Source organism: Molothrus ater, chromosome 10 (assembly GCF_012460135.2).
Source record: "Molothrus ater isolate BHLD 08-10-18 breed brown headed cowbird chromosome 10, BPBGC_Mater_1.1, whole genome shotgun sequence".
NCBI classification, from domain to species: Eukaryota; Metazoa; Chordata; class Aves; order Passeriformes; family Icteridae; genus Molothrus; species Molothrus ater.
The window spans coordinates 24,142,566-24,212,863 of record NC_050487.2 but is presented as its reverse complement, the minus strand read 5'-3'; the positions used below and the strand labels follow the sequence as shown (position 1 = coordinate 24,212,863).

The window sequence follows — 70,298 nt, the reverse complement described above, 5'->3', positions numbered from 1 at the left end:
ATAGCAAATATTTCTTTCTGGGATTTAGACCTAAGTAGAATTAAAATATCAAATATTTATTTCTAGGATTTAAACCTAAATAGATGTAAAATAGCAGAATATTTCTTATATAAATAAATTATTATATAAATTAATAAATTAAATATATTTATAATATATATATTATAAATATAATATTACATATTATATATAATATATAATAATGTATATAATATATAATATTATATATTATATAATTATATATAATATAATTATATATAATACATAATATTATATATTATTATATATTATAAATATAATATATTATATAGTATAATATATTATATAAATAATATAAATTAATAAATTATTATATAAATTAAAATATTCATTATATAAATAAATTATTATATAAATAAATAACAGAAATATTTATTTCAGGGATTTAGACCTAAATAGAATTAAAATATCAAATATTTATTTCTGGGATTTAAACCTAAATAGATATAAAATATCAAATATTTTTTTCATAAATATAAAATAAGCAATGGGGTTGGCACTGAATTATTCTGTGTGTTGTGAGGTGCAAAAGGTTCCTCACTGCATTACCAAATTCCTGTGCCAGGTGCACACTTTTCTCTTAAAATGTTTTCTTTTAGTTTATTTCTGAACTTTATTACTGTTACTCAAACTGCCTGTGATGTGCTGGATGGAACCTCAGTAAAAATCTGCATTATTGAGTGCAGATTTCCTGAACTGTTTGTTTGGAGCTGAGGATTATGGTGCTCATCAGTGGGGCAGGGATTAAAAACTTTGCTTTTCAAGCATTTTCCCAGTGAGGTGCAGCTCTGGGTGCTCATTCAGGCCCTTTAATTTAAATTAACAGAGTTAATTTTAGGGATCATTCCTGGAAGAAGACGTTCCAGGTGTGGATATTTATTTACAATTGCATTGCACAGAGCATTTCTTGAGCTCATTTTGGGAGGAAGGGAGGGGAATGCGTGGGTTTCTTGTGGCTGCAGCTCAGAGGTGGCCCTGCTGTGACCTGTCCCCGTGTCCCTGTGTCCCCAGTGCCTGCTGGGCCTGGCCTATTCCCTGCTGGCCTGTGCCCTGTGGCCCATGGTGGCCTTTGTTGTCCCCGAGCACCAGCTGGGAACTGCCTATGGCTTGTGAGTATTCCATGGCTCCCTGGGGATGCAGGGCTGGGGTTCCCCACCCTGGAGAGGAGGAGAAGCTGTGGGGCCACCTGGGGAGGGGCTGGGGACAAGGCATGGAGGGACACAGGGATGGGTGGGAGATTGGGAATTGGAGATTCCAGGGAAAGGAGCCTGCAGGAGAGCTGGGGAGGGACTGGGGACAAGGGATGGAGGGACACAGGGACAGGGCAGGGATGGGTGAGAGATTGGGAATTGGAGATTCCAGTGAAGAGAGCCTGCAGGAGAGCTGGGGAGGGACCTTGGAGGACACAGGGATGGGGCAGGGCTGGATGGGAGATTGGGAACTGGGGATTCCAGGGAAAGGAGCCTGCAGGAGAGCTGGAGAGGGCCTGGGGACAAGGGATGGAGGGGCTGGGGACAGGGATGGAGGGACAGGACACAGGGATGGGGCAGGGATGCATGGGAGATTGGAGATTGCAGTGAAGGGAGCCTGCAGGAGAGCTGGGGAGGGACCTTGGACAAGGAGCTGGAGTGCCAGGACAAGGGGGAATGGTTTAAACTCAAGGAGGAGAGACTGAGATGGGACATTGGGAAGGAATTCCTCCCTGGGAGGCTGAGGAGGGGCTGGGATGGAATTCCCTGGATCCCTGGCAGTGCCCCAGGCCAAGCTGACCTGGGGCAGTGGGAGTGGTCCCACTTTAGGGTCCTTCATCCCAAGGCATCCCCTGATCCCTGGCACTCTGGAACCACTGGATCTGAGCAGATCCAGCCCAGTCCTGGTTCCAGCTCCTCCAGGCTGGGAGCAGGAGTTCCTGCCTGCTCTGGGGTGGGGTTTGGGACAGAGCCTGAGGCTGGGGGAGGCACAGGAGCTTCTGCAAAACCCAGCCCTGGCTTCCCCATGTCCCAGCAAATGGGCTCTGTGCAGCTCCCATGGGCTCAGTGCCACTGAGGAGCTTTTCCTGAGGAAATGAAAATCCATGTTCCTGAGAAAAGAAATCCCTGCTGTTCCTGCTCTGTCCCAGCATGCAGTCCATCCAGAACCTGGGCCTGGCAGTGATTGCCATAGCAGCTGGCATGATCCTGGACACCAGGGGATACCTGTTCCTGGAGGTCTTCTTCAGTGCCTGTGTGTGCTGTGAGTGTGGAACACGCTGGGAGTGGCTCAGGGACCTTCATGGGGCTCTTTGGCTTCATCTTTGCTGAAAAACAGAAACCATTCCTCTTCTAGAGGGGTCAGCTGGGGCAGTGTTGGGGTGAGCTCACAGCCACTGAAGTGCTTGGGGTTTCCTTGAAGCATGGAGAGTTTCAGTGTTTAAAAACTCGAGTGCAAGTAGACAAATGATGCTTTTAAACTGTAAATTATAAGTGTAAAATTAAAATCCTTTCTGAATTACCACGTGCTGTGAGCACAGGGAGATCAACAAAAGCAGAAAACTCCTCTGAGTTAGAGCTACCACGAAGATCTTGGCTGTGGGTTAAAGCTGTTCATTTATTGTCACTAAAGCTGCCCCTTTGCTTTTGCAGTGTCACTGCTAGCTGTGGTCATGCTGTACTTTGTCAATCACCTCACAGGTGAGTCTCTGCAGCTTCTCCTTACCTCAGTTTCTACTTCTGTGAAATCATTCTTCTGCTTTCTCAGTGCTCTGAGAGCTCCTGGGGGCAGTGCTGGTCCCAAAGCCACCAAACCCCAGCTCTAAAGGTCTCAGGGCTCATTGCTGCTCTTACAGGTGGTGATCTCAACTGGTCTGCAAAGAAAAGGGCAAAACTGCAAAAAGCAGCTGCTTCTGAGTGAGTACAGAGCCAGCAAATGTCAGTGGCCTTGGGAAGGGTTTGTCCTGAGGGGATTAAGCAGATCATTTCTCCAGTCTGATTTCTGGTGGATTTATTTCCTTCAGTCTGTTTCAGGGTTTCATATCCTGCCTCCTGTGAGTCAATATTTGAGGCAGCATTATCCAGGTGTCCTTTCCTGGCACTGTTCCTCTTTGCCTTCCTTTATTTCAGTGGCCTCACAACTGAAATGTGATAGAAAATGTGATGGTTGGAGCCTAAATCCCAGCACTGATGGCATTTGGGATGTCCCAAATCCAGTGTGTGTCACCCATGTGTAACAATTCAGGGATTCCAGGGATTCTGTGCGATCTGGGCTGTCCCATCTCAGTGTTTGTCACCCTTGTGGAAGAATTTTAGGGATTCTGTGGGGTTTGGGATGTCCCATCTCAATATTTGTCATCCCTGTGGAACAATTCCAGGGATTCTGTGGGATCTGGGCTGTCCCATCTCAGTGTTTGTCACCCTTGTGGAACAATTCAGGGATTCTGTGGGATCTGGGCTGTCCCATCTCAGTATTTGTCACCCCTGTGGAACAATTCCAGGGATTCTGTGGGATCTGGGCTGTCCCATCTCAGTATTTGTCACCCCTGTGGAACAATTCCAGGGATTCTGTGGGGTCTGGGCTGTCCCATCTCAGTGTTTGTCACCCCTGTGTAACAATTCAGGGATTCTGTGGGGTCTGGGCTGCCCCAGGGCAGGCTTTGCAGTAATTGTTGTCCCCCTGTTTCTTTCAGAAAGGAAAGTTGAGTAGCAAAGCCCCTGCCAGGTGGCTGAGGTTGCTCTGGAGCTCTCTGGAAGATCCTCTCAGCCCTGGGGTTCCAGCACTGCCTCAGCCTCTGCTGTGTTTTAGCAATGCCAAAATTCCTTTTCCTGCTGGGCTCAGGGCCTGCCTGGGCTCTGCTGCCCACGCCTGGAGTGAAGCTGAGCTCAGCCCCCTGTGCTCACAGGTGGAGCTTCCTGAGCAAAAGCATTTTTGTGTTCTCACCCAGAGCTCCCAACAGCTCACTGCTGCTGCTTCTGTCACTGTCTAAATGCAAAATCCACTTTTTAAATGTATTTACAGCTTTGGGCTTGTGTCCTTTCCACACAATGCAAAAAGAGCCACAGATGCTCAAAGGGACCTTTTTTTTTGTAGATTTCTGAACTCTGAGACTGCTGAGCAGTCTTTTATTGCCTTCTGGATTATCTTTGTATTGTAATGTTTATTTTAAGGATGAAAGTTTGTTTAATAGATAGAAAAGTTGTTACAGAACTCCCTGAGCACGTTGTAAATCTGGGAAAAACCAAAAGGTTTCTCTTTCTACTGAAATCTTGGAATGAAATAAAAGGAACCTGCAGAAATCAGCCTCTCTCTTTCTTTCCACTGAATTATTGATCCCTGCACATCTCAGGCTCATTCTCCTGATACCCCAGAGCATTTCCTAGCTACTAAAATAACAATATTAAACTATTAAATAACATTCCAGTGATTCCCTGCTTGGCAGGGTTTCCCTCAGGGCAAACACCTTTTTGCCACTTTTCTTTTGCAGAGCAGAAGAGCAGGAGAGGCTCAGAAGGCAGAACGAAGATGATTTGGCAAAATTGCTGCCAAAAGCTGATGCCTTTAGTTTAAGGAATAAATACCTGTCCAAGCTTGGAGCTCAGGTATCACTAACAGGGGGTCACAGACATTTCAAAACCAGAATCATCAGGGGTTTACTTAAAGAATTTGGCTGGTTTTAACAGCCAGCAACTCCGCCTCTGAGTGAAATTCCTGGGATTTGGTCTCAGAAGGAAATCTCCCAATAATTATAAATGGAATGAAGGAAAGGGATCAAAAGCTGGCCCGCCTCAGAAGCTGAGGAATGTCTTAATTTTATTTTTTTGCAGCTCCCAGCTCATTACTCCTCCTGTTTCTCAACCCTGGCCCACAGAAGTGTGCTGAAATAGCAGCCTGGCCCTGTGGAAAAGCAGGAATGCTCTGAATTTCCTGGGACACAGAGCCCAGCACCAGCAGATGCTCCGTGCTTTGCTGCCAGCCTAGATCCCAGATTTAAAACATTGCCTCAGACTCCTCCTCCCTGGGCAGTGCCGAGATCCTGACGGGGAATTGTGGCTCTGGTGGAACCTCTGAGCAGCTGCTCCGGCCTCCTGCCCCAAACGCTCCGTGAGTAGCTGAGCCAGGGCCAGGATTTGAGCTCTGGCTGTGAAAGGGGAAAAGTCAATCATGAAATGGCTGGGATGAGCCTGGATGGAGGTGGGGATCCCCAGCCTCTCCTCCTGGACACCTTCATTGCTCTGTTCTGTTCTTCTGAGAGGAGAAGGTGAGGAGCAGCTCAGTGTTTCAGAGGAATCTCCAATTCCAGAAGGACAAAAGGTGTTCACCTTGGAATTCATCCCAGGGCAGGAACAGCAATAACCTCTCCAAGCCTGAATAATGTGAAAACTGATTTATTTTAAAGAATTAATGACTAAAAACTATAGAAAGAGTTAAAGCAAGAGCTGAGTTTTGCTTCCAGAGGGAAAGGCCTTGAATTCCATGCTGGAACTCATCATTTTCCCATCATTTCAGTGGGAATTTCATTTCTCTCATTTCTCCTTGCTGAGCAGGGAGTTCCCAGAGCTCCTGCAGAGTGCACTTTGCTTTAGTTTAATTACTCCTCGAGGTAATTGGATAAATTATCCCTGAAGTGAGCAGATCTTGCTGTACAGGGCAGGAGCATGAGGTTTGTGGAGCCCCAGGAATGGGGAATGTCCCTGGGATGGCTCCAGGGAATTCTGTGTGCCACAAAAAGCTCAGGAGCCTTTGCTGTGTGTTTGGCTGCAGAGAGTGGAGTCTGTTAGGATAAAAATGCTGCATTTGATTTAGGATAGTCTTAATTTAATATTTTTAATTTAAGCAGAGCTCACAGTCCTAAAGTTGGTTTTAAAAGAGACTTTTCAGTGGAGATTTCTTTGATGTCCCTGGAAAACTCTCATTTTCCTGAAGGCCCTTTTGGGTGAAAGTTGTGGATGCTGAAGGACGCTGTGGGGAAGCAGAGCAGCAGCTTGGGAGCTCCCTGCCCCTGAGCTGTGCTGGTTTTCACTGGTCCTTGCTGCCTCCTCAGGGCCAGCACTGAGGCTTGGCTGGGTGGTTTCCCTGCAGACTTGTGAATTTTGGGTGGTTTTAAATAAAACCTTTCACTGGACACTGGCGCCTGTGGTTTCTGCTTGTCGAGGGTTCTGTTGTTGCTGTTGGGGTTGTTGGGATATTTTGCTCCCTGAGAAGGGTGGAGAGTCTGGGGGAAGTTTATCTTTGAGGATCCAAAGGCAAAGCTGCCTCCACTGCTGGGAGGGAGAGATTTAAATTGAATTTTGCTCTTCTGCTTCTCTTGAGCTCTGACACCGAGTTCTGGTGGGAGGAGCAGCTCCTTTGCTGTTCCCTCCAGGCTGGCATTTCCAACCCTGCAGTTCCTGTTTTACTTTCACTGCTGAATTCTCTTCAGGATCCTGGGGGACAAATTCCCCCCTGAGCTGCAGTGGAAAGGGCTTTGACCCTCACGGGGCAGTGATGGACACATTTACTGAAAATATCTCAAAATGGGGGATTTATTGTGCCAGTTGCTCCGAATCTGCTCTGTGCCAGTGCCCGAGGAGCCTTTGGAAGGAGGGGCAGGGCTGGAGCCGGGCGGGTGGGACGGGAGATTTATCCCCAGGAATTCTCATTTTTCCAGGCATCCCTCACTAGAGGTCAGCACCGCCCCGCGCTGCCTCGGGATGTCGGGAAATGGGGAAATTGGAATCAAAACCTCAAAACCGAGCTGCGGTGCTGGGCTTTGCTTGGTGCCTGATTGGCACGGCTGGGTCCTGGCACAGCTCGGTCCTGGCACGGGTGCCCATCCCTGGCAGTGCCCAGGGACACGGCTTGGGGGTCCCTGCCCATGGCTGGGTGGATTTAAGATCCTTCAACCCAAACCAGTCTGGGATTCCATGGGATAGAGTCCAGTCTTTGGGAAAAGCACCTCGACCCCTCCCTTCTCTTGGATGAATTTATCTCCGAGCTGGGTGAAGTCTTGGTGTTCTCTGCTGGGTTTTACCAGGGGAAGTTCAGGTTGGACCCCAGCAGGAATTTCCCCATGGAAAGGGAGCTCAGGGAGGGTTGGACACCCATCCCTGGAGGTGTCCCAGGAGCTCCTGGACGTGTCCCCAGAGCTCTGGGGACAAGCTGGGATCAGGCACAGGTTGCACTCCATGCTCTGGGGGGGCTTTTCCAGCTCAGGGCTCTTGGGATTCTGTGGTTTCTCCACATGGTCCTGGGTGGGCTTGGGGAGCTTCTGGTGGGTGAGTTTTGTCTGATCCAGCTGGGCCTGACCTTTGGAAGGAAACTTCCTCATTTCTTTGGGATTTGGGCTGAACCTCTCTGTTCTCCAAGCCAAAGCTGGGGCCTCCAGGGAGCAGAAGGGAAAAAATTCCTGCTCTGTTCCCTCAGCCCAAGCTGCTCTTCCTGGGATCTGGATTTTGCAGCTGTGGCTCTGTGAACACGGGGCTGCTCCTCAAATGATCCCAATCAATGTTAGCCCTTAATTAATGGAGTTGTTAACGAGTTTACAAAGCTCTGTGTGTGTGGGCACAGCTGGGAATGGCAGGGATTGAGCTCTGGTGGAGCTGGCACCCCCACATCCCTGCTGGCAGCTGGAATGGGATGGAATATATGATAATCATGGATATTTGATATCATATGTCAAACAAAGGTCAGGGAAGGAGCAGCCTCCTGGCAGCTGGGGGGAAATGCTCATCTGGGGCTGGGGCAAACCCAGAGGGACATCTCAGGTGTCCCCTCAATCCTATGGAAATTTCCTTCAACTCCAGACTCTAGGACTTCATTAAAAACCCAACTTTATTCCCAGAATGTCTGCAGGTAAGCATTACATGGATTTCTAATATTATTTTATGTTTTGTAGGTGGATTTTGAGGGTTATTTTACAGTGTAGCAGTAGGGACAAATCAGCTTGGATTTGTTGGGCCAGAGGAGGTTTTTGGGTGTCCCTCGTTGCCCACCCTGCATTCCAGACCCCCATGAAGATGAAATCCAAAGCAAACCTTGACTTCTCAATCCGTGAGAAGATGCAATGCTTAGAAGAGCTCCCTAAAGCAAATTTCCCAGGGTTTTAGATTAAAGAACTCAGGGAAGGTGTCAGGAATGAGGGATACACACAGGGAAAGCTGGAGGGGAGAGGTGGCCCTCCAGGCTCCATGGAAATCCAGCAGCTCCTCGTTTGCATGGATGGATTTCCCTGCCTGTGGATTCTGACATGGATTCAGTGATAGATGATGGATTGGCTGTAATGCCAGTGTTATTTCAGAGCTGAACCCAGGGAAAATCTCTCTTTGGTACTGCTGGCATTTGGAATTCTGGGCTTTGTTTTGCTGCAGGGGAAGAAAATCCAGCCCTTTCCTTTTGTAATGGCTCCAAATGGGGAATGAGAGCAGAGGTGGCTGCTGGGGCAGTCCCTGGAATTGTTCTGGGATGTTTGGGGCAGGGGGAGGCTGCAGAGGGAGCTCCTCCTGCCCTGGAATTGTCCTGGAATTGTTTGGGATATTCGGGGCACAGGGAGCTCCTCCTGCCCTGGAATTGTTTGGGATATTGGGGGCACAGGGAGCTCCTCCTGCCCTGGAATTGTTTGGGATATTCGGGGCACAGGGAGCTCCTCCTGCCCTGGAATTGTTTGGGATATTCAGGGCACAGGGAGCTCCTCCTGTCCTGGAATTGTTTGGGATATTCGGGGCACAGGGAGCTCCTCCTGCCCTGGAATTGTTTGGGATATTCAGGGCACAGGGAGCTCCTCCTGCCCTGGAATTGTTTGGGATATTGGGGGCACAGGGAGCTCCTCCTGCCCTGGAATTGTTTGGGATATTGGGGGCACAGGGAGCTCCTCCTGCCCTGGAATTGTTTGGGCTATTCGGGGCACAGGGAGCTCCTCCTGTCCTGGAATTGTTTGGGATATTGGGGGCACAGGGAGCTCCTCCTGCCCTGGAATTGTCCTGGAATTGTTTGGGATATTTGGGGCACAGGGAGCTCCTCCTGCCCTGGAATTGTCCTGGAATTGTTTGGGATATTGGGGGCACAGGGAACTCCTCCTGCCCTGGAATTGTTTGGGATATTTGGGGCACAGGGAGCTCCTCCTGCCCTGGAATTGTTTGGGATATTCAGGGCACAGGGAGCTCCTCCTGTCCTGGAATTGTTTGGGATATTTGGGGCACAGGGAGCTCCTCCTGCCCTGGAATTGTTCTGGGTTGGCTCGGAGCAGCCCCAGTGCCAGAGGCAGGGCTGGCAGGGATGCTGGGCAGGAATCCTGGCTGGGAGGGGGGGAGAGGCTGGGATGGGATTCCCCAGGGCTGCCCCTGCATCCCTGGCAGTGCCCAAGGCCAGGTTGGACGCTGGGCTTGGAGCACCTGGGGCAGTGGGAGGTGTCCCTGCCATGGCACTGGATGGGCTTTGAGGTCCCTCCAAACCATTCCAGGACTCTGGCACTTCCATAATGCCCCACCCATCCATTTTTGTGCCATTTCTACTCCCATTGGTCACTTTAAGGGTGTCAGATGAAGGGCACAATCCACAGACTCACATTTTCCCCTTTGCACGGAATAATTTTTTTCCCTTCTCCTTTGCTGCACTTCCTGCTCTCCCTTTCCCAGGCTGCTGCTCTCAAGGGTTTGTTGATGAGCTTAACCCAATTAGTGCCCTCAGGAGCAGAGCCTGATTGCCCTGCACATCCTTTTGGAATCCATCACTGCAACATTGCCTAACAGAGTTAGCAATTGGCCTCCCAGTGAACCAAAGGGATTCAGGAGCACATGCCCCTGCCCCAGCACTGCCAGGAAGGTTTCACATTCCCAAAGTGGGGCTTTTCTAGGGGATCAATCTGTGCTTTTGAGGTAGAAAACCCAGCTTGGATTCGATGCAGCAGCTCCAGAGCTGCTGCTGTGATCCCTGCCTGAGGTTTTTTATGGACACACCAGAGATTGCCCAGAGCAGCTCCCTTGGAGGAGCTGCAGGAATCAGGAGCTCAGGGGCATTCCCAGGAATCAGGAGCTCAGGGGCATTCCCAGGGCTGCAGGAATGAACCAGGAGCTCAGGGGCATTCCCAGGGCTGCAGGAATGAATCAGGAATCAGGGGCAGCAGTTCAGGTGCCTCCCTCTGTTTTCCTGGCTGGGACCAAAGCTGGATTTTCACCCTCAGTGGGAAATGCTCTTCCCCAGGAGAGCCTTGCAGAAGGGATCTGATGCTCCAGAGGGTGCAGATTCCAGCTCTGAGCCAGGCTGGTGTCCAGGGGAAAATCACAATTCCAGCTCCTCCTTCAGCAGCTCCTCAGACTGGGGATGGATCAGTGGAGCCTGGCACCATTGGGTGTTCATGGGCTCCCTCTGGTTCATTTTCCTGGCAGCCTCCCTGCTCCAAGCATCATTCCAGCCACCCCATTTCCCTGCTGGGGGCTGAACCTGGGGCCAGCTGCAGCTCTATGGGATCCCCCACCTTCTGAAGGGTCACTCTTGGGATGTCACACCCCAAAACCTCCTGCTGCCCTGCTCCCCAGCCCTTGGGAGCTGCTTTTGCCATCACAAAGCTCTTCCCCAGCTCCTCTATTTCTGAAATAAGGAATGGATCCCAGGCCGTTGTGCTGTGGGATGTTAAAGCCAGAATTTATTTGTGAGAGTCGCTTTGGGGGGGCCTAATTGGAGCAGCTTTTCTGCTCAGGCTGCAGAACGGGGCAATAAAAATCAGAGATTGATGGTTATGAGCAGATTAAATGGGCATCAAAGTTATAAATTACAGCCCTGCCCGAGCTGGGATTGGCCACCAGAGATGCTGCTAAGTGCCAGTGGTGTTTAATGAGCTCGTTTATTTGCAGGCCTCCAACTGCATCAACTTGGGGAGTTTATTGAAAGTGTGTTTAAAATAACCACAGTGCCAGGAGGGCTGGGTCTGCCCGGGTCAAACAGCCCAGGGGGGGAAAGCAGGAGCTGAAAGCAGAAATTTGGATTTCCAGGGAAGTCTGGGGGCTTGGGGAGCGTGAGGGATTTATCCTGTGGTTCTACACTGCTGGATTTTGTTTCTTTCTGGTTTTTGGTCATTTCAGTGCAAACGCGAGGCCTCGGGGTGTCCAGTGCCAGAAATCTTGGATATGGGTTGTGGTGAAACATTCTAGGGAGAAAAAGCAGGAGCTGAAAGCAGAGATTTGGATTTCCAAGGGCAGTCTGAGAGCCTGAGGGGCAGGAGGGCTCTGCCCCTGGGTTCTACACTGCTGGAATTTTGGTTTCTCCCGGTTTTTGGTTATTTCACTGTAAACACGAGGCCCTAATCTGCCAGGTGTCAGAAATACTGGGTGTGGGTTGTGGTCAGGTATTCCGGAGGGAAAAGCAGAGATTTGGATGTCCAGGGCAGTCTGAGGGCTTGGGGAGTGTGAGGGATCCATCCTGTGCTTCTGCCCTGCTGGGTTCTGGCTTCTCCTGGTTTTTGGGTGTTTCACCTGCAGCAAGTGCAGATGTTGTGGGACGTGCCTGGGGTGCTGGGCTGTGCTGGCTGACCTGGTTACCCATGGAAATGAAACGTCTCCATTGCCAGGGGTCGTGGAGGGACCTCAGCAGCACAACCAGAGCTTGGAGGAGCTCATGGAGCCCTGTGGGACTGCTTGAATAACATTCAAAGGTTGTTTTTTCCCTGTTGGGAAACTGCCCCTGGCGACTCCAGAGTTTCCCCCTCTGCTCATGAAAGGAGAGGGAATGGAGAGTTCTGTAAATGGCAGGAAAAGGGAATATCCTGGTGATATGGAGAGTTCTGTAAATGGCAGGAAAAGGGAATATCCTGGTGTTATTTGCTCACAGCTGGCAGGGCATGGCCTGGAATTCAAAAGCACAAAATTCACATAACAGAGATCTGATGGAGCAGCACTGAGGTGATTCTGTTGGGTTGTTCCTAAGCTCCAGAGCTGAAAACTCACAGAGAAAGGCTGGAATTTGGGCTGCTCTTAGAGGAGACTGAATTCCATGTTTATAATTGGGGTAGGAGCTGAGCTCTGAACTCAGCTCAGTGCAGGCTTGTGGCAGCAGAAGCTCCCCTTGTGTCCCTGTCCCCAGGCCATCCTTTGGTCCAGGATCATTTGTTTCACTCCAGAGAGCCCCTTTTCCCTCCTCCATTTAAAAATTGCTCTTTTTTTCCTGGTGGCTGCATTTCCCCTGGGAGTTCTGATGAAACCCTCCAGTGCAGGGAGGATTTGGGGTGCTGGGGTCAGAGCAGCATTATTGAAAGTGGTATTTAAAGATGATATTATTGGAAGTGATATCATTTAAGGTGGTGATACTTTTTGAAGTGATATTTAAGATGAAATTATTTAAGGTGGTTTTTTTTTGGAGTGACATTTTTTTGGAGTGATTTTATTTAAGGGGGATATTATTGAAAGTGATATCATTTGAGGTGGTATTATTTAAGGTGATATTTTTTGAAGTGGTGTTATTTAAAGTGGTGTTATTTAAAGGGCTGTTATTTAAAGTGCTGTTATTTAAGGTGGTGTTATTTAGTAATATCATTTAAGGTGGTGTTATTTAAGGTGCTGCTATTTACAGTGGCTGTTGATGGACTCCCAGCCCCTCATGCAGTTAAATGGAATAATGGCAGCTGCAGCTTTTAACAAAAACGTGGGGTTTTCCTAAAGAAATGAGGTGAAGCCTTTGACACAGGGCAGAGCTGGAGGATTTTTTTCCCCCTGGAAAACCTGAGGAATGGCTGAGGAGGAGCCATTCCCACCTGGGAAATGAGGCAGGAGAGGTTCAGGGAGCAGGAATTCTGTCCTTAGAATCCCAGCTATGGCTGCCAAACCCTGGGAGTGTCCAAGGCTGGATGAGGAAGGTGTCCCTGCACAGGGGAGGGGATCCCAAACCATTCCACGATTCCTCTCTGCTGGAAATTAAAAAGGAATTAGTGTGGCCTGAAGGCCGGGCTGGGTTGTTCCCTCTGGAGAAGGAAATGCTGCTCCTGCAGCTTCCTGGGAGCTCTGGGGGAGCAGCCCCCAGCTCACATCCGAGGGAAATCAAGCACCAGGATGATCCCAATAAATTACAATAATTGTGCCTGGCAGCATGGGGTAATTTAAAATGGATTAATCTAACAAGGCTTAAAGAGGAATAAATAATAAACATCTCCAAGCAGTGGGAACCCTGCTCTCCTTCATCCTGCCTGGATATTAATTACTGCTCATAAACTGCTGCAAAAATCAATCTGGGAGGAGGAGGAAGGGGGAGTTCAGCCCAAGGGATGGGGCAGAGCCAGGGGAACATTCCCAGCACCCGTGAGCAGTGGGATGGGGTTTGGGGAAGGCATTCCTGGAGTGGGGTTCTGTGGGATTTGGGGAAGGCATTCCTGGAGTGGGGTTTTATGGGATTTGGGGAAGGCATTCCTGGAGTTCTATGGGGTTCGGGGAAGGGATTCCTGGAGTTCCATGGGTTCTATGGGATTTAGGGAAGGCATTCCTGGAGTGGGGTTCTGTGGGATTTTAGGGAAGGGATTCCTGGAGTGGGGTTCTGTGGGATTTGGGGAAGGGATTCCCGGAGTTCTATGGGTTCTGTGGGATTTAGGGAAGGCATTCCTGGAGTGGGGTTCTGTGGGGTTTGGGGAAGGCATTCCTGGAGTGGGGTTCTGTGGGATTTTAGGGAAGGGGTTCCTGGAGTGGGGTTCTATGGGATTTTAGGGAAGGGATTCCTGGAGTGGGGTTCTGTGGGGTTTTAGGGAAGGCATTCCTGGAGTGGGGTTCTGTGGGATTTAGGGAAGGGATTCCCGGAGTTCTATGGGTTCTGTGGGATTTAGGGAAGGCATTCCTGGCTGGGATGGGATTCCCAGAGCTGCCCCTGGTCCCAGCAGTGCCCAAGGCCAGGCTGGAAGTGTCCCTGCAGGAGCTCCAAGGTCCCTCCCAGTCCAAACCAGTCTGGGATGGGATCCTGGGCTGGGTTGCACCCTGCAGGTCTCTGCTCTCCTGAATGATCTCAGTAATTAATTAGTTAATTAGCCTGGTTGGGTGTAGTAATAGACAGAGACATGTGGGGCTTTCTTTGTAGAACAGGTGAATTTTTATTTACAGAGTTGATTTTTATATGGAGTACCTTTTATTAGAAGGTCCTCTGTGTGACTTTAATTAATTAGTGAATTAGTGAAACTCAGCTAATTGCCTGGCAATGACCAATGTGTGTTTCTCACATTTTTCTCTTTTTACAGAGTTTACCTTTTTTGTCTCTTGGGGAGTGAGGTTTTACACAGGTGGAATTTTCTTTGGAGTGTGAGCTGGTTTTTCACAAGAGCAGATTGTTATTTAAACTGATTCTTGTCCATATAATTTTTTTTAATGGGAACTGAACAGGTTAACTTAGAATGGCAAGGCTGGAACAGTGTTTTACAAAGTTTTGAATTGTATTTTTAATTGTATTTTTACTTTCATGTAGCAGTTTATGTCACAGGCTTTGATCAGCTCCTCCTGCTCCTTTCAAACCCCAGTTTGGAAAATATCACTGATGAAAACGTGGAGATTTTCACCAAACGCTTTTTCAGACAGAAGTATCGCAGTGACATTAATGTACAATTGTCCCAGCAGGGTTTGATCCTGTCACGTTTTAAAGAAGGAGGAAAAGCAGAAGGGAAATGTTCACCCAGGGAGCAGCTGAGCTCTAAGGTTCAAGTGCTGGTTTTGTTTGCAGATACATCATTAATGTCCACAAGTCCTATTAATATTCATAATGTTACAAACACTAACAAAATTAATAATTGATATAACTATAAAATGTATAACTTCAATTAATAAATGTAATGACATTTAAAATGCTGATATTAATACAATTATTATTATTTATTATTTGTTTCCAGGCTCGTGTGCAGCCCACCAAGAGTTTCTCTGTTTGGAGTTCCATCCCCGTGGCAGTGAGAAAGAAACCAAACCAAAGTTTTGTGGTTGAAATAAAATTTCCTTTGTTGGAACACACAGGCTCTGTGTGCTGTGGTGCTTCTGTGACTCCTGGGGAAAAAATCTTTTAGGATTTCAGGCTCCTGGATCGTGTGCAGGCTGATTTGGGGGCTGGTTTTGGACTGTTTTGTCAATTTTCTGTTAAATTCCAGCTCCTAGCCTGGGTGCTGCCAGGGAAAGGTTTAAAGTAATGAAAAATATTCTGGGAGAATGACAGAATAAAGGCTCTGATCCACCAGGGACAAGAGGGACACACAGGTACCAGCCAGGAAGAGAATCCAAGGGAATTCATGGGAATATTCTGAAGAATTTGAGAGTTCTTGCATAGCAATTCTAGGGGAAAAAAAAAATAATTATATATTTATATCTAAAAATATATAATAGAAATACATATATCTATTATATATTTACATATAACATAATATATACAACATAATATAGTCTTATATCCTATATGTTAATATATAAATATTAATATATTATACATGGTATATTATATTAAATTTTATATATATTATAAATATCTGAATATATATTTTAAAATTATATATGTATACACACACACATATATATCTATACACACACATATACATATATGTGTGTATATATATATGAAAATAAATAAAACCACACAATTCTAGAATTCCATAATTTATCTCCCTCCCAGTTCTAGACTACAATTCTTGGAATTTTTTAATTCATTAGTAATAGGGATAAGGAGTTGTTGATCTTTCTTTGAGTCCATGACTAATCCATGGCTCTGTATTCAATGATCAAGAACTGATCAAGATTTGCCAATTTTGCTGATAACAGCGAGCAAATAAATCCCAAATTATTGAAATCTGGACAATGTTCCCCAGTGCCACTGGGGTGGGACAGGGGAGAGGCCCTGAGACCCTGCTGGGCTCTGTCACCTGGAGCTGTCCCTGGAGCTGTCCCTGGGATTGTCCCTGGAACTGTCCCTGGTGTCCCTGGGATTGTCCCTGGGGCTGTCCCTGGTGTCCCTGGGATTGTCCCTGGTGTCCCTGGAGATGTCCCTGTGGCTGTCCCTGGAACTGTCCCTGGGATTGTCCCTGGTGTCCCTGGGATTGTCCCTGGGGCTGTCCCTGGTGTCCCTGGGCCTGTCCCTGGTGTCCCCAGGGCTCTGGAGCTGCCAAGGGCCCGGAGCCCAGCAGGGACCCAGAGGAGCCCCAGGACATTGGGGGACACTTGGGGACACTTGGGGACACCCAGGGCACCCCCAGAGCCCCAGGCAGGAGGGACAGAGGGACAGGGGGACAAGGGAGGGAGCACAAAGCCCCGAGGAGCCACCGAGGGGTCAGAGCAGGGAAACTGAGGCTGAGGAGCTCACGGGGCTGCTCGGGGCCACTGGGACCTGAGCGAGGGCACTCAGGAGCCCTCTGGGGTTACTTGAGGGCACTGGGGTCATTTCAAGGTCATTGGGGTCATTTCAAGGTCATTTTGGGGTTACTTTGGGTCATTGGGGTCATTTGAGGTCACTTTTAGATTTTGAGATTTTTGGGTCCCTGACAGGGGTTACTTTAGGTCATTTTGGGGTCATGTTGGGGTTACTTTGGGTCATTGGGGTCACTTGAAGGTCATTCAAGGTCATTTTGGGGTTACTTTAGGTCATTGGGGTCATTTGAGGTCATTTTTAGATTTTGAGATTTTTGAGTTCCTGACTGGGGTTACTTTAGGTCATTTCAAGGTCATTTTGGGGTCATTCTGGGGTTACTTGAGGTCACTGGGGTCATTTGAAGGTCATTCAAGGTCATTTTGAGGTTACTTTGGGTCATTGGGGTCATTTGAGGTCACTTTTAGATTTTGAGATTTTTTGGGTCCCTGACAGGGGTTACTTTAGGTCATTTTGGGGTCATGTTGGGGTTACTTCAGGTCATTGGGGTCATTTGAAGGTCATTCAAGGTCATTTTGGGGTTACTTTAGGTCATTGGGGTCATTTGAGGTCATTTTTAGATTTTGAAATTTTTCAGTCCCTGACTGGGGTTACTTTAGGTCATTTCAAGGTCATTTTGGGGTCATTCTGGGGTTACTTGAGGTCACTGGGGTCATTTGAAGGTCATTCAAGGTCATTTTGGGGTTACTTTGGGTCATTGGGGTCATGCAAGGTCAATTTTAGATTTTGAGATTTTTGGGTCCCTGACTGGGGTTACTTTAGGTCATTTTGGGGTCATGTTGGGGTTACTTCGGGTCATTGGGGTCACTTGAAGGTCATTCAAGGTCATTTTGGGGTTACTTTAGGTCATTGGGGTCATTTGAGGTCATTTTTAGATTTTGAAAATTTTCAGTTCCTGACTGGGGTTACTTTAGGTCATTTCAAGGTCATTTTGGGGTCATTCTGGGGTTACTTCAGGTCATTGGGGTCATTTCAAGGTCATTCAAGGTCATTTTGGGGTTACTTTGGGTCATTGGGGTCATTCAAGGTCAATTTTAGATTTTGAGATTTTTGGGTCCCTGACTGGGGTTACTTTAGGTCATTTTGGGGTCATGTTGGGGTTACTTCGGGTCATTGGGGTCACTTGAAGGTCATTCAAGGTCATTTTGGGGTTACTTTAGGTCATTGGGGTCATTTGAGGTCATTTTTAGATTTTGAAAATTTTCAGTTCCTGACTGGGGTTACTTTAGGTCATTTCAAGGTCATTTTGGGGTCATGTTGGGGTTACTTCAGGTCATTGGGGTCATTTCAAGGTCATTCAAGGTCATTTTGGGGTTACTCGAGGTCATTGGGGTCATTTCAAGGTCATGCAAGGTCATTTTGGGGTTAATTTAGGTCATTGGGGTCATTTGAGGACATTTTTGGGTTTTGAGGTTTTTTGAGTCTCTGAGCGGGGTCACTCGAGGTCATTTCAAGGTCATTTTGGGGTCACTGAAGGTTATTTGGGGTCATTGGGGTCACTCAAGGTCATTTTGGGGTCACCTGATGTCCCTGGGGTCCCTCACGGTTGCTCCAGGGCTCAGAGTTTGACCTTGGTGTTCATTTTTGTTCATTTTTGTTCCCGTTCAGTTTTTGTTCTGCCACAGGTGCAGGAGTTGGGCTGGGGCTGCCTGGAGCCCCCGCCCAAGCCAGGGGAGCACAGGGACCCCCTGGCAGGAGCGGGGCTCCCTTTGGGGGGGAAATGGGAACGGATCCTGCCCCAGCTCCAGGGACACGGCAGCCCCAGCTGGGGGTGGGATCCAGCCCGGGCTGGCAGCAGGAGGGGCCCAGAGGGGGAAAATGGGGAAAAGGGAAAAAGAAATAATGGGGGGAAATAAATAATGGGGGGAAAATAAATAATGGGGGAAAAATAAATAATGGGGGAAATAAATAATAGGGGGAAATAAATAATGGGGGGAAATAAATAATAGGGGGAAAATAAATAATGGGGGGAATAAATAATGGGGGGAAAATAAATAATGGGGGAAATAAATAATGGGGGGGAAATAAATAATGGGGGGAAAAATAAATAATGGGGGGGAAAATAAATAATGGGGAAAATAAATAATGGGGGGAAAATAAATAATGGGGGAAATAAATAATGGGGGGAAATAAATAATGGGGGGAAATAAATAATGGGGGAAAAATAAATAATGGGGGAAAAATAAATAATGGGGGGAAAAATAAATAATGGGGGGAAAAATAAATAATGGGGGCAATAAATAATGGGGGAAAATAAATAATGGGGGGAAATAAATAATGGGGGAAAAATAAATAATGGGGGAAATAAATAATGGGGGGGAAATAAATAATGGGGGAAATAAATAATGGGGGGAAAATAAATAATGGGGGGAAATAAATTATGGGGGGAAAATAAATAATGGGGGGAAATAAATAATAGGGGGAAATAAATAATGGGGGAAAATAAATTATGGGGGAAAATAAATAATGGGGGAAAAATAAATAATGGGGGAAAAATAAATAATGGGGGGAAATAAATAATAGGGGGAAAATAAATTATGGGGGGAAAATAAATAATGGGGGAAAAAATAATGGGGGAAAATAATGGGGGAAAATAATGGGGGAAAATAATGGGGGAAAAATAATGGGGAGGAAAATAATGGGGAGGAAAATAATGGGGAGGAAAAAGAGGGGGGGAAAGAGGGGGGGAAAAAGAGGGGGGGAAAGAGGGGGGGAAAAAGAGGGGGGGAAAGGGGAAAAATGGGGGGGAAATAACGGGGGAAAATAATGGGGAGAAAAATAACGGGGGAAAATAACGGGGGGAAAATAACGGGGGGAAAATAACGGGGGGGAAATAACGGGGGGGAAATAACGGGGGGAAAAAACAAGGGGGAAAAACAAGGGGGAAAAACAAGGGGGAAAATGGGTGAAAGGAGAGGAAAAAGGGGACAAAAAGGGGGGTAAAAATAGGGGGTAATTTGGGGCAAAAATGGGGGGAAAAGGGGGAAAAAGGAAAAGCAAGAGGAAGGGGAGGAAAAAGGGGTGGGGCTGTGGGATTTCTGCAGCCCCGTTCAAATGCAGCACTCGCGGTGCCAGCAGCCAGCCAGGGATTCCTTGCTCCCCTCGGATCCTCCTCCTCCTCCTGCCCAGCCTTTGGGGTGGATCCCTCTGTCCTGGCTGGAAGGACAGCAGTCTGCCAGGAGGGCAGGAACCTTCCTGGAATGCGAAATCCCAGGAAAATCCCCTGCTCTGCAGCTTTGAAGTGATGGGGTGTTCAGGCAAAAATAGGGGAAAAGGGACAGCAGTTCTTTACTAGGGTGTATAGAACGAGGAAAACAATACAGACAAGGAAACCAATCCCAGTAACAATCCCAAAATCTTTTCCCACCCTTTGGACCATTCCCCCTTGGGTGCAGCTGTGGGAACAGTGGGATGTCTGGGTGGGTGTGGGGTGTGAGTTAAAGGGGAACAAAAACCCCAAAGCAGCAGCAGCAGGAAACAGCTGCAGGAGGGATGAGGTGGAGGAGAGAGGGGTTTGGGGGGTTTGGGGCTTTTTGGGGTTTTCCTGGGCTCTCAGCTGTCCTCTGAGATGTCCTGGGGGTGGCAGCAGGGAGAGGGCTCAGGGTTTGGGGTCCTGGATTTCCCTAAAGCACTGAGCACAGGGTGAGGGATCAGGGATTGGGGTCCTGGATTTCCCTAAAGCACTGAGCACAGGGTGAGGGATCAGGGATTGGGGTCCTGGATTTCCCTAAAGCACTGAGCACAGGGTGAGGGATCGGGGTCCTGGATTTCCCTAAAGCACCAAGCTGAGGGTCAGGGTCCCTCTGGAGGGAGGAATTAGGGATTGGTGTCCTGGGTTTCCTCTAAAGCACTGAGCACAGGGTGAGGGATCAGGGATTGGGGTCCTGGATTTCCTCTAAAACAGTGAGCACAGGGATTGGGGTCAGGGATTGGGGTCCTGTGTTCCCCTGAGCAGAGGGTGAGATGTCAGGGATTGGGGTTCTGGGTGTTCCCTAAAGCACCAAGCTGAGGGTCAGGGTCCCTCTGGAGAGAGGGGTCAGGGACTGGGGTCCTGTGTTCCCCCCGAGCACAGGGTGAGGGATCAGGGATTGGGGTCAGGGATTGGGGTCCTGCATTCCCCTGGGCAGAGGGTGAGGGATCAGGGATTGGGGTCAGGGATTGGGGTTCTGGGATTTTGCAAAGACCCCAATCCCTGGAGCTCAGACTCACCCACAGCAGGAGGAGCAGTGAGGGACAGAGCTCTGGTGTGGCTGTGAATTGTCCCCACAGCAGCAGCAGCAGCAGCCTGGCCCCAAACCCATCCCTGAGCCCAGCCAAGCCCCCAGATCCCTGCCCTTCCCTGGAAAACCCCCAGACACTGAGATCAGCCCTGGATAAAAACCCCAACAAATCCCCATCCCCATCCCAAGCAAGAATAAAACCCCAACAAATCCCCATCCCCATCCCAAGCCAAAAAACCCCAACAAATCCCCATCCCAAGCACACCTTGTGTCCCCTGAGCACCTTCATTCCATCTCTGAGGAGCAAAAGGGAGCAAAAGTCCCTGGGAGAAAGAAATAAAAAAAAGGAAAAAAATGTAACCTTCCACAGCTGTGGGGGTTTGCACAGGTGGGATCTGGTTCTGGTTCCCCTGGGCATGGAGGAAAGGACAGCACCAAAAAGGAGAGCAAGGACTGAAGGAGCCACCCAAATGTCCTTTGCTACAGGAATTTATTTGTTATTTAACAGTGCTTGTGGAGCAAAATGCAGCACCAAAGGACAGCAGCACCTCATTTAAATTAAGATCAAAAAATACTGAAGAAGCCACCCAAATGTGCTTTGTTACAGGAATTTGTCATTTAACTTTTGTTTTGTACCAAGAATGCAGCACCAAAGGACAGCAGCACCTCATTTAAATTAAGATTAAAAAATACTGAAGAAGCCACCCAAAAGTCCTTTGTTACAGGAATTTGTTTGTTATTTAACAGTGCTTTTGAACCATCCCTGGTGGGGTCTGCCCAGCACCAGCCCCTTTTATCACAACCCCATCCCCATCTCTCTCTGAGCAGAATAAAATGTTTATTCTGAAAGACACCTTCCATTTAAATCCTGGCAATCTTTGGTACAAGCACAAGTTACCTCTGCTTTGGTGTCTGTGGGCCGTGAATTTCAAAGCCAGATCATTTTCCTGCCCTGGCTGTCACAGGATTTTTGTCCTCGGTGGCTTTGGGAGGGTTTTGATGCCATTGTGGCTTTTATCAAACCCCACAAGTGCCGATTCCATCTCTGATTTGGCCTCAACAATCCAGGCTTGGCAGGCCAGGCTGCTGGGGAAAGGACAACACCGTTCTCAGAATGGAAATAACACCAAATAATCACCAAACAATCACCAAATAAATAATCATCAAGCACCAAACAATCACCAAATAATCACCAAATAATCACCAAATAATCACCAAACAATCACCAAACAATCACCAAATAATCACCAAACAATCACCAAACAATCACCAAATAAATAATCACCAAATATTCACCAAACAATCACCAAACAATCACCAAATAATCACCAAACAATCACCAAATAATCACCAAATAAATAATCACCAAATAATCACCAAACAATCACCAAATAATCACCAAACAATCACCGAACCCAGGCAGGACTCCATCAGGGAGCAGAGTTTGCACTGGGAAAGGGCAGATCCCTCACTGGGAATAGTGGAGCTGGTAGAAAATCAGGAATTCCCTGGATAATGTGCCAATGGTTCGTTTTAAGCCGGGTTTAACTGCCTAATGTGCCAATGGTTCGTTTTAAGCAGGGTTTTTTGGGATGTGGATTTGGAGGAGCAGAGCTGGGAGCAGCTCCAGGGCCAAACCGGCTCCTGTCTGCCCAGAACTTCATTTTTTTAGAGAGTGAGAAGGCAAAAATCAGCATTTCAGAAGAAATGTGGGGTCTGGGGCTTTAATGGGTCAGATTGTGCTGAGTGTCCCAGCGTGGTGGAGCACCCTGGGCTGGAAGGGATCCCCAAGGATCCAGTGCAGGATCTGCCATGGGAAGTGCCCCAGGAATGCAGGAAAATCCCCCCTGCCTGTTCCATATTTTTGGGAGCTTCCATCCCTGAATCCTGTCCTGAATTTCTGGAGGAATTCCCCAGATCCCACCCAGGCTCATCCATCAGTGATAATTCCCAATTTTCCTTTGTTTAGACTGATGCAATCTCTGGAATGTTATAAATCAGCAGAGACCATTTATCTTATTCCCCAGGCAGCACTCATGACTAATTAAATGCCATAATTAACTGGAGCAGGCCCCTGAGGAACAGCAGGAACACCATTCCCAGACAATGGAAGAGCATTTCCCACTGGATTTGCATCCTGAGGGCTGAGCAGGAGTAAAATAATTCTATTCTTTCACTATTTGCTCTCCAACATAAAGATTTCATATTTCACCACGATGATTAATGTTTCCAGATGAATCCTGGTTGGTTTTCCTAAGGCACTAGAGCCAATGGATGCATTCAATTTTCCCAGGGATTTCTCTCCCAGCAGCGCCAAAACCCCCAAATGTTTTCTGAATGAACCAAGAACATTCCCCTGCAGATAATCCCTCACATTGCCCCGCAAATCTTTGGAGTTTCAGCTCCTGTAATCCCTCTGCTCCGGGAGGAAAAGGCTGGGAAGGGCATTTGAACCAACTTAAGCCATGTCCATGGGAAGCAGGATGGGATTTGGGAGCTTTCCCATTCGTTCCTCCCTCGGGCTGATGGATGCAAGGCCTGGATTTGATTTAAGCTCTGTGACAGTCAGGGTTGGGCTTTAAGGGAGCAAGGGCAGCTCCCCCTGGAAAGAAAAATGGATTTTCCAAGAGTTCCACTCGTCTTGCACAGCACAAGGACCCTCAGAATAAAGAGCTGGGAGAGACTGGAGGAGCTAAAATCCATAATTCACTGCGAGAGCTCTTGGGAAGCCTCTGGAATGGAAAAGAAAAGCACCGGGAAGCTTTAAATGGAGCAAAATCCACAATGAAACTGGGGAGGGGATGAACAGACAAGAGGAGCTGGGCAGGGCAATTAATTAGGGATAATAAAGGGGGAAATGACAGCATCCGAGTTAAGGAGGAATTAATAGGAATCTGCATCATTCCTGCTGCTTTTCCTGGGAAAGATGAGCTTTGCATCCCACAGCTCTGCTCAGGATTGGGGTTTGTGCCTTAAATGTTTGGGGTTTAGAACAGAGGCACTGAAAATCCATCATTGTTTCAAAAAATGTGGAATTTATGGTTGGACCGATAAATATTTTACAGCCTGAACCAGGAACAGTATCCAGGGAAATGCCTCTAAATTAGCCATGGAATTAGAATAATAATTAAGAAATATTTACTTGCAATTATATCCAATCCCTTTTTTTTTATGCTGTGATTAATTAAATTCCCAGATTTCCTCATAGTCTCTCAGTATATTACACATGGAAATTAATTTTCTCCAGCACCTCGTTAAGGGCCCCAAGGGCTGCAGATCCCACTGAAATCAGTTATTCCTTACTTTGCATTGGAAATCTTCCCCTGCACATCCCTCGGGCCCAGCTCCCACGTGGAGCAAACCAAAGGCATTTCCTGTGAATTCCAGGGAATTTATAGCAGAGGAAGTTCTCCTTGGGACATTGGCTTTTGTTCACTAACCAGGTAGGACTGAAGGGGGAATTTCCCAGCACCAAAATGAAGTTCTCAGGAGGCATCCAAAGCCATCTCCAGATGTTTCCAGGGATAAATCCAGTGTTTTCCAAGTGTTTCCATGTGATTTTATTTTAAAATAATTTAATGATTTAGAATTCTTGAAATGGTATCATTTGAAAGTGAATTGGTGATTTAAAATTATTAAAATAATAATTGATAATAATTTTATTCCAGTGCACAAGTGCTTTTATCTGGGGTGCATGAAATGGGGAATTCTCCATTTTCACCAGACCAGGAATCCAAGGCCTGGGAATGGTGAGTGCTGGGGGAGCTGGGATGGGGTCTCTGCTGCCCAGGCCCATCCTGTCCTGTCAGGAAAGGTGGGGTTTGCACGGACCCCCTGACCCCCCAGTCCCATGGAAAAACTGGAGATGGGATCCCCACCTCCTCCCAGAGCCATGGAATGGTTTGGGTTGGAAGGAACCTTAAATCCCATCTCATCCCAGCCCTGCCATCAGGAACTTCCACTGCCCCAGGGGCTCCCAGCCCAGTGTCCAGCCTGGCCTTGGGCACTGCCAGGGATCCAGGGGCAGCCCCAGCTCCTTTGGGAATGTGTGCCAGGGCCTGCCCACCCTCCCAGCCAGGAATTCCTTCCCAATATCCCATGTAAATCCCACCTCCAGGCACAGGTGAGGCTCCCTGCTCTGCACTTCCTGGGATTTTCCTTTCTTCCCCTTCTGAAAGCAGGAATGATGTTTTCCATCTTCATGGCTACCAGAAAACTGCTTTTTAGGCTTCATTTTGCAAGGAATTTGAGGTTCCTTCAGACACTGTGCAAGGAGCCACATCCAGGATTCCATTTTCTCTTGGATAAATCCATCTGGAAGCGACCGAGCGTGGGCGGGATGCAACAACTCCAGCTTAGTCCAATATTTGACCGAGGCAGTTCAAGAATTCCATTCTTAAATACCTGGGAATCTGTTCCTTGAGATTTGGGGGAGGCTGTGGAGCACCCAGGAGTGGGAATCCCAAGCAGAGGGGATCCCAATTCCCATCAAGCCCCGGATTGATGGAAATGTCCAGTGAATGTTCCCACACTAACGAGCTCCCCGGGGAGGGCAGAGTGAGCAGAGGGAGCCAGCTCAGCTCTTGCTCTCCATTGGCATTCCAGGGGTGTAGAGCTGCAAATCCTGGGGCTGATCTCCATAAATGATTAATCCTGGGGCTGGTCTCCATAAATGATTAATCTGCTGCTTATTGGGGCCAGTTCTTCTGTGGGTTTAGCCAGAAATTCAGATTTTAGTGCCAGACCCCTGTTTTAATCAAAAGCCTGGAACAACTGAACGCCTGGGCTTGGTTTGGTGAGGGTGTCGTGGCACAGCACCCACAGCAGGTTCTCCTGATGGAGCATGAGGAGCTTAGGCCTGGCCTGAGGACACACAAGGTCTGGCTTAAACCTTCTTTGCTTTGATAGGGGACAGATGTGGCCTGGGTGTGGCTCAGGAGGAGCTGCAGGTGTGCCTGGAGAACAGGGCTGGGATGGGACCGGGAGCTGGGAATGCTGAGGAGCATCATGGGCAGGCTGGGGCACCCTGATCCAGATGGAGCACCCTGATCCAGATGGAACACCTTGATCCAGATGGAACACCTTGATCCAGATGGAACACCCTGCTCCAGAGGGACCATCCTGCTCCAGAGGGACCTCCCTGCTCCAGAGGGACCATCCTGTTCCAGATGGATTATCCTGTTCCAGATGGATTATCCTGTTCCAGATGGACCATTCTGCTCCAAAGGGATCTCCCTGCTCCAGAGGCACCATCCTGCTCCAAATGGTCCATCCTGCTCCAAATGGTCCATCCTGCTCCAAATGGTCCATCCTGCTCCAGATGGTCCATCCTGCTCCCAGTGGTCCATCCTGCTCCAGAGGGACCTCCCTGCTCCAGATGGACCATCCTGTTCCAAAGGGACCTCCCTGCTCCAAATGGTCCATCCTGCTCCAAATGGTCCATCCTGCTCCAGATGGTCCATCCTGTTCCAGAGGGACCTCCCTGCTCCAGATGGACCACCCAGCACCTCCCTGCTTTGTCAGGATCACCCCACCCCTGACCAGACCCCAAGAGCCAACCCCCGCAGCTCCTAGGACACAGCAAATCCAAGGTTAAGTCCAGCAGAAGGGAATTGCTCCTCTGGAAGGACCTGGCTCAGCCAGCCCAGCCGGCTGCAGTCCCAGCTGTGGGGTGGGGCTGGCATTTGGGGCAGCTCCGAGGTCATGGCACTCTCAGGTCCCACTGCTTGGCAGGGTGAGGAAATGATCCCTTTGGCTTCCTGGATTCAATTCCTGGCTTTAAGGCTGTTTTCAAGGGTTCCCAGGCAGTTCTGGGAATGCAGGAGTGTCGCCCTGGTTTTTTAAGATTTTCTAAGCCTTCTGATGTTCACATTCTTGTGAACAGACTTTCTCACACACTTTCTGTAAATAACTCACTGTTTTGCATTCTTTTATGGAGGAGGAGAGATTTGATGGACTGTTGGATTGTCCAGTGTCATTGGAGAGGTGGCACTGTCACCCTCCAATCCACTGTCACTTTTGGAGATCTATAAATGTTGGAGTCAGAAAATAAATAAATAAAGTTCCTTTTTCTTCACCAATGTGTGTGCTCGTGTGGTTTCATGTCCTATAGCGACACAGGAGCTCCTGGATTTTGGCAGCTTTAGAATCCGTTGTTTGGGCAGGGAATGCTCATTATTCCAGAGTGCAGAGGGAATGGAGCAGCCTGGACACCAGGAACCTGCCCGGATCCTGCTTTCCCAGCCAGGGCTCTCTGTGTCCCTCCTGCTCTCCTGAGGGGCAGGGGCAGCTCCTCTCCCTTTCCAGCTGCTGGCCCAAGGCCCCCATCAGATCCCTGCCATGGGATCCCTCCTGGGAGCACAGGGAGGGACAAGCCTGGCTCCTGGGAAGGGCAGGGAGAGGGAGGGAGAGGGGCTGGAGCTCAGGAGACCAAAGAATTCCATGGAAAACTGGGGTTTGGAGGTGGGAGGAGCACCAAGAGTTCTCTGTCTGAGCCTTACAGAGTCTTCTGGCCTAAGAAAAATTAGCAATTATTACTAGTTTGGATTATTATTTCTTTTCCTTTTATTGGAAGGACGCTGCCAAAGCAGAAATCTTTGCAGAAGTTTAGGCTCAGGACACTGAGAGTGTACCATGAAATGCTTGAAATCCTTGGAATTACTTCCAGAGAATGGATTTTTGGCAACGTTAGGGGAAAACCCCTTAAGAAATTTGTGCCTGAAGAGCATCATAAACCCCAGTGAAGCCAACTGGATGTAGATTTGGGGTTGGAATTGTGTATAATAAAATTCCCATGGAGGAGCTGATGGAACGAGCTGTCTGGAGTTGGTGCTGGCAGCTGGGTTTATTTCTAGAAAATATAAACCAGAAAGTAGAATATAGAATCTATAAAATAAAATAGATAAAATAGAATCTATGAAATAGAAATATAAAATTTATATATATATAATATATAATATATAATATATAATATATAATATATAATGTATAATATATAATATATAATATATAATATATAATATATAATATATAATATATAATATATAATATATAATATATAACATATTATATATTATATATTATTTATTATATACATTGTATATTGTATATAATACTTAATATATTATATATTATGGAATATAGAGTATAGAAAATAGACTATATGCAATAAAATACATAAAATAAAATCTAGGAAATAGGCTATATAAAGCAGACTATCGGATTGCTGTATTTCTGCGTGCTGCACACACCCACCCCGCCATTCCCGTTCGGACCCAGCCTCGCGGGTCATTCCCTGCCAAACGCTCCTTGCAGGGATCAGAGCGGCTCCGAAGTCTCCGGTAAATCCGAGTTTCCCCCATTCCCATGGCTGGGGATGACAGCGGATCCATCCCTGCGCTGGAGCCGTGCCAGGAGTTTCTCCTCTCGCTGGCTGTGGCTGCTCGCTCCCGCTCTGGCTCTTCCCATTTTTCCCCCGCCCTCTCTTTGAGGTTTTTCTGGTGCTCAACTCCGAGGTTCGCAGCTTCCCTGTGTCCTGCTGTTCCACGGGAGGCAGCGCCGGGAGGAGCCGCATTCCTGCCTCCTTTTCCTGGGAAACTTCACCATGCGGCTGGTAAGGGATGGAATTCCGAAAGGAACGGACCGAGCTCCGGGATGGAGCAGCTCCGGGATGGAGCAGTGCAGCTCCGGGATGGAGCAGCTCCGGGATGGAGCTCCAGGATGGAGCAGCTCCGGGATGGAGCAGGGCAGCTCCGGGATGGAGCTCCAGGATGGAGCAGCTCCCCGGGATGGAGAAGCTCCCCGGGATGGAGCTCCGGGATGGAGCTCCGGGATGGAGAAGCTCCCCGGGATGGAGCAGCTCACCGGGATGGAGCTCCGGGATGGAGGAGCAGCTCCGGGATGGAGGAGCAGCTCCGGGAATACCCGGGGAGGGGATGGCGGGGTGCGGGGTGCCCAGCGGGACAGGGCTGTGACACCGCCGGGGATGCGCAGGCACATTTCCTTAGGGAATGTGGGATCCGAAAGCACTTCTGCCTGGGGAGAAGGCGGCCGGAGCGGTCACGATGAGATTCCTGACGTGCTGTAAGTTTATTACGGGAATTTAAGGCTGGACTCTGTGCTCGGGAAGGAGGGAATCATCTCCGGGTGATAACAGTTCCGAACAGCGCTTGGAAAAGATGCCCGAGGATTCTCGGGGATTCTCAGGGCTCTGCCGAGCCGTGGCCGGGTGCTGCGGCAGAATTTCCCTGGATTTCACAGCCTTTTTTCTTTTGGCTGTGCAATTACTGGGGGAAAAACCAAACGTGGCTGTGCTTCCCGGGGGGAGCAGCCCGCGCTCTGAGCCTCGGGATTCCGCAGGGATTTCAGCCGCAGGCGCTGGAAGAGCCGGCGGATCGATGCAGGGCTCCTGAGCCAGGAGTTCGGCTGTTTGTCAGCACGGAAAAGCTGCCGGCCCGGGGCTGGATCCCGATGAGATCATCCCGGGGATGCTGCGGGACCAATCCGGAGCACTGGGATAATCCCTCGGTCCCGGATTGATTGCGGGGTTTTGCCGGAGCAGTTGTGGCAGGGCTGGCTGGGTTGGGCATCCAGGCTCTTCCCAGCACGCTGGGGCAGAGATTCCCTCAGGAGCAGCTTGCACAGCGTGGTTCCTTCCATCCCAAACTCCATCCCCTCTGAGCTGGGCACAGGCAGCCCACGAGGCTTTCCCAAACCTCGTTCCCAGGGCATTCCATTGGGATGTGATGGATGGGAGCGATATAAACACCAGAGGGTGGAAATAAAGCTGGCAGAGGCACAGGGAGGAAAGGCAGGGAGCTGGGCATGGTTCCTCAGGAATTCCAAGGGCAGGGAGCCGACCCTCAGGCGAGGACCCATCCTGTACATCCCATTCCTCACGGGAGGCTGAACATGTTGGGATTGATGGATCCTCTACAGCTCTGAGCTCCAGAGTGGGTGGCTGGAAATCAGCAAATATTGAATTCTCATTTCTCCCAAGCTGGAATTAATCTGAGCTTCTCTGTTTTCCCAGACAACTTGTCAGACGCTGGAAACTCATTTGTTAAATTGCACAGGGAAAGAAAGGCTGCATTAGGAATATCTCGCTTACCTGGAGCTGAATTTATTTGGATTCCCTTTGCTGGTTCAAGTTTTTCAGCTTCCCAAAGGGCTGGAGAAGCTCTAGAGAAGTGTTCTAAAGAAAATAAACCCATAAGAATTTCCCTGAGCTGTAGGTGCTGGGATTTGCTTCATGTTCCCAGTGCAGCACTGTCTAACCTCTGGAATTGTGTCCAATACTTTTGTTCCCTGCTTTCCCTGAGTATTCCAAGGCACAGACAGACTTGGAGACGTTTCCCTGCTTTAAATCTCTTAAAACTTGGATTTTCTGTCACGAGGCTCCTGCAGGTTCCTGCTGTGGCAGTTTGGGGATTCCTGGAATCCCAATAAAACCAGGGAGACTCTTTGTGTGCCCCAGGGCTAAAGCCTGGCTTTGTGTGTGAAAGCTTGTCCAGACCTGAAATACAGGGAAGAGATCAAATGCCAGGGAATGTTTGTACTTCCAGCAATTTCCCTGGATGCCAAAGAAAACATAAGAATAAATGACAAACTGGTTGGGATGAGCTCTCTGAAGGGGAAATGTTCCTGTTTCAGGGGCCCTGTGGCTCTCAGTGCCCTGGTTGCAGCTGGGAGAACACAGCAAAGCCAATATTCCACATTTTCTCCAGCTGGAAAACCTGATTGCAGCATCCTGGCTTCAGGTGGGCAGGAGAGGGGAGACACCTGCAGGTCTTGTCCCAGCTTTCTGTTCTGTCCCCTGAGAACAGGGGCTGGGGCCTGAGTTCCAACTCACTCCTCTCCAACAGGCTGGATGAGTAACTACAGGGTGTAAATGCAGAGACTAACTACAGAGGGTAAAATCACCCAGAGAAAACATGGAAATGTCTCCTGAAACAAGGATCTTAACCAGGTTTAGCTGGAGTTTGGGCAGCTCTGCCCATCCCAGGTTTTGAGCAGGACCTTGCTGTGGGGACATTCCCATTTAGTGAGGTCAGAGCCTTTGAAGGGTCTAAAGAGGGGTTTTGGGGAAAAACAGAGCTGGGGAAATATCCACGAGGAAAAGGAATTCTCAGCTCTCCTCTTTCTCTGAGACCTGGAGATTGAGCTGGAGGTTGATTCACAATCTCTCATCTAAAGGGATGTGAAGGGAGTGGAAACAGGAAAACTGTGAGAAAGTGGGGATTTGAGAACCCATTGACACTGAACTGGGCCAGGGAACCCCCCTGGATGATCCAGGCTGAGCTGATGGGAACAAGGTAGAGCTCCCATCCCTTAGCAATGACGATTTCCAGGCAGTTCTGTTGGATTTAGGAATCCCCTTGAGGCCTTTCCCAGCTCCAATAATTCCATGATTCCTGCTGAAGGAAGCTGGATCTGCTCTCCCAGCTGCAGGAATGCTGCCATTAGTTTTGTGTGTAAATCCAATTACATCCTCCAGTGTTTTTTTGCATTTCCCTTGCTCATGATTAATTTATTTGCCCTCAATTTCACCAAAATTCAGCATCTTCTGTCAGGTTTCACTGACTCCTGGTGTCACCTGCAACTCTCCCCCCTTGCTGCTGCTCTTCTTTTCCCACATAAATAATAAAAGGGATTTTTTGGGAGCCCTGGGAAGCTCTTTACAAGCTGTGCAAGTTGGGCTCATTTAATTCCTGAAGGCTGCACATCCACATCCTGATATCCAGGCAGGGGATTCATTTACATGCCATGGATGGCTCAGCCACCCCTCGACTGCTGGCATTTCGTCCCTGCTTTGGAATATTATTTACATTTATTAAAAAGCAGTTGGAGAAGGTTCAACTTGGTGCCTTTTAAAACAATGTGGAGCGGCTGCTTTCAGAAAGACACAGAGAGGGTCCTTTATCCATTAATTTCCTGTTAATCCTTTAAATTCCTTCCATTATCAAGTATTTAAAGTGTTTTTTATGTGCTAATAACTGCATGGGAAGTGTGGAGCGTTCCATTTTTCCAAGTGCCTGAAATTCAGGGTGATTTGAGTCATCTCCTGTCTTGTTTTCCCTCTCCACAAAACATCCCAAGCTTTTATCCCATCCTTTCCTCCTCTCCCTGAGGAATCCAACGAGGCCAGCAGTGCCTGAAGGGAATTTTCCACCCAGTGACGTGGCTGTGTGGTCATTGATTGCAGTACTGATAGAAAATGTCCTCTTGCAAAGGGAGGGACGCCAAAGGAATCTGGGAATGCTGGTGGGGTTTGGGCTCAGCCTAAACGGGGGAATGGGTTTGTGTAAACCCCTCTCAGGATTGTTTTAGGCCAGCATTTCAGCAGCTGATTTGTGTCAAACTGGAAATGGGGTCTGTCTGTACCTAGAAATAAAGACCCAAATTGGGTACAATTAAAATTAAACCAGTGTTCAAACTGCTGTGTACCCCAGGCAAAACAAACCTGAATTATCCATTTGCAAGCACAGTTGCTGATGGAAAATGATCCTTATAATTCAGTGTGGGCACAAAGCACAACTGATGTTAAAGTGATTGTGGCTTTGGGCAAACTCATCTTCCATGGGAAAAGGGAAAAGAGGGAATGTCCCTTAGTCCAGGAACCAGCAGCACATGGGTGTCACTGGAGCAGGGAATTTCATGGATGCTGTGCGAAGGAAAAGCTCCTTTCTCCTCGGGTTCAGGATTTGAAAGAAGGATCCTGAGTGCTGTAATTAAAAGTGCAGCAGAGGCCTGAGGCTGATGGATGTGGTCCCCACTGAGCAGCTCTGGGTTTTTTCCCTGGCAGAAAGTTGATGGGAATTCACCATTAGGACAGAGCAAACACATCCACACCAGGCTGGGGGAAAGGAACTGCACTGGGAGCAGCCTGGGAATATTCCAAGGCAAATTTTAATTGAAAATATGGCCTTGATTGTGTGGAATTTCATGGTTCCTCCATGAGGGGATGGAGGTGCTCCCTCCCTGCCTGGGGATGAGGTGGCCTCAGCCTTGTGGGGCCTGTCACAACCCCACAAATAATGGGATTAAGGAATTAAGGAATTTAGCCTTTGACATTTGTAAACACAAGTTCTGACAGTAGAAATGGGGCCAGGGAGCCCAAACTCAGAACTCAGGGAGTGGCAGAATTAATGCTCCTCTAACAGGGAGAGAAGGCTGCAAACACTTGGTGCAGAAATGAAAACGCATTCATTGAGACATCAGACACACAAATGTTTGAAGACATTGGCTTGCTCAGGGGGCTAACAGATCAAAACAGCACCTTTTGGGTTTATTGCTGTTTGCAGCATCCCAGATGGCTGCAGGCTGCAGGGTTTGGGCCCACTGTGTCTGTCCTGGTGCCAAATGCACAAAGGAATGGTCAGTCCTGGCCAGCCTCGGTGCCAAGGCTGGGAGTGGCTCCTCTGAGCCCCCAGACTGATGGGAGCAGGGCAGGCTCTGGGCAATGTGTGTGTTTTAGGGGATTATTTTGGGATTCAGGCTTCTGCTGGGGGGCTCTCTGAAGGGGGACTGGTTGTGTTCCATGTGTGCCAGCACATTTCTGCTCCGAGTGCTTCCATCTCTCAGGTGTTCCTGGGTGTGGTTTGGGACAGAAACTTGTGTTTGGTGTCACCTGGAGCCTCTGGAAGGTGAATGATTCATTTTTGGCAGGAGGGGTTGCATCCCAAGTGACCCCTCACGTTTGGGATCAGTGTGTGTGCTGTGAATCCCAAAGAGGTGATTCCAGCTCTCAGCCTGGCTTCTGGAGACTGGAAATTCAGGAAAAAGAGATTCACTGACCATGGGTTTGTCTCAGCCTTCCTGGAACACCCCCAAAGCTGTGTTTGTCCTTGTGGGAAAATCCAATTTTGTCACCAGGAGCTCCCCTTGACCTCCTCACTCCAGAGCAGCCACTGAGCTCCTGGAGCTCACTGGAATGCTGCTGGTTGGAGCTCATTCCCCTGGGAATTACCATTTCCATGAGGAAATATTTCTGATTTCAGCTCTTCCCCATGCCATGGCTGAGCCAGGGTTTTCCAGAGTCACCTGCAATTCTTGGGCACTGCCCAGCCCTGGCTGTGAGGAGCTGGAAATCAAAGCCTGAGCTGTGTTGTGCTATAATTTATGCCAGGAAGCAGATTTAAATTATGCAAATTGCTGTCTGCACTGAAGCTGCCATCTGGAAAAAGTTCTGCATGCAAAAATCTGTCGGGGCAAGGCAAGGGACACGGGATCATTGGGAAGGGAGAGCTGCTGGAATAAAAACAAAGCAGCTCCTGGAAAAATGATTCCCCTGCTCCAGTCCAGTGGCAAAGCTGCTGTTCTGTAGGAGCTAGATTAATATATAGGGGTAAAATAATTGTTTAAAGCTGCTTTGGAGCTGGAAGAGTTCCTTGTTATCCAGGAGGGATGAATGGCAGGTTAGGAGGGAAAGGAGGAGCCCAAGGAAGGGTGGCACATCCAGAGCTGGAGGTGGGCAGGGATCAGCAGGAAAAGGGTGAGGCTGAGAGAGGAGATGTGGCCTGGAAGTTCTGGGGCACAGGATAAGTCCTGGGGCCATCCAACATGGAATATTTCTGTAATAAATGGGAATTGGAGAGGTAAAGGATGCAGGATTGGTGCCTCTCTAGTGCTGGAAATCAGGGGAAGGTTCTTCCTGAGAGGGTGCTGGGCCCTGCCAGGGAATGGGCACATTCCCAAAGCTGCCAGAGCTCCAGGAGTGTTGGGACACTGCTGCGGGGATGCCCAGGGTGGGATTTTGGGGTGTCTGTGCAGGGCCAGGGGCTGGGCTGGGTGATCCCGTGGTCCCTTCCAGCTGAGGATATTCCAGGATTCTGTGCTTTCCATCAGGGCAGACTTGTGTGGCTCCTTCTCTCCCAAAGCCAGAGCTCCTGTGGCAGGAGGAATGTGCACCTTGGGGTTCCATCACCTCCTGGGGTGAATTTCTGGGGCAATCCACCCCTTCACGAGCAGGAATTGCCTTTCCTTCTTCCCCCAGGATGTCCTCAGGATGTAAAACTCTGCAGGGGCCTCTCCAGAAATCAGTGTTGGTGGGGTCAGGGACTTGTGGAATTCTCTGGAAGGGCAGAGGTGGGTTCTCCACACCCTCACAAATGTAGAACCTCTGGGCTTTCCACATGCCCACTTTTTGTGCCTCAGTTTGGGGGAGCAGCAGTGGCACCGTGTCCTTTGTCACAGAGCAGCGCGGGGTGCCTGTGGTGACACCCCGTGAGGCAGAGCAGTAATTACAGAAAGCTTTGTCAGATTTTCTTCTCTGCTCCTGCAAAGGATCCTGAGCACGAGGCCAGGCTGTGGAGAGACCCCTTGCTGCCTGCACTGCCGTTAACTCCATAGGCACGGCGTTAATTTGGAAAAATAACAGTTGGAGGCTGTCAGGGATGCTCCATAAAAACCCTGCCAGCTCCTGCTGCAATGCAGACAGAAAACAAATGGTTCCCATTTCAGCTTGGCACGCTGTAACCCCACTGAGCTGACTTCCCAGGATAAACTATTGCTGTGGAATTGTATTCCCACAAGCAGCACGAGATCCTATTTAAAAAGCATCACACAACCCTGTGTATTCCTAATTATTTGTGTGATGAAGGAAGAAACACTTCAGTGCTGGTTTATTCTTGCTCACCATCCTCATAACTATGCTGGGAGTGCTTTTTGCTCTTTCCATGGAGCTGCTCTGGTAGATGGGATGTTGGGAAGGAATTCCTCCCTCTGAGGATGGATGCCCAGAGCAGCTGTGGCTGCCCCTGGATCCCTGGCAGTGCCCAAGGCCAGGCTGGGCAGGGCTTGGAGCAGCCTGGGACAGGGGAATTGGATGGGCTTTAAGGTCCCTTCCAACCCAAACCATCCTGGGATTCTTCAGCAGGAGAGTTTTCTCTCAGGAGTTCCTCAGACTGGGATGGCACAGCTCTGCAGTCTTGGTGCTTTGGTGTTTTTTGTTGGTTTCTTCTGGCCATAAAAATGGATTTTCCAACAAGGAAGTGGTCACTGAGCCAGGGACCCAGATGACATTGCTGGGCTCAATCCCTAAATGTAGAGCTCATGTTTTATGGTGGTTTTAATGCTTTGCATGGCATGGTGTGCCCTGTGCCTCAAAGTGCCCCATGCCAGCTCCGTGTCCCAGCAGAGAGCCCTGCACAGGGATGGCAGGGATGGAATTCCTTCCCGTGCCAGGAACGCCCCGCACACCCACATCAGCCAAAGCATCTCTGCAGCATTTCCAGCACTGAGCTCTGCCTGGCTCCCACAGATCACCGAGCATCACCCAGCTGCCCTTTCCAGCCCCAGCCAGAGCTGATCTCCCTGTGGGAGCCTGATCTGACCTTTACCAGCTCCAGCAACCCCTGACAAAGGCAGCAGGAGAACCCCCAGCACCAACGTTTGGATTTGTTTTGGACCAATTGTGACAGATCCCTCCCCTGAATGCTGCAGCTGCCAGAGGTCCGAGCACAGCATTAAAGCAGCAGCTCCACCACAACATTTCCAGAACATTTCCTTCCTCTCACCCTGCACACACACAGGACCCGCAGGGAGGAACTCCTTGTGCCTGTTTGACCTTTTCTGCTGCTTCTCAGTGGATGAAGTTCACTCCTGTGACCCCAATGCAGCTTGGCAGGGGTTGTGTGTTGTTTCTGTGCTGTTCCTGACATTCCTGTAGCATTAAACCTGGCAAAATGGGGATGTTTCACTCTCAGGCTGGGCTGTGAAAGGTCTTTGGTGTCACTGTGAACTTTGAGAATTAAAGGTGTTCTGAAAGCAGCTGGAAAAGAAGAGATTTAATCAGGGAGTGCTGCCATGGGGGAGCCCAAGGGCTCTGCCTTGCTTTGGGGTGGCAGAGAGTTCAAAGCTCTGGTGGATTGAGTTTCTGTCCTTTCTGTCCCTTGGATGGAGGCAGGAGGGAGACATTTCAAAGGAAGGGTTTTGCCATTACTCTGTCTGACATCTGAATTCAGTTCTGGCCTTGGAAACCCAAAGCAGAGGCTCCTTCCTGGCAGAGACTGCAGGGAGAGCAGGCAGTGAGGGGAGGGGGGTTTTGTCACTTTTGGGGGTTCTTTTACTCTGACCAATTATGCAGCATTTTGGTTTAGTTTGGAGAAAGGTCCTGGAAGGGCAACAAAGCTGATGTAATTCCACCCCCTCCCCGTGGCCAGGCCTCCTTTCATTATCCCAGGTTTTGTTTGTGAACACTGGGATTTGATTTGGTTTTTGATCTGATCTTGTGATGTCTGGGAGCTGAGACCTTTAATTTCCTGTCCTGGAGGATCTGTCTCTGAAATCCTCCCAGGGATATGTGTTTGCAGGAAACTGGAGCTGGCAAAAGGCCCCTTCCCTCTGTAAAAATGCACCAAAAACCTCAGCCAGGGAGCACAGAATTCACCCAATCAAAGCAAGTTTGGTTAATTCAGTTCATTATAAACTGACCCCACCTGAATGAACTGAGGATGCTGCAGGTCCTGGGGTCACCTTCACATTTCCTAGCACAGAAATTCAGTGGAGCAGGACCAGCTGCTGCAGAAAACTGGGATCTGGGCTCTGTGATTGAAGAATTAACTTCCCTGGACAGGCTCAGCTGGGATTATTTGCTCTCAGGCACCAGGAGCAGTTTTATCTCTCAGGAACTTGTTAAAAAGCTTGAAATAGGTATAGTTTGGTCATAATGGGGCCTCCCACAAAACCAGGTGGGGTTTTAATAGTTATTTTATTATTATTTTATATATTTTTATATAAATGAGTGGCAGGTTTCATTTGGAGAGTATTTCAGAAAAATCAGAGTTGAGCCTGGGAGTTGTGTGGTTGCCTGGGTAGAGAAGCTGGGAGGAATCAAAGCTTTTCCAGCTCTTCAGGATGGAGCAGCCACTGACATTTGACAGAAGATAAATTGGATGAGGTGCTGAACGAGTTCTCCTGGCAGCTCCTGTGAGCTGAGGAGCAGGATTAGGGAGAGCTGGAGATTTGGGAAGCTCAGCTCAGTTTTAGACTGGGTCCAGAATTTGTGATTAACTTCTCCTGCCTCTGGCTCTTCAGAGCAGTGAGGCTGCAAAATCCAAACCACACTGCTCCTGAGACAATTCCATTTCCACTGCCTATTAAATATCAGGATATTTCTTTGTTGCAGTGAGGTTGATGGGAATGTTGGGTGTTTGTGGCTGAGCTCAGGGGGATTAATTAATGAGATCCCCATTAATGCCATGGCTGGGTTATACATATATCTGGAAATAAAGCCCCACCTGACTGTTTTTTTACGAAGTGCTGTGGAAAAATATCCAGAAGCTTCTCTGGAATTCCAAAATCCAGCTCTGCCCCAACATCTCAGCCCTGGAGTCACATTCCCATGGATTTTCCACAGAAGAAGCCACAGCAATGCTGGTTTGGGAATTGTCTGGGGAGCAAACTTGGAGTGCCAGAACAAGACTAATCCCCCTCTGTGTTTCCTCTAATAAAAGGGAAGAACACTAAATAATTAATGTCAACAAATGAAAACTAATTTGCCAATTTTTAATTTTTTCCCCATTGTGTGATCCCTGTTAATGAATAATTTACCAGCCAGAGATGAAAATAAAATGAAATGATTTCTCTGGGGTCTGCTGTGTTCTCTGAACATCCAGTCTAACTGTTTAGATATCCATATATATATATATATTTTTTTTTTTTAAAGACTAAAAAATAACCCCAGAGAAAACAGCTTTCAGCAGGAACCAGGCAGGAATAAAAAGAGCTGCAGCCTCCAGAGGCTTTCCCATTTCCTTCTAGACCTGAGATCATTTGTCTGAGGCTGTTTGTGAATTATTCATACCCAGAGGAGCTCTTTGCTTTCCCAGATTGAATGTGACCAGTTTCCATCTCAGGGCTTCCTGTGCTGCTTTTTTTGTTTGCATTTCAGGTTTTCCTGGGATGCCCTTTATCCCAAGGCCCTGCTGGATGCTGGGGGACTCTGTCAGTCAAACACCCAGACCCTGCTCTGTGCTCAATGCCCAGCACTTCCCACGAGGGAATGGGAATGGGATCACTGAGGAGCTGGGACACCCTGGGAATGATGTCCTGGTTCTGCTTTGGCTGTGGGGTGGGACCCCCAAGGGAAAAGTGTTTGCTGTTTTAGCTCTGGGTTGATTTTAAGGGCCCTGTGCACCCCAATCCCTGAGTCAGGCTAGCAGGAGCATCCCAGTCTGTGGAAGTGTGGTGGGTGAGGGAATGAGATGGGGTTTAAGATCCCAGTTCAAACCTTTCTGCTTCAGCTGCCACTTGAAACCTGCTCAGGTTTGGGTGTGATAAATAGGATTGGGAGAACAGATCCAGGACTGGGGAAACAGGTCCAGGACTGAGAAAACAGATCCAAGACTGAGAAAACAGATCCAGGTTTGAGAAAGCAGATCCAGGATTGAGAAAGCAGATCCAGGTTTGGGAAAACAAATCCAGGATTGGGAAAACAGATCCAGGGCTGGAAAAACAGATCCAGCATTGGGATAAACTTCAGTGTGCACTCCAAGGCTTCCTTGGAGTTCCATGCCCCACCAGCCTCCAACATGAGCAGCATCTCCACATCCCATGGACACTGGGGGCAGCCTCATGCCATGGAATTCCAGACTGGTTTGGTGGGAAGGAGGAGGAGAGACGACTTCCACCTGCAGCTGAGTTTCCTTGGCTTTTCCTGCTTCTGGGCACCAGAGGCAAAACTTGAGGAGAAGCACCTGTGGCTCATTGATGTTGCTGTTTCCTGGCCCTGCTCAGGTTTGGGAGGAGCCATCCCGGTGCTCCTGAGGAGCCATCCCCATGTTCCTGAGGAACCATCCCCATGTTCCTGAGGAACCATCCCCATGTTCCTGAGGAGCCATCCTGGTGTTCCTGAGGAGCCATCCCGGTGTTCCTGAGGAGCCATCCCCCTGTTCCTGAGAATCCATCCCAATGTTCCTGAGGAGCCATCCTGGTGTTCCTGAGGAGCCATCCCGGTGTTCCTGAGGAGCCATCCCAATGTTCTTGAGGAGCCATCCCAATGTTCTTGAGGAGCCATCCCAGTGTTCTTGAGGAGCCATCCCCCTGTTCCTGAGAAGCCATCCCGGTGTTCCTGAGGAGCCATCCCCCTGTTCCTGAGGAGCCATCCTGGTGCTCCTGAGAAGCCATCCTGGTGTTCCTGAGGAGCCATCCAGTGTTTCCCTGCTCCAGGTGAAGAGCAGCGCTGCCACACGTGGATGCAGTTGCTGAGCAACCGCTAGAATTAAAACTGAATTAAAAGCATCTTTGGAGCCATCAGAGGAGAGAGAGATGTCTGAGAGCAGAGATGTCACTGCTCAGCAGCTCCAGAGCCTCCTCCTCCCATCTGTGCTCACTCACCTGGAAACTTGGCAGGGCTTTTCTCTTTTCCAGTGCTGTGATTTGTGCACATGCCCAGAATCCCGGGATCACTGAGGCTGGAAAAGCCTCCAGGATCCAACCACTGCCCGATCCCCACCTGGGCACTGAGTGCCACAGACAGGAATTCCTGGGACACCTCCAGGGATGGGCACTGCAAACCTCCCGGGGCAGTTCCAAGGCCTGAGCACCCTTTCCATGGGGAAATTCCTGCTGATGTCCACCCTGAGCTGCCCTGGCCCAGCCTGAGGCCGTTCCCTCTGCTCCTGTCCCTGTTCTCTGGTGGCAGATCCCAATCCCAACCCGGCTGTCCCCTCCTGTCTGGGAGTTGTGCAGAGCCACAAGGGCCCCCCTGAGCCTCCTCCATCCCCCAGACTCCTCAGGTTTCCTCCTAAAACCCCAGGAAGAAAACACTGTGGAAATCATATTTTTTCATAGATGGGATTGTTACTTCTTACAGGAACTTTTTGATTCCCAAACGAGTTCATCCCTCTTTTGTGAGGATTACAGACATTCCCCCAGACTGAAAAGCTGAAAATTGGATTAATAGATTTCCTTTCAGTTTTCAAACACTCCTCTGTTGTTGTCACTAGAATTAACAGGCTCAGGAGCTATAAAAAGAGCTCCCTGCTTTTTCTGGGGAAACCCCTCCCCTGGGAATTCAGAAATGGATCTGTCATGTGAGATTTCCCCCTGCCTTCCCCTCCCTGCCGTGCTGGAATTCACTCTGCCTGCTTTCCAACCTCCTCCTATTCCTCTCCAAAGTAATCCAGACTCAAGTGTGTCGTGCAATTAAAGCAATAAAAAAAAAAATTAAAATTATAAAATTAACAAACCCCAGGATGCTGGGTATGCTCAGGCTGAAAAATAATTAATGGATAAATGGAACAGGCACGTTAAGGACAAGGAAAAGACACTTCAGGTTGCTCTGAGTGTGCTCCTCAAGCTTTCCTGGATTTTTTTCCCTCAGTGTCTCCGTGCCTGGAGCTTCCCACTCCCTGTCCAGGTCTGCATCCAGCTGAAGGAGGGAAAAGAAAAGCCCAGAAGTTTCACAATATTTTTGTTTTATCCGGGCTCAGAGAGGCCCCATAACTCATCCTGGGCTCCAACAGAGCGTGGATCCCTTCCAGTGGAATTCCCTGGAGCTGGGTCACTCTGGGCAGGCTGTGGGGCTGGGGGTGGCACCATCCTGGCTGCCCCTGTCCCGCCCGTGCCCCTGCAGCATCCCGGCCCTTTTCCCTGGGCTCAGCACCACGGGCAGCTCCATCAATCCCGCAGCGAGGAGCGCCGGTCGATACCCCCCGGTTAATGATGCCCGACTGAAATTAGGATCGATTTCCTGTCTCCTCCTCTTCCCAATTATGCAAACTCGGCTGTGCCCCCTCCAGAGCTGCCTTTTATCCCAGCTTTTAGAGGCGCTGCCCAATGAGGTTTCATTCGGAATTGTCAAAAACATCACAACCAATTCTGCCTTCTGCTTTTTTGTTCTCTGCTCAGTCTTCACCCCGGGGTTAATGGAAAATGATGTCAAACACCAGGAGTGATTTATGGAAGTCAGGCAGCTCTTGGCACCCTGAGCTATGGATAAAGTCAACTGCAAATTGTTTTCACATTCTAAATTACTGTACCCAGCTCTGGAGGAGGCTGCAAAAACTGCCAGAGGGAAAATGTGGGAGAAGGAAAGGTTGTGTGGTTATCTCTGAACTGAGCTGTGCCTCAGAAGAATTCCATTTTTTAAGCCAAACCTCTGTGCAGAATGCCAGCGATGGATTTTTCCTGGGAATTACCATGGATGTGGGGATTCCCAGCTTCACATCTGCCACATTAAACTGCTGGAACAGGAACTGGCGCAGGCTGGAAATCTCCTCATTAAGAGCCTGAATAGGTTTTGATTGCAGAACAAAGATCCCCAGGAGCATCTCTGGAATCAAAGACATCCAATATGGGAAAGAAAACTTCCCTCTTTTACTCTCTGTATTATTTTTGTAACTCTGACATTTCCTTTCAAACTTGTGCTGGATTATCAATAAGATATTGGTTTCTTTGTCATTGTTGTGGATTTTTGAGTTTAAAATCTTGTAGGAGGCACTTGAGGGATTGTTTTTGTTTCGGGGTTGACTCAAAACTTTGCTTGTCTTGAGACTGAGAGGGAATCTCCAAGGGCTTCTCATAAAAATAATTATTTTTTTCTCTCTCTCTCCTTGCAGGAAGAACTCAGGAGGCGCCAGCACACCCTGGAACAGGTCAATGATGGCAAAGACTCACTCCAAAGGTAAATGTGCCTTTTCCAAAATATCTTACCCATGAGAAAGGGAAATGGATTTTCCAAGGTGTGAAAGCTTTGCTGGGGGATCCTCTTTCTCACAGACATTATCCCAAATTTTGCCTTTCCCCCATTAACAATCCCTGGTTTTAGTTACAAGAGGACAATTTCTGACAATGATATCAGTGAGTGCCCAGTTAAGTCTCAAAATGACTCCACAGGTCGGGGTCTGACCTCCCAAATTTCCCTGCCAAGAGCTGCACTCAATCCATGCTGCTGCTCCATCCCGGGCAGTGTTCCCAGATGCTGGATTTGGATATTCCAGCATTTTCACTTTGCTTTCTTCAAGCCATCAGTTCCCAGCAGCAACTCCTTGGCCATCATTTATTACAACGAGTTTATTCCTCACCTCCCCATGTGGCTTCTGCTGCTGTAACTCATTTGCTGCCAGCATTCCCATTGTTCCTTTCCATTTCCCTCTCCAGCTCTTCCAGCATGGCCGTGGGGATGGAAGTTAATTTAGCAGGAATATCTGTTAGATCTACCAGGGGTTTTTTGTTTGTTTGGTTGGTTTTGTTCTTTTTTTAATTATTATTATTTACAGCAGCTCTTTTGCTGGCTGTGTCTGTCCCTGGAGCTGTGGCAGCTGGGAGATTTTAAACAGGGATTCGAGCAGGTTCCCACTGGAAAACTGGATCCAAATTCCCATTTTTTTGTTGGGAGCTGGACACAGAGGTCCAGATAACTTCCTCCAAAGACAGCAACACCTCCTGAGCAGCAGCTCTTGTTTGTTCTTGTCCGGATTAGGGAATTCATTCATGGGGTTGCAGGAATGTGAGGCTGGAACATGTTAAACTAATTTCTTTTTCTTTCTCTCAGCCATCAGCTCAGCATGGATGAAGAAAATAATATCCAGGAATATCCTCTCAACCTCCAGCCCTTGGAATCCAAAGTGAAAATGTGAGTAAGGAAAAGTGTTGGGTCTGCCTTGGAATGCAGCTGAGGGTGTCCAATTCCTGAGCTGCAGGATCCACCCTGGATCCATCCTGGATTTCTGTGTAACTGGATAAAAGAGCTTCCAATTAGCAAACTGGAAAAGTTCTCTATGTTCAAGAATGTGGAGCTAGGAAAATTTTTTGTTCAGCCTGGAAAGAAGAGAAGGCTCCAAGGTGACCAAATTGTGGCCTTCCAGTGCCTAAAGGGCCTCCAGGAGAGCTGGAGAGGGACTGGGGACAAGGATGGAGGGACAGGAGCCAGGGAATGGCTCCCAGTGCCAGAGGGTAGGGATGGGTGGGAGATTGGGAACTGGGAATTCCTGGCTGGGATGGGATTCCCAGAGCAGCTGTGGCTGCCCCTGCATCCCTGGCAGTGCCCAAGGCCAGCTTGGATGGGGCTTGGAGCAGCCTGGGACAGTGGGAGGTGTCCCTGCCATGGCAGGGGTGGCACTGGATGGGATTCCCATTCCCTTCCCACCCAAAACATCCTGGGCTGAATCACAGGATCACACGGATTCCCTTTGCACCAAGTTTCAAACGTTAAACATCAGTGTTGCACTCATTTTGTCATTTCCTCTGTGTGACTAAAGAATATTTGGGAATATGCTGGATTTTTCCCTGGGTGCAGAGAAGCCAGAGCAGGGAAGGGCAGCACGGAGCCTTTTCCATGGCGATTTTCCCATTTAACATCAGTTCCCGAGGGATTTCCTGGCAGGACCAGCCCTGGAAGTGCAGAATTCCTGCTTGGAGGTGCAGCACAGCCCTGAGCTTGGGAGAAGGGGGATTTGCTCAGGAGAATTGGGATTTGCTCAGGAGAATTGGGATTTGCTCAGGAGAAGTGGGATTTGCTCAGGAGGAGCGGGATTTGCTCAGGAGAAGCAGGATTTGCTCAGGAGGAGCAGGATTTGCCCATGAGAAGAGGGATTTGCTCAGGAGAATTGGGATTTGCTCAGGAGAAGCGGGATTTGCTCGGGAGAAGTGGGATTTGCTCAGGAGAAGCAGGATTTGCTCAAGAGAAGGAGGATTTGCTCAGGAGAAGAGGGATTTGCTCAGGAGAAGCGGGATTTGCTCAGGAGAAGCAGGATTTGCTCAGGAGAAGCGGGATTTGCTCAGGAGAAGCGGGATTTGCTCAAGAGAAGCAGGATTTGCTCAGAAGAAGGAGGATTTTCTCGGGAGGAGCAGGATTTGCTCAGGAGAAGCAGGATTTGCTCAGGAGAAGCAGGATTTGCTCGAGAGGAGCAGGATTTGCTCGGGAAGAGGGCTCCAGCCGAGGCACACACTGACACCTGGCCCAAGGCAAGGGAGGGATGAGCAGACCGGGGCGCTGGGAATGAGCTCTGAACTTCCAAACGCCACCGAATCATGGAATCATGGAATAGTCCAGTTGGAAGGGACCTTCAAAGAATTTTTAGTCCAGCCCTGAGCAGGGATGGCTGCTATTAGGGCAGCTTGTCAGCATGATTTGGGATGTTTTTAGGGGTGGGAAATCTCCCCCCTGCCACCCTCGCGGGAAAAAAATCCTTCCTCATATCCTAAATCAATCCTCTCTTCGAATTCTAGAATAACTTTAATTTTTGCTGAACATTACATGATACAGAGTTTCCCCTGGGGTTAGTTATTCTAGAAGTCTTGATTTTGAATAATTCAACTTCCCCACGTACTTATCAGAGTCCAGGATTCCTTTTGGAGCCTCTCCCAGCATGGATCCTCCAGCCCTGGCACAGGAATTACCTCCATCCAGAAAGCACAGCCTCACTTACAGGCCATTCAAATATTAATGCATATTAAAGTATTAAAAGGACATGAAATTTCAAATTAAAACCCAGTGTCTTTTAAGCTTTTAGTCATGCAGATAAAAGACAGATAAAATAATCCATTTTCAGGGAACTGTCTAAGAGGGTAATTACGACTTCAGTTCTATTCTCCGGCTTTAAAATAGAAATACATATAAATACAAATATGTAAATATAAATATGTAAAAGCTGCTCATCCCAGTGAATAAACCCTCAATTGCTTAAAAATCCTAGAAGGAGCTAATCCTGCAGAGAAGTTATGGATGCTGGAATTGTTCCAGGCCAGCTTGGAGGGGGTTTGGAGTGACTTGGGATAGTGGAAATTGTCCCTGCCCATGACAGAGGATGGAATGAGAGGACATTTTCCAACCTAAACCATTCTGGGATTCCATAATTCCACAACACTGCTCTGGCTCTCAAATTCCAGTTGTATCTGAATACAACTGAAATGTGGGGTAAAAATAAGATAAAGATGGTTGTTAATTCCTTTAAATGGTCAAATGGATATTTTTATTTTGATGGTGGAATGTAGGAGAAATTCCAAGTTCTGGATGGCCTCAACTCAAATCACTTCCATGGGTTTTGGGATTGGGTTGGACTCTGAGTAACGTGGTAAGAGTTTGAAACCAGATCATCTTTAAGGTCCTTTCCAACCCAAACCACTGCAGAATTCCCTGATTCTCCTTAAAAAAATATCCTAAACTATCCCAGTGGTGCCTTATACAAACCCTACAGAGATATTCCCACGTGATCCTTACCCAGACAGGAAAACAAAACACAGGAACCCCCAACCCCAATGCTTTGAAATCCTTTGTTCCCTCAGCATCCAGCGGGCGTGGCGTGAGCACCTGCAGCGCCAGGACCTGTCCCCATCCCTGGAGCTACGGGACAAGGGCAGCCCGTCCCCGACGCCCCCAACATCCCCGACGTCCCCAATGTCCCCAAGGTCGCTGGCTTCAGGCAAGATGAGCAGGTCTGTCAGCATGAACACCTTCTCCGACAGCAGCACCCCCGTGAGTCCGGCTGGAATTCCTCCTTTTTCCTTTCCTGCCTTCCTTTCTGGGGTTTGGGATAAAGTAAAAGCCCAGCTGAGGGGTCACAGGGTTGGTAATGGGGTAAAAAGGGGTTTTTAGGTGTCTCAAGTGACCTCCAGGCAGAGATTCCTCTTGTGGGCTCATCAGGATGTGTGACTGTGGGGATCAGACCTGGAATTCAGCAGATTTTGGAGGTGTTCTTGCTGGTAAAAAGGTTCTTTCAAGTGGTCCTGTGTCCTGTGTGTTTAGGATACTGTATTCCCAAAAAACTTCAAATTGTGGTGCTTTTCATGCAAAGAAATGTGGTTTCTTGGTTGATTTTTGGTTTTGTTTTGTTGGTTGATTTTTATCAAGAAAGAGACTAAAAGAGGCTAAAGGAGACTTTGAGAAGTTGATTTAGGAGATCAAAATTAAATTTGATTTTGGAATAAATATTCCACCTTGACCAGAGGCTGAAGGCTGCATTTCTCTTTTTAAGGCAACCCTAAATAAACCCCAAATACAGATCCCATTTCTGGGAGGCAAACAGCTCTGTGACTGTCTCTGAATTGGGATTTTTAGGTCAATAAATAAATAAATACAGAGTCTGGAAATGTTGCCTTCAGCTTTGTGCCAGAAGACAGGGTTTGAGGGAATGGCAGACTGGAGCTCATGGAATAATTCAGGAATTGCAGGACAGGGATTGCCCTGGTGTGTGATGCAGGAAGTGTGTCCCTGCTCCTGAGGAGGGAACAGCTTGGTTGGATCCTCACTGCCAGGGGCTGTTGTCACTCCCAGGACAGCATTTGGTGGCTTCTGAATCCCTACAAAAATCTGGGAATCACTGTTAGTGGTGTTCTTCAAGTTCAATAAATTTAATTCTGCCTTGAGTTGCAAAGTTGGAGTGATTTTAATCTCATGAGGCCCAAGGCACTGATCAAACAGAGCTTTTAGAGGAAAAAATAATTCAGGAATTTTGGGGATAATTTGACTCTGTTCAGTGTTGATCCAAGCGTTGATCCAGGCCCAAAGTGAAGCTGTTTCCAGCAGGTTTATTTTGGTTTATTTCTGTCTGGGTGCTTGACAGCATTTAACAAAATATTCCTGAGGGCACTGCTTTATTTTCAGGTGGGAGCTGGAGAGCAGGAAGATAAAGTGGGCTGGAATATTGGGTTGGACACTGACGTTTCATGGATTCAAGGGGTTTGGTTCCTTTAATTAGAGGAATAAATGAGGATTTAAATGTTTATCTGCCACTGGAATCTGCTTCCACCAGAGGTCCCTCGTACCCTGCGCAGGGACACTCCCGGCTGCTCCAGATTTCTCCAGCACCGATCTCGTTTGGAAAATGACACCTTGGGATCTTTGGGAGTTCAGGAAGGGCAGCTGGGAGTTCTGTATTTGTGGGGAGAAAGGGATGGCTCCACCTCCGAGTGTCTGTGGGGTACAACACGGGGTTCCCCATGGCAAGAACTGATGGAACGGGTGCAGTGTCAGAGCTTGAGGGATGAGATGGGAACTGGAGAATTCTTGTTTGGCTGCTGCTCTGTAGCAAAGAAAGGTTTGTGTGTGTGTTGTACAAAGAGCTTTTTAACTGTTGGAAAAGATCTGTTATTGATCACTGATCATATTGTGGTATGAAGGAGCGCACAGGCTGGAGCTGTGTTGTCTTCACTTGCTTTTGTTTTCCTTTTGCATGCTAATTTTTGCTACAAAGAAATTAAAAGACAGATGTGTGACAGATTTGAAATAATGTTCTTCCTTGTAAATATTTTATTTTTTGCTACCGTGTAGAAAAGTGCCAAAACTTTCCTTCCTAGATGGGTTTCTGCTTTTTCCTCCAAAATCACCGAATGGTTTGGGTTGAAAGGGACCTTCAAGCTCATCCAATCCCACCCCTGCCATGGCAGGGACACCTTCCACTGCCCCAGGCTGCTCCAAGCCCCAGTGTCCAGCCTGGCCTTGGACAATTCCATGGATTCAGGGGCAGCCCCAGCTGCTCTGGGCACCCTGTGCCAGGGTCAGGGATTCCTTCCCAATATCCCATCTAAATTTCCCCTCCTGCAGCTTGAAACCATCCCCTTGTTCTGTCACTCCAAGCCCCAGTGAAGTCTCTCTACATCTTCCTTGTATCCCCATTCTGATTCTGGGAGGAGCTCTGAGCTCTGCACAAACTTCCTCTTCTCCAGGCTGACAAACTCCAACCTTCCCAGCCCTTCTCCACAGGAAGATCTCCAGTCCCCTTATCAACATCATGGCCAGTTCTGGGCTTGCTCCAGCAGCTCCACGTCCTTCTTACCGTGGGGACACCGTATGAGGGTGCAGCATTGCAGGCGGGGTCCCAGGAACATTCCATGTCCAGGGGGATGTGTCAGCCCAGTTCCCAGGACACATTCCATGTCCAGGGGGATGTGTCAGCTCTGCTCCCAGGAACATTCCATGTCCATGGGGATGTGTCAGCCCGGTTCCAAGGACACATTCCATGTCCAGGGGGATGTATCAGCCCAATTCCCAGGAGCATTCCATGTCCATGGGGATGTGTCAGCCCAGTTCCCAGGAACATTCCATGTCCATGGGGATGTGTCAGCCCGGTTCCAAGGACACATTCCATGTCCAGGGGGATGTGTCAGCCCGGTTCCAAGGACACATTCCATGTCCAGGGGGATGTATCAGCCCAATTCCCAGGAACATTCCATGTCCAGGGGGATGTGTCAGCCCGCTTCCAAGGACACATTCCATGTCCAGGGGGATGTGTCAGCCCGGTTCCAAGGACACATTCCATGTCCATGGGGATGTGTCAGCCCGGTTCCAAGGACACATTCCATGTCCAGGGGGATGTGTCAGCCCGGTTCCAAGGAACATTCCATGTCCAGGGGGATGTATCAGCCCAATTCCCAGGAGCATTCCATGTCCAGGGGGATGTGTCAGCCCTGCTCCCAGGAACATTCCATGTCCAGGGGGATGTGTCAGCCCGGTTCCAAGGACACATTCCATGTCCAGGGGGATGTGTCAGCCCGCTTCCAAGGACACATTCCATGTCCAGGGGGATGTGTCAGCCCGCTTCCAAGGACACATTCCATGTCCAGGGGGATGTGTCAGCCCTGCTCCCAGGAACATTCCATGTCCAGGGGGATGTGTCAGCCCGGTTCCAAGGACACATTCCATGTCCAGGGGGATGTGTCAGCCCAGTTCCCAGGACGTATTCCATGTCCAGGGGGATGTGTCAGCCCGGTTCCAAGGACACATTCCATGTCCAGGGGGATGTGTCAGCCCGGTTCCCAGGAACATTCCATGTCCATGGGGATGTGTCAGCCCGGTTCCAAGGACACATTCCATGTCCATGGGGATGTGTCAGCCCGGTTCCAAGGACACATTCCATGTCCAGGGGGATGTATCAGCCCTGCTCCCAGGAACATTCCATGTCCAAGGGGATGTATCAGCCCGGTTCCCGCCCCGCCGGGCTGCCCGGGGTGCGGTGGCGGCGCTCGGGCGCTCAGCACCGCGGGCAGCGGCGGCTTCTCCCGCTCAGCACCGCGGACAGCGGCCGGGCCCTCCCGCTGCTCTCGCCCGGGCCTCGGGGCTCGCTGCCCTTCAGTGCGAATCTTGCCCTAACCCCGTCACTCCTGACCTCCCACCCTGGCAAAGCACCTCTCTTCCTCTCCTAAAAATCACTGGGATGTGCACGAGAATGGCAGGAACTGATTCCCGTTTTTTTGCTTGAGCCAAGTGCTCCAATAAGCAACTTTCTACCAAGAAATGGGGGGTTTTTTTGAGATGTTACCACACAAAACCTGCATTTCCAAACAGGAATGAGTGTTTCCCCACCCTTTCTCTATCGGTTGATGCCACAGAAATATCCCATGGGGAAAAGAGCCAGGATGGATCTCCTCTGGCCCAGCCCCCAGTTTGTTTGTCCTTCAAAGCTGGGACTTTCCTCAGTGATTCATTAAGGTTTGGTTCTAAAACAGAACAGAATCTCTCTGCAGCCTTTGTGTGTTGCTGGGTCTCCCAGCAGAATCCCATTTTCCCACTGGTGTCTGTGACATTGCCAGGGGGGTTTTGCACCTGCAGGAGTGATGGGAAGTTGAGGGAGAGGGAAAATCAATGTATGGGAGGCAGTGAAATCTAACAGGAAGTGGGGTGTTAATATGGGAACATTCCTTCTTTCCTGTGAGCCTGAATTCCCAAATCCATGAGCAGCAGAAAAACCATCTGATAAATATTTACAATGTGATTTCTAGATAATGTAAAAATGCAAATCCTTGCTCTTGAGCAGCGTGGATGGAAACATAATTAAAGATGAGGGAGACAAATCCAACTGAGATGAAAAGGCCTTAATTAGAAATCAAATATTTGATGGGTTGGGGAGAAACATTAATGCTGATGTGGCTGTCAGATAACGCTTGGAATGAAGAGAACATGGAAAAAATGTTGTTTTCAATCCCGTCCATTGGCTTTGGATAATCTCAGTTCTAAATGTGAGCAGGGAATTCAGAGTGCTGTGGCCTAACATGGAATTTGTCTTTGAAGTGGGTTTTTTATGGAGAAATAGTTGTTGAGTTTGTGTTTATTTGTGTACATAATCATCCCCAGTGATTATCCAAGTTTAAATCCCTTACAAATATTATCCCATGGGATTGGAACTGCTGGGATACAAAAGGACCCTCTTGATCCTTTCTGCTGATGGGAACAGAACACCAAGAATTCCTTCCTTTTTATCTTGTGTGCATTGAAGGTTGAGTATTGATGTGATTATTGATGTCAATTTGAGCCTTGTGGTTTAGCAGCAGCAAAATCAATCCAGGAATGCTCGTGGTTGATGATAAAACCTCTGATAAGACATTTCTGATGATGTTTCTGGGGGAATATTCAGCTGCCCGAGACACTTGAAACAGTTTTTTGAGTTCTGGTGTGGGTTTAGCTCTGTGAAGGTTCACAGTGAGATGGCTCTGGTGGGTATTGATGAGAGGTCTCAAAAATAGTTTTATTTATGTCTCACTTCAGGAAATTTGGCTGAATCCTTTATAAATCCTTTCTAAACTAATTCTATTTACAATATCTCATTTATTCCCACAGCAGGGAAATTGCACTGCCTGCCTTTTACAAAGCCATGCCCCAAAATGAAAAGAATATTAAAGAAGACTTTAATGCTTAATTAAGCAGGGGAGTGCAGAACAGATTTGCACCATCACAGAAAGTTCTTGGGGGGTTTCCCTCCAGCCCTGTGACAGCACACTGAAAATCCAGAATTTCCTTTGGCTGAGGAACTTCCAGAGGGCAGGGACAGATTTTCAGAATTCTATTTTCATGGGACCACAAAAGAGGGGAAAATGTAAGAAATTTAAGTAATGGACAATAAAGTCATGATTAGACCAGGAGGAATTAGATGTATAAAATATATTTAATAGAAGCTTACTGGGATGGAGAGAAAATCCAATGGAAATTGCCCCATCCTGAGCCATTAAATTATTTTAGTGGCTCTATCACCACTGAAATGTGGCAGCAGCACTTTAATGGGGTCTATTACAGAACAGTGGATCTTTCCAAATATATCCAGATTATCTCCTTCCAAAGGGCACAGTATTGATTTCTGCTTGTAAAATGAATTTTCAAAGTAAATACACCAGAAAAGTACATTTTTGTGGGAATAAATATGATTTGAGCTATTTTACTGCTTGGAATTTAGGCAAATAATAATCATAATTCTGGCTTTTAGGAGATTCTGACTCTGTTTCAATAACTCCATTTTTTGAGGCAATTTTCCACGTGTGAAATTACTTATTAGGGTCAGCTACAGGTCATTTCAAGACATAAATGACATTTTAGGGAAGCATTTAAGGAAAAAGCTGCATTTTCTTTGGGAATTTTTTCAAGGGAGTGAAAATTTCACACTGGGGGCGAAAAAAGCCATTTCCATTTTAGCAAAGAACCCAAAGTGAGCAGCAGAGAGGTGCCCTGGTGGTGGTGTTCATGCCCCACCTGCTCTGCCCATCCTGGAGCTGAGCCCAGTCATGGCTGATGCTTTTGGGAGGAAGGTTGGGCAGTTTTGCCCCTCAACAAGCACCTTCCTAAACCCAGTTTTAATGGACATTCCCACACTGGAGTTACTCAGGATTTCAACAAAACCTGCTTAAATCCTGTGTTAATGGAGATGCCCAGGCTGGAGTTATTCAGGTCTCCAGATTTTCTCCCAGCCCCATCTCTCATACCAATAATTTTTGGCAAAGCTACCCTTCAGCAAAGGCCTTTAACAGATCAAAGTCCAAAGGGGACTTTGGGGTTTATTCTGGATTATTCATTGCTTCCACAATTTGTTTGATTGCATCACTTGGTTCTCCCTTTTTTAACTTCTGCTACTCTTTCTCCCTTTCCTTTAAAGTATCAGCCTTTATGAACCCCAAAGCTCCCCAAAGTTCCTCTGTCCTGCCCATGTAACAGTGAATTTTGGAGGGTTTCCCATTTCCCAGGCTCTTCTCTCCAGTTAGATTTTGTTCAGTAGTGCCAGGATCACCTCACACCCCACTTGTGTCCTGATTCCTTGGACTGTGCTTTAAACTTCCCTTCCCTAGTGACTTCTGAAATTTTGACCTTATTTTGCCCTTCTTTGCTGATACTGAAATAAATATTTTTCCTCCCATTGTCCAGGGCAGGAAAATGCTGGGAGCTGAGCAGTTCCCACCTGGGAACACCAGGGCCAGAGGTGAACTGTGGAATATTCCTGTAGTTTATTTTCTTGGACACTTTCCTGCTGTTCTGATAACGCATTCCCCACACCCTGTGTACGCCAGTCCTTCATTATTTGAAAATTTAGCAGCTCTTGTTTTTCCAACTAAGCCCTTGTTTCCAGTAGCTAATTAAGGCACTGTTTAATTGCATTAATTCCTCTCACTCCGAGCCTGAACATGGAGCTCCAATCGCGTCAGCAGCCGGGCTTTGGCTTTTCCAAGGTGTTTAAAATTCCATCACTGTTCCAATAAAGCTCAGCCAGTGGATTATTTCTCATGGACAGACAGTCCATCCTTCTCCTGGGGCTTTTATGGACAGAGTGTGTAAAATGATAACACAATGAATGGGCCACTTGCCATCCTCTATCAGCTGCTTAAATCAGCTGCTCCAGACAGGAACTCAATACAGGAGAAGCTGTTCCAAATGGATTTTTCAGGTACAAGGCATAACAAGGAATTTCAGGAGTATTCTTGATCCATTGGCACCGAGATAGCTTTAAAGACATTTATGGGCCTTCAATAAAGATGCTTTCAAACCATCTTCAGAATAATAAAATCACTTTGGTGCTCTGAGGAGCTCAGAAGAAAATCAAATTATTGTTAGATTTGATTATGTCAGTGTCCAGAAATCCCAGATATTGGATAAAATCCGCTGAGAAGCAAAAGGAGAATCTCGTTCAGGGAGGGAAAGGAAGAGATGGTTTTGCATGCAGGAATTTAATATTCCCCTGTAATTTTATTTTTATGTAAATTATGTAAATTAGATGAAGATGTCATAATATTTCCCATGCTGAATTCATGCTATTTATGAACACTGCAGTGCTTGTTTCCCCCTCTCCTGTAAAAACCTGCTGCGCTTCCCAGAATGCCAGGGATTTATCTCGTCTCCTGTGTTTAATTTTGCAAAATTGGGAAGCAAACTTAAATATGAAATCTTGAAGCCAAATTTTAGGATCAGATTTCCTACCTCAAAGGAAATGGAAAGGGAATATGGAGGTTCCGTGGAGAATTCAGTATTTTTAGTCCAAAGCTGGTTTTTTTGGGATATAGAGAAATGAAAATAGGCTGCCCAGGCAAGTGGTGGATTCATGGATTCACCATCCCTGGAAGGGTTCAAAAAATGTGTGGAGGTGGCACTTGAGGACATTATTTAGTGGTGAATAAGGGCTGATCTTGTGAATCTTTTCCAGCCTTAAGGACTCTGTGATTCCATGAAATTCTGGCCTTGGTGTCCCTCCCAAAACTGGGAATCCTGCTGTGGCTTCCTGCCCTCTTGGGGCCCATTTTGATGTTTCTCTTCCTGGCCAAATATTTCCTGGATTTTCTTCCAAAATCATTCTCAATTCACTTTTTGGGGGGGAGTTCCATGGGTGGCTGTAGGGCAGGGCAGGACCTTTGTCTATCCCTTCCCATTTCTGGGGGAAGAAAAGTCCCAAACCATTGACTGAGTCCTAAATCTCCTCTAGGACAACACTGAGGCTCAGAGGAGTTTGGAATTTGCACGACCAAACCCCAGCCTGGCTTTTCCATGTCCCAGTTGCCATTCCATGCTTTTAATCCTGATACACTTCTTTGTTCAGGCCATCTGCAGGAACTCCTTCATTCCCTTTGAATGAACAGATCCTTTGCTGCTCCTTGGCCCAAAAGAAAGGGAATTGGACAACTTTGTGCCTGGATTGTGGCCTTTCCCTAAGGATTCTTGCTCCCTCTTGGAGAAATCTTTGGGAGGGCACTGATTCAGGCAAACCTGAGCCTGACCCATCACATCATCAGAAATCCCCAAACCCTCGATGCTGTAAAAACATCCCAGAGCTCCTTAACTCGTTTTCCAGGAGGAGTTTAATGATCCAGAAAATTAAGAATATTCACATTTTTTTTCCCAGTGAGGAGATATTTTAATTCCAAACGTTCCCACTTAATTTCCCTCAGAGCATAAACTCAGACCTTCCGTGGCAATGTCCTTTCAGCTGTCCTTGTTTTGGGGATTTATCTTCTCCATGCTTTCATTTTAAACCCTGCTCTTTGACACAAGAAAAGAATTATTTCATTTATTAAAGGCTGTGCCCACCATGAGATAATCATGGCAAAGAAATGAGAGGCTGTCACTGGCTCCTCTCTCCATGAAAAAGGAATTGCAGAGCTCCTGGCTGTCAATGGATGCATTTTCCAGCATCACTGAAGGGCTTTATTTGCCTTTTTACAGCACCACTGTCCTTTGTTTCCAGCCTTTGCCACACAGTGGAACTTTGTCTGCAGGAAGGGTTGATGCCAATGGTAGAAAAGGTCCTAAAAACTCATGGAATTTCTTTTGGGATACATGAGCCACAGTAAATGTTTTATTGCAGCAATAGGAGCATAAAGAGAGGGAAGGTTGGAGAATGGTCTTGCTAAGAGTGTGACAGAACAAATCAAGTTGGAGCAGGTTTAATTCAGGTAAATCTGGGTTTAGTCCCAAACTGGGGCACTTCCAAGAGGTTTGTTTGTTTTTTTTAATCTGTAAGTATAAACTTTAATTAAATCATTTTTGTTAAAAAGTTGAATAAAAGTCATTTTTAGCATAACCTGATGTTGGGGTTTTCTCATTAATTAGGGCTGAACAGGAACTTGAGTATGAGATTGGTTGCTGGTGTGTTTTCCCTTTAACAGTTCATTTTAGTGGCTTCTGCATGGAGCAGCCAAAGCAGTGGGAATGAGCTGTGTTTGTAATTCCAGCACTGCCTTGGCTGCAGGGCTGGACATTCTGGATTGATGCACATCAGAAACTTGGATGTCTAAAAGTGAACTCCCAGTGCCTCGGAGTTTTTGCTCCTCCAGTGTTTTCCTAGAATTCCAGGATGATTTGGGTGGGAAGGGAGCTTGAATGCCATCCCACCCCATGCTGTGGGCAGGGACACCTCCCACTGTCCCAGGGTGCTCCAGCCCTGTCCAGGCTGGCCTTGGGCACTGCCAGGGATGGGGAAGGTGTCCCAAAGTGTTTATTTCCTTGGTTAAATCAGTGCTGGAGATCAACTGAATTCCTGTGGAATTTCATTTAAAACACAGAAATTACCTGAGGTTTTGGGAATTCACCTTGATGTTAGTGGGAAATGTAGCTGTATCCTAATATAAATATTTCCATAGATGAAGTAATTTATAATTGCATGATCCAGATGTTTTCCTGTTCTATAACACCTGGATGGACACGTGCAAAACACAAACATCCAGTATCCATCTGGTATCCATCTGCACCTCAACTCCTGGATCCCTTGGCACAGGGGGCTGTGGCATCAGTCCCCAAAGGAGTCTCTCCCTGTGTCCATAATGTGGGGATTTATCAGAGCAGCCTGACTTTTCCCACTGACTGATAACTCAACTTCCTCCCCTCAGCACCTCCATTAAACTTGGGAAAGCTTTGCTTGGTCATTAGGATGAGGAATCCAGAACCGGAAATCATTGCTTATTAAATATTCCCCAAAAACCCCAAAAAAAGCTGGATTTTAAAGTGTAGCTGGTTTGGGAGATCAGCAGATGGAGAAGGAGCAGAGAACCTCTCCTGATCACAGCCAAGACACCTGGAAAAGTGTTTCCACAGTGACACTAAAATCTTAATAACCTGTCAAAGGCTCTGCTCAGGAGAGGTTTGGGATGAAAAATAGCTCCAAGATTTCCAGCTGAACAATGCTGGGTTCATTAAGCATCCATCAAAACACAAAGTGAAAGTTAATTTACCTCAAGTCTTGCTCCTGAGCAAAGCCAGGGCCTACTTTTGAATTTGCCAGGAGAAAATTGGGCATTTCAGCTGTGGCTTTCTGAGAGCCCAAATTTGTGAGGAGCAAAATCCCAGTAGGGAAAGACTGAGAGTGATCAAGTACTTGAAGGTGCTGCTAAATCTCAAATAATTGTTACCTCAACACAAGAACTGGGAAAAAAATGAAAGAAGTAAAACCAGAGCCTAATCACCCTGACAGATGGGGAAATTCGGACAATTGGATCAGAAAAAACTGAACTGGTTTTGGACAATCTGATCAGGAGAAACTGAAATTTCCTGGGGCTCAGGAGAGCCTGGACACCCAAATTGTTCAGTTTTGGGTGGCCTTCAAACAATCAGACAAATAGGAGCTGCCCAAGGCATTTTCTCCCAAAATAAGAAAATTTTCTTCTCACAGATGCTGTCCCAACCTTTGCATTTTTCCTTTTTCCCCACCACTGCAGGTTGCTGTTGCTTTATTGTGCAGGAGCTGACATTGTTACAGAAATAGTTTTGGGTTTTTTAAAAAGGTTTTCTTTTAGCTTTGTTTAAAACAGGGCCCTGTGGAAGGAAAGGGGAGTTTGAGCTCTGCCTTCCACACAATCCATCCTGTCCTTAAGGGCAGAGCTGGTTATGGAGGCAGGCAGGACAATATTTTCTCCTGCTTTAAAGGGCTGTGAGTTACCCAGAGTTTTCTGGGGGGCCATGTCAACATAAGGAATGTGGGGACACCCTTTCAGGAGTTTCTTGGAGCTGTTATGCATTTAAATTGTCCCATTAGGGGGCCGTGCTCCCCTGGCTGCCAATACAGATCAGCCTCAGGAGAGCTATGCAGGCTCTTCCAGGAATTATTCCTGCTATTTCCCACTTTAATGGGCTGCTTATTTGAGGAAAACAATAATTTTCCCCAAATGAGGCAGCCTGAAGTTTAACCTTTGTGGGCAGATGTTTATTTGCTGTGATGTTCTTATCTCTTATCACAGATTTATTCAATAAATGGGTTTATAACAACCTGATCAGGCCCTGCATGGATCCAAATTCCTGCGTTCCTTCTCAATTTCTCCATTCCCTGCTCCTTCCAAACCAACAGGACCCCAAAGAGACTAAAGTTAAAAAGCAGAGGTGGGGACAGAACAATTCCCTGCAGTGGGGCTTTTGTCCATAATGAATAATAAAAGCTAAAATAGAAATCTTAATGAATGCCTGTAATACTCAGCTGTGCTTCACTTCTAAAGGAATGAGAGAGTTTAAATAGAAAATTGAATATTTAAAATAGCCTTAAAAATATGAATACCTGGATCAACATTTTTTAAAAAATACAAAGAAAAATTGGTTGATAAATCTATTTTAACCTATTTTTAAATAAACCTACAAAAAAAAAAGGGGGAGGGGGAGGAAGAGTGAAAATATTTATATGAAGGGTTAAGACATTACCATTGGCATTTACCTTTAATTTTCAGATGAATTTTCTTCCCAGGGTTGTGGTTTCACTGGGATGGAAGTTGGGTGTTAAATCAGGATCCTCCTTTCAATCCTTCCCCCTTCAATTATCCAGGAGCTGTCTGCCAGGGAGCTGATGGAATTAATGAGGGATTATTACAATTTTCTTCATTTGAGACATTAGACAACAAGCCCACCCTCTGCCCCCAGGAGATCTGACTTTTATTAACAGGTCCTAGAAAAGATTGACACTGGGAAGCTTCAAATCCAGCTGCAAATCCCTTTCCCAGGAACAGAATCAAGGAAAAACTGTGGAACTCAAATAAATTTATTTTCCCACCAATCTGCCAGATCTCATTTGAAAAGTTTCTGTGCCTCTCACTATTTTGGCTGACAGGAGTTGCAGAAATGGAAACCAGCAAAGAAAATTGGCAGTTTTCCCCTCTCCAGTGATAAAAAGCTGCTCTAAAAGCTGCTCAGCAAGACTGCTCTAAAAAGTTCTTTATTCTTCATTAAATTCTCTGCTGCTGCCACCTCATAGTTTGGGATCCAGGAGATCCTGGCCAGAGTTTGTGCTGCCATTGGATTTTTTACTCTGTTTCCTGGGAGGGGAATTTACCCTGATGCTGCTGTTCCTGGGCTGGGAGCAATGGGATGAGAGGAGCCTTGAAATCCTTGATTTTTATTGATCCCAAGCCAGCTGTGTCCAGATGTTTTGTTGATCCCAACCCTTGAGGTGTCCATGGATAGATTTGTTCCTGTGACCAGGGCTTAACAATGTTTTTGTGGTGGAAAATAAAACAGAGTTTTTAAAAAAAAAAGTTAAAAATTAAAAAGAAAATTTTAAAAAATTATTTTTTTTTACAAATTTAAATAAATCTTTTAAAAACTAAAATGTAAAAATTTTAAATTAAAAACCAATTTAAATAATTTAGGAATTTAAAAAGTGTCACCCCAGTTAAGAACTTTTGGGATCAATTTGCAGTTTTAATGCTGAGGGTTGGCCTCAGATCAAATCTGGGGGTGTCTCTTTGGTTCTGGTCTCCACCAATTTCACGCAGCCCTTCAATTCCCTGCCCTGAAATGCAGACAGTTACACCAAGGAATTATTGATGCTAAAAATCCTCATTTTCAAAGGGAGGAATTGCTTCTTCCCAGCTGGATTTGTCCTTAGGGAGCAGAATTTGGGACCAGAGGTGTCCCTGTGGCACAGAGCAAAGGGAATTGGAGGTGCAGCTTCAGGAAATCCTGCAGGGAATGAGCTTTGGAGATGCTTCCTGAGGGGGGATTTGTTGTCCACACCCATTCCTGCTTTGGGAAAGGCTCCACGGCACCGATGCTCCCTGAGCAATTCCCAGGGCTGGTTTTCCTCCTGCCCTTGGGAAATCCCAGCCGGGGTGGATCCCAAACCTTCCCTTGGCTCCGGGGTTCAGCCCCGTCATTCCCATCCTGCTCATCCATGAAACCGCGCTCCAGAAGTGAAGAGATCTCCCAAATCCATGAATAAATCCCTAATTTTGCTGTGTCACCGCTGCCGAGTGATGTCACCACAAAAATGCAAATGAACTCCTGGAATTAAAGCTGACTCCGCTTTTCTGAGCTCACCTGAGCCCTCCCCAGCCCAAATTTATCCCTTTGCCGGAGCCCCAAATCCCAAAATCCCATTGTTGTCCCAGCCGGAATTTGCACTTCCAGGAGGGATTTCTTTTGTCTCCCAGCGCTGATTTTATTGTCCTCGTTGATAATCTCTTGATTAGCCTCCCATCAGCGCTAATCACTTGTTTCCTCCTGATCGGGGAGCCTGAGAAATAAATACGGGACGCGGAATAAATGAGGAGCAGGAGGGTGGGAATGTCCCACGTTCATTCCAGAGGCACCAGGAAAGCGCAGCCCCGTGGCTCCAGGAATAAATTAATTATTGAGGGCTGATTTCAACCACCTCGTGGATATAAATGGAGATAAAATCCCACTTTTGGTGTCAAATAGGGACTGAAAAGTGTCCTGAAAGGGTGGAATTACAGCAGAGGGATTGCTGGGCTCTCCATTCCCTGTGCTCCCACATCCTCCCCAAGACAGGAGAGCCTGGAGCTGTTCCCAACCCTCACTCCAGGATATCCCAGACTCAGGAACCTGAGCAGGAGGGTGGGAATGCCCAGGGCTCGTTCCAGAGACACCAGGTGAGGAACATCCCTGTGCCTCCAGCAGTGAATTCATCACCGAGGGCTCATTTCAGCCACCTCATGGAGATCAGTGCCTCTAAAATCCCATTTTTAATGTAAAATGGGGGTTGAAACGTGTCCTGAAAGGCTGGAATTGCAGGACAGGGATTGCTGGGCTCTCCGCATTCCCTCCTGTCCTTTCTCATCCCCGTCCTTCTCCCTCCCTGGAACATTAAGAAAGTAAAGAAAGCTGAATAAATGAAAAGCCCTGTGAATTATTTATCCCTCTGGAGCAGCTTTTCCAGAGCCCTCCCTCCCCCTGTGCAGCTCAGCTCTGCTTTAGGTTTATTTGAAATCATCCAAGGTTTTGTTCCAATTTGAATTCTCCCCTGCTAATTAATAATTAATGGCCTCACTTGTTCTGGAATCTCTTTTTTCCAAGCAGGGATTCAGGGAAAGGGAACCAGGCTCATCCTGCCCTGCTCAGGCTCCACCACTGCCCAGGTGGGAAATGAATTCAGATTTTAACCTAAAGTTGTAATTTTTTAACTTCTTGCTATTTTCCCCTTTTTGCTGTATTTTTGCACCTTTTTCAGTATTTTCCCAACATTTTGGTGCATTTTTTTCCCCTTTTTGCTGTATTTTTCCTGTCACTGTGCTCCTATGTGGACCTTTCCCATCCCTTTTTTTCCTGTCTGCTCTGTTTCTTCCCTTTAATCTCATTTTTTGGAGAACTTTCTCCTCCAATTTTATGTGCCACCACCACCACTGATTTCTGGGGGGTTTTTCCTTTTTTAATGATTTCCACTCTGGTTTTTGCACTTTCCTCCATTCTCTCTGGGTGTTTTTCACTCCACCCTTGCTCAGGAGGCTTTCCTCCAATCTGCCCCTGCTGGAGGAATTTTACAACCAAAATATCTTGATGATCTCTCCATATTTCCAACAGCAGATGGACCTAGAATGCCAAATTCTGGGATTTATTCCCTTTTTTCTGGGATTTATTTTCCTTAGTTTTGTTTAAGCTGGGCATAGTTTAATCCTTGAAAATGAAAAATTCTCTCTTGAACATTCCTCACCTTTTTTTTTTTCTTTAAACCTTGAATGAATTTTTTGCCTTGTGGCTCTTCCTGGAGGAATCCCCTGAGGATTAACACATCCCTGAGGACCTGCAATGGGAAAAAAGATGGAAAATAAATATAGTTTTATTTGAATTTTGTTTTTCCTGGGGGAAACTTGCAGAGAGTACTTTTTGTGTCCGTTTTCCAGCTGTGCTGATCCATGAAAAAATTCAAATTTACCTAAAGAAAGGCTCCAGGAGGGCACTGAGGACACCTCTCCTGGGATTCTCCTGCTCCAAGTGTCAGCCTGGATTTCCTGTCAGGATGCAGAACATCCCAGCAGCTGCTGCTGGAACCTTCACAGCTCCTGTTAGTCTGCTAAGAAAGGGAATTTTAAAAGCCAGGTCAGGTTATTTAAGGGAATAACTTCTGATGGGGGTGAGGTTTCCAAACTTTATTATGGAAAAGTGAATTATGACAAGTTGGAATTTAAAAGGCAGAATGGAACTAAGAGTTTGAAGGGCTGGAATATTGGTCTGGGATTGCTTTATTTGTGGTTTGACTCAGAAAAAGGGGGAATTTTTCCTGCCTTTTCCCACCATCCATAGAGGAGAAGTTCACGGACAGATTTCAAGGATTGGTGCTTGGAAATGAATCCCCATTTTTGAGCTTCCTGCAATTTTCTTGCTGCTAGAAACATTCCCATTTTGTTCTTGGATGATCTATAAATTTCTGTGACAATGAAATGTAAAACCCTCCCACTATCCCAGGGTGCTCCAACCCGGCCTTGGACACTCCCAGCCATGGGGCATCCTCGGGAAAATCCATTCCAGCTTCCCAGGAGAAATTCCTTCAATGTCCCATCCATCCCTCTGTCCTTGTGAAGCCGTTCCCCTTTCCCTGTCCTTTTCCAAGGGATGTGTTCACAGCCTGGGAATGGCAAGAGGAAGGAGGAACCAGGGATGTGTTTGTTTGTGCTCCAATCTCATAAGGAACGAGCAGAAACCCATTAGGGAAAACCCTAATCCCGTATTGGAAAGGGGGGATTAAGGGACCCAAGGAACTGTCCATGCCTGGAGCTGTAGCACATCACAAATAGTTCATTAAATAATGAATTCTGAGGGAACTGGGGACAAACTGGCCCTGGCTAAAGGGGGGAAGATCTGAGAGAAGAGAACCAGATTTGTATGGACAGAACACAAGGTCCCTTTAATCCCCTTGTGAGGAGCCATTTCCTTTCATTTTGGATTTTTCCAGCCCTGGCTGTCAGAGGCCTGTGGGGAAGGGGCTGCACAGGTGAGGAGGAGATGGAGGAAGGCCTTGACTGTGGGGAGACTGTGCCTGGCAGCCCGCTCATGTCCCTGCAGGGACAGCCACAGGGGACACCAGGGACACTGCCCCTGCAGGGACAGCATGGGGGACACCAGGGACACTGTCCCTGCAGGGACAGCATGGGGGATACCAGGGACACTGTCCCTGCTGGGACAGCAGCATGGGACACCAGGGACACTGTCCCTGCAGGGACAGCCACAGGGGACACCAGGGACACTGCCCCTGCAGGGACAGCATGGGGGACACCGGGGACACTGCCCCTGCAGGGACAGCCACAGGGGACACCGGGGACACTGTCCCTGCAGGGACAGCCACAGGGGACACCGGGGACACTGTCCCTGCAGGGACAGCATGGGGGACACCGGGGACACTGTCCCTGCAGGGACAGCCACAGGGGACACCAGGGACACTGCCCCTGCAGGGACAGCCACAGGGGACACCAGGGACACTGCCCCTGCAGGGTCACTGTCACCACATGGGAAAGAGTCTCTACCAAAACTGGCTTTGGGAGGAGGCAGGGCAGAAAAGTAACTGTGTCACAAACCGTGGGGGCTTTTCCAGCTGGCTTTTTCAGGGTGGGCTTTTGGAGTCTTGTGCCTTTTGCTTTTCCATTCTGAGGCTTTTGGAGCTTTTTGGGGGGGTTGAGTCTTATGCTTTTTGCCCTGGCCCCAGCCTGTTTTGTCCCTTTTGCCCCGGGCCCAGCCCGTGTTTTATCCATTTTGCCCTAGCCCGTGTTTTGTCCCTTTTGCCTTGGCCACAGCCCGTGCTTTGTCCCTTTTACCCTGGGCCCAGCCCGTGCTTTGTCCCTTTTACCCCGGGCCCAGCCCGTGCTTTGTGCCCCGGCCCCGGCCCCGGCCCGTTTTATCCCTTTTGCCCCGGGCCCAGCCCGTGTTTTTTCCCTTTTGCCCTGGCCCGTGTTTTGTCCCTTTTGCCCTGGCCCTGGCCCGTGTTTTGTCCTTTTCTCCCGGCCTGCCTTTGAGCTCTCCGTCCTTCACGGCTGTCCCGTCTCTCCCTCAGGCTGTCCCGTCTCTCCCTCACGGCTGTCCCGGCTCTCCCTCAGGCTGTCCCGGCTCTCCCTCATGGCTGTCCCGGCTCTCCCTCACGGCTGTCCCGGCTCTCCCTCAGGCTGTCCCGGCTCTCCCTCAGGCTGTCCCGGCTCTCTCTCGTGGCTGTCCTCTCTCCCCGTGTCCCTCCTGCTTTGTCCCTGCTCCCTGCCCGAGCCCCCAGCGTCCAGCCCTGCCCGCCCCCGATGCAGGGCACTGCCCACACCCTGTGCTGGCTGCTGTCCCTCCTGTGTCCCCCGAGTGTCCCCTCACCTGTGTCCGCCGCCTCAGGAGCATCCCGGGCCGGCAGCGAGCACAGCCCCAGCCCGGGGGCACGGCCGGCACTCCCTGACCGCCGCTGGTATGGCCCTTTTCCCTCTGTCTCCTCTGTCTCTCTCCCTCCCATCTTCCTCCCCCTTGCTCTGCCTCTTCTACCCCTCTTTAGTAGGGTAAGTCCTTTTTATTTTGTTTTTTTTTTAATGCCCTGTTTTCCCTCTGTCTCCTCTGTCTCTCTCCCTCCCATCTTCCTCCCCCTTGCTCTGCCTCTTCTACCCCTCTTTAGTAGGGTAAGTCCTTTTTATTTTGGTTTTTCAACGCCCTGTTTTCCCTCTGTCTCCTCTCTCTCCCTCCCATCTTCTTCCCCCTTGCTATGTCTTTCCTACCCCCCTTTAGTAGGGTAAGTCCTTTTTATTTTGGTTTTATTTTGCTACCAATAAACGGTTCTCAGACGCGATGTTTGCCTCATTTGGGTTAATTTCAGTGCTGTTTTTAAAAGAGCTCCTCACAGTTCCTGCAGTGGAACACAGCACCCTCCTGGTGGATTAGGAAGCAGCTCCCAGCAATGCTGGATTTAGGGATTTATTTATTTTTCCCAAGGTGGAATCAGGTATTTTCGAATCCCACTAAATTCTGAGTTCCCAGTCCCAGAGCTTGGCTCTTGCTCTAGCCAAGGACTGCCCATCCCAAGGTGCAGCTTCATGTTCTCATCCATAGGGAAAATATTTCCAATATTCCCAATATTCCCTTCTTTCCAAAATCCATGAAAAAAAGGGATTTTGTTGGAATCTGTCTGTTTCTATTTTGGATAAACTGGAGCTGCAGGAGCCTGGGAACTCCATGCTGGGATGGCTCGGGATATCCTTCACCCTTCTCCTCTCAGACACAGCCCAAGGTAGCAACAAGCCCACCTTAAATATGGAAAATAATCCAGGGGATAACAAACGCAAGGAATTGAGGCTGGAATTCATTGGCTGGAGTTGCCTGCTGCTGGAATGTCATTTATTCACCTAACAGGGCAGGAATTCCAACTTTTTCAGCCCTTCCAGGGGGAAGCGTTAGTGATGAGCTAATTGCTCGTCCCACTTCCAATGGAAAGGGGTTTTCCATGGGAACGAGCAGATTTTTGGGGTTTGGTCACGTTGGAGCAGCTTAATTTCCATTCCGACTGGACTCTGGATTCCATGAGGAAGGAAAAAGGATCCTCTGGACACTTTAATCCCTTTCCAGACCTTGGAGCAGGTCTGGGATTGCCACAAGGTGCAAAATTCCAGGGACAAATCCCGGTGGGAGCCACAGGGATGCAGCCAGCAGGCACCACGGGGAGCAGAGCCCGGCCTGGCCACCACCCTCAACACCAGCATTCCTTAGAAGGGACAATCCCACGGTTTTTCCTGGAATTCCCAGCAGCAGTTTTCCTTGCTCCGGGTTTTTCCTTGCATTGCTGGATGCCTCCCCTGCATTCCATGGCCAGGCGGGCTGGGAAGTGCTGCCAGGAGCAGGAGCTCCGGCTGGATCCAGCCCTGCTATCCCTGTTCCCGGAGCTGCCCCTGGGCTCATTCCCACCGGGAAGGGCGAGTCAGGGGCTGGAGACGCTGATCTGATCCGGGAAATGCCAGGAATGCCGCTGAACACCTCCAGGATGGCGTGACTTTGGAAGTGGAGCGGGGAAATAACCCCAAAAGGCTAAAAAGTCATGGCATATTAATGCTTGGAATTGTCTGCTGGAGCAGCACGGGAAGAGGATGAATAATTCAAGGCAGACAGGATTTCCCTGGCAAGGTCGAGCCTTGTGAAGGGGAGGATTTTTGGAGAGAGCAGCATCCCGCTTTCCTCGGGAAGAGATCTCCCTCCATCCCGGGGGTGAAGGCAGCTCCAGGAGCCGTCTGGATTTTGGGAGCTCCTTTTGGAAGCGGCGGGACGCAGAGCTCAGCTGGAACCGCGGATGCCAGGGGAATTCAAAGTGGATTTTTCAACTCCACGGGCGAATCCCAGAGGAATGGGCAGCGGGAAGGGGAAGAGGGGAGCGCAGCCGTAGCGGGGCTCGGGATCCCGACATCCCAATCCCCGGGATTTCCCCAAAATGCCCTGAAAGGAGCCGGGAGTGGAAGATGAATGTGAGTACCCTGAAATCGGCTGCCTGCGGTCTGAGCTCTGCCCTGCTGCTCCTTTGCACCTCAGTCCCCTCTGTGAGGCACAGCCCGGGGTAAGATCCTTTAAATAATTCCCAAAAAACCCTCCTGGGCCTCACTGGAAGGAGGAGGATTTTATAGGCACCAGGGAAGGAGCTGAAGGATAGGGAAGAACTCCAGGGTTTCTGATTCCAGAGCCCAGCTCAGCCTGGACCCACCTCAGCAGCTCACAAATGCATTGATTATTAAAACATCTATTTATTTGGACAGTCATTTGTTTTTAAAGACATTTGTTTATTTATTAAAATGTTTATTTGTTTGGATATTTAATTGGGCATTTATTTATTTACTTGGGCTTTATTTATTTATTTAAGACATTTATTGTTATTAAGGGACGCCCAGCATTTAGTAGTAATAGTAATAATAACAATAACAACAACAATAATAGTACAAAATGTCTTGGCTCATTCTTCACATCCCCAAAATGCACCCCAGGCTCCATTCCAAGCTCAGCAGCCAAAAATATCCATGGATTTTATTCTTCTGCAGGAGCAACAACTTCACCAGCAAATCTTAGATCCTTGGGAGGGATCCTAATGGACCTTAGGTCATTATTTTTAACCTTAATTTGATTTATTTGATGAATTTTACGGTTTTGTTTCTCAAAAAGGGCATCAAGGACAGGGGACAAATTCCTTGGAGTGACCTAAAGGGAGTTGATGGGGCTGGGGATTTTATAGGGAATAATTCCAGGAGGGGTTTTCAACTGTGAGACTCTGCCAGCAGAGCTGTGGATTTCCTGGGAATTTGGGGTGTTGGGCTGGGATTGTGACTCAGCATCTTCAGCCCAGGGATGGATGTGCTGGGGGCAGGGAGAGAGAGGCAGGAGTTGTGTCCAGGAATTCTGGGATCTGCCGGGATGTGCAGCCCCTCTGCAGCACCCCTGGATCCCTTGGGATCCCTCCCTGGATCCCTTGGGATGATCCCTGGTGCCAGGGGCTGCTCCAGCCGTGGATTCCCACCCCTGGGAGGGAGGGAGGGAAGGGAAGGAGCTGCTCCATGGATGTGCTGCCCCTCTGGCCATGATCCATCCACAGGGTTTGGAATGGGGACACAGAGCCTGGGGAAGGGGTGTCCACCCCAGGAACCCCCCCAGTCCTCTGGGTATGTTTGGGGTCTGTTCCTCAAAGCTTTGGACAAGGTGTGTTTGGATCATTTCCTGAAATCCCCTGGGTTTCAGGCTCCTCTTGGCTGGATTTAAAATCCCCGCTTGGGCCGGGTTTTGTGGAGGGTTGGACATGGGGAAGGATTTGGTTTGGGGGCAGAGCAAAGTTAAACTCCAGCACCCTCCCAGGGGAAAAGCAACACCTTGGATATTCCCAGATCTTCTGGCTCCAGGGAAAAGCAGCTTTGGGATTTCAGGAGTGTGCCAGGCCTGGGAGGTGTCTGGGAATTTGTTTTCAATGCCAGGGTGGCCAGAGGGCTCCATCCTCCACCCCTGATCCAGTGCTGCTTTCCAGGCATTCCTTCTCCCCTCCCTGGCAGTTATCTGGGGCCATGTCCTTTCTCCAGCTCTAGCATCCCCCATTTTCCCTCATTCCCATCATTCATAATGAACCCTCTGGTGTTAATTGGAGCCTGGCACAGCCGCCCCAGCCCTGCTAAGAGGATTTTCCACTTTCTGTTCTCCCAGCTTTCCAATCCAGGGGGAAATCAGGCAGCACGAGGCCATTCCCAAAGCCCTGGCTGCAATATGAGCTGTAAATCAGAGGCATGGGAAGAATCATGGAATGGTTGGGGCTGGAAGTGACTTTACATCTCATATAATAGATTTATTATGTAGTCCGTGTTGGTTTGGGGAGTTGGCTTCGGGTTTTTCCTTCCATATAATGTGGGGTCAGGGGTGGCACTGGATGGGATTTAAGGTCCCTCCAACCCAAACCATTCCTGGATTCTCTGAAGTTGCAGCACAAGCCCCATGTCCCACAGCCATTCCCATGTCCTGATACAATTCCCAGGTCCTGATACAATTCCCATGTCCCACAGCCATTCCCATGTCCCACAGCCACTCCCATCCCCAGCTCCCACCCTGCAGGCACAGCACCCACTCCAGCTGCTCCTTCCCCGTTGCCCTGGGTGCTGCAGGCCCTGAGGGCTCTGCCCATCGCTGGGGCTGGGATGGACCATCCCTGCTGGCAGGGATTGATAACCATGGAAAAAGGAACATCTGAACTCCACCAGGCCTGCAGCAAAGTTACTCCGTGGCCAGAGTCTCCCTGCTTGGGATTTGGGGCTGGAAAAGCCCAACCTGGAGCTGTTTGTGTGAGGCACTGAGCTGAAAAGAGCAGTGAGGGATGGAACAGAGCAAGACAAAGCCTGAGCAGTTGCTTTCAGCCTAAAATGTAGATTTATGCAGAAAACAAATATCAAAAGCTGCATCTGTTGTGGGTGAAGCACAATTCCTCATCAGGGAGCAGAGCTCCTTCCTCGCTGCTCCATTTGCTGCAGTCACAGATTTTATTTTCCCTGGATTTGCGTGTCATAAAGGAGTTTGGGGTTTTTCTGAAGTTGTATTTCTTTTTTTAAATATAAATCAGTATAAAAATACTTCCCTGAGCCAGGTGGCCACGTTCCTGATAAGGCACATGAGGAATCTCTGGCCATGCATGTGTTTGGGAAAACCAAGCAGGGAAAAGCCAGGAAAGAGCCTTTGGATGGTGCAGAGTGTTTGGGGTGATAACAGGGATGGCTTTCCTGGTCTTTCCCTGTGTGCAGTCTGCATCCCAAGGGAGGGGGCAGGGAAAGCTCCCTGCAGCAATTCCCCCTCCCAGGTGGCTGCTCCACACTCGGCTATTTTGGAGAGCAGTTCTGCAGTGCCTGAAAGGAATCTGTGCCTGTGCAGCTGCACTTCTGCCACCCTTTGCTGCCTTTCTGCTCCTGGGCTGCTCCTCTGGCTTCCTCAGAGAGCAAATCCTGGGAGGAGCAGCTGGGGAAGGGGCTCAGCCTGGAGAAAAGGGGGATCAGGGGGGACCTTGTGGCTCTGCACAGCTCCCGACAGGAGGGGACAGCCGGGGGGATTTGGGATCTTATCCCAGGGAACCAGGGACAGGAGCAGAGGGAACGGCCTCAGGCTGGGCCAGGGCAGGCTCAGGGTGGGTATCAGCAGGAATTTCCCCATGGGAAGGGTTAAACTTTGGCAGGGGCTGCCCAGGGAGCTTTGGAGTGCCCATCCCTGGAGGTGTCCAAGGAATTCCTGGATGTGGCACCCAGAGCTTTGGGCTGCGGACAAGGAGGGCGTCAGGCCCAGGTTGGATGATCTTGGAGATCTTTTTTAACCTAAATAATTCCATGATTCTGTGACTTTGGGGCTGCCCCATGGATGCAGCACCCCAGGTTTGGGGGATAACTGCGGGGAAAGGGTCAAGGGGGACATCAGAAATGGGTCAGGGGTCTCAGTGGTACCTTCCCAAAACCAGCTCTTGGAATCCCATAATCACTGGGGAAAAAGAATCCCAGAATCATTAACAAAAAAGGAATCCCAGAATCATTAACAAAAAAGGAATCCTAGAATCGTGAAAGAAAAAGGAATCCCAGAATCATTAACAAAAAAGGAATCCCAGAATCATTAACAAAAAAGGAATCCCAGAATCATTAACAAAAAGCAGTCCCAGAAGCATTTAGGTTGGAAAAGCCCTTCCAGCACATCAAATCCCACTTTTTCATCCCCCAAAGCAGGAGGGGAGCCAAGGAAACACACACACACATCCAGGGAATGCTGTGGGCATCCCAGGGACCATCCCACACACCCTGCACCACCTCTGGCAAAGAAAGGAGAGGAAAACCGGGGAGGAGAAGGCGTCACAGGGTGTTTGGGCCTGGCCCTGAGATCTAGAACAAAACCTTAAACCCAGAACAGTTTGCTCTGGGCCTGGTTATTGAGCTGTGCTGGTCCGACGGCTCCTTGAGAGGGCTGGTTGGAGATCTCAGGAGTCACCAGGGAAAAGCAAAACTCAACCACGCCCCGATGGGAGCGGGGTCTGCAGGGGCAGAAACAGCGAGGGAGAATTGTCCCCGGCTGGAGCCGAGAATCGGCAGCAGCTCTTGGCTCGAGATTCCCTGGGGATGGAGAGCATTGAGGGATTTGATCCCCCCCGCTTTGAAGCAGGAATTCCTTTTGCAGCCGGAATTGCACCTTCCCCTCTCCTGGTTCGCTCCAGGCTTTGGCTGCTTTAGGCTGGGATTAATTATCTGTAACCTGACTCAACCTCTGAGCCGGGCTCGGGCGGTGCTGACAGGGAGGGGCGTCCTGGTGACCGTGGCACTGCGGATTGGGGCAGGAATAGCCAAACTTTATTTTCCCAAACCATTTTCTGTGCCTCTCCTTCAGCTGACTTGGACAAAAAATGATTCACTGTAAAATACTCGCGG

General features: G+C 48.3%; 2 protein-coding genes across 6 annotated transcripts in view; both read left to right on the top strand.

Annotated features, from left to right (window-relative positions):
• The window catches only part of MFSD1 (major facilitator superfamily domain containing 1), an 11,673-nt gene extending 5,540 nt beyond the window's left edge, over nt 1-6,133 (top strand). Inside the window, exons 12-17 of one of the 5 annotated variants that reach the window (XM_036388970.2) lie at nt 1,051-1,148; nt 2,159-2,271; nt 2,661-2,708; nt 2,864-2,924; nt 4,496-4,610; nt 4,836-6,133. In XM_036388970.2, the coding sequence (XP_036244863.1) occupies nt 1,051-1,148; nt 2,159-2,271; nt 2,661-2,708; nt 2,864-2,924; nt 4,496-4,610; nt 4,836-4,895 (495 nt within the window). In that variant the 3' untranslated portion in view covers nt 4,896-6,133. Of the gene's footprint in view, nt 1-1,050; nt 1,149-2,158; nt 2,272-2,660; nt 2,709-2,863; nt 2,929-3,700; nt 4,308-4,495; nt 4,611-4,835 lie in introns of those variants that run through there. The other 4 variants (XM_036388972.2, XM_036388973.2, XM_054515925.1 and 1 more) reach the window with 4 other exon arrangements.
• Nucleotides 6,134-28,100: 21,967 nt separating this feature from the next.
• Nucleotides 28,101-63,814, top strand: IQCJ (IQ motif containing J). The gene is made up of 5 exons (XM_036388879.1): nt 28,101-28,173; nt 42,122-42,186; nt 43,057-43,137; nt 45,789-45,978; nt 63,725-63,814. The coding sequence occupies exons 1-5, from the start codon at nt 28,165-28,167 to the stop codon at nt 63,812-63,814; spliced, it is 435 nt and encodes a 144-aa protein (XP_036244772.1). The 5' UTR covers nt 28,101-28,164.
• Nucleotides 63,815-70,298: the final 6,484 nt, after the last annotated feature.

Excerpts from the sequence above, each read along its gene's own strand:
- IQCJ (XM_036388879.1), top strand. Across the intron at positions 42,187-43,056 it reads GGCAAAGACTCACTCCAAAG|CCATCAGCTCAGCATGGATG; the intron begins GTAAATGTGCCT and ends TCTTTCTCTCAG. Across the intron at positions 45,979-63,724 it reads TCTCCGACAGCAGCACCCCC|TGTCCCCTCACCTGTGTCCG; the intron begins GTGAGTCCGGCT and ends GTGTCCCCCGAG.